The sequence below is a fragment of the Leucopleurus acutus genome, assembly GCF_964270905.1.
Source record: "Leucopleurus acutus genome assembly, chromosome: 11".
Classification (NCBI taxonomy): domain Eukaryota; kingdom Metazoa; phylum Chordata; class Mammalia; order Artiodactyla; family Delphinidae; genus Leucopleurus; species Leucopleurus acutus.
The window spans coordinates 81,072,386-81,144,474 of record NC_139152.1 but is presented as its reverse complement, the minus strand read 5'-3'; the positions used below and the strand labels follow the sequence as shown (position 1 = coordinate 81,144,474).

The 72,089-nt window shown below is 41.2% G+C and overlaps 1 pseudogene across 1 annotated transcript; it reads right to left on the bottom strand.

Moving 5' to 3' along the window:
* Window positions 1-32,989: 32,989 nt before the first annotated feature.
* Window positions 32,990-68,635, bottom strand: LOC309968957 (ribitol-5-phosphate xylosyltransferase 1-like; annotated as a pseudogene). Its single transcript has 2 exons — window positions 68,541-68,635; window positions 32,990-34,535 (listed from the first exon to the last, which is right to left on the bottom strand). The product of its transcript is annotated as a ribitol-5-phosphate xylosyltransferase 1-like (transcript).
* Window positions 68,636-72,089: the final 3,454 nt, after the last annotated feature.

Sequence of the window (72,089 nt, the reverse complement as noted above, 5' to 3'; positions counted from 1 at the left end):
ACCATCACAAAAAAGAACTAGGGATGGGGCAGTGGAATCCTCTCCATGACCAGATTTCACTATTTTTAGATGAATGGTGAAAATATGGTTTTATTATGCTACGTAAGCTATTCTGCATGTGCTACACAGCTGACTCTCTTGGAGTGTAGGGGGCAGTTTTGGAGTCACAGAGTTGGCAAGCAAATCTCTGCTCTGCCATTTTTTAGCTGAGTAACTGTTTTGAGCCTCAGATTTGGCATCTGTAAATGAAAATAAAATATGCTGCTTTCAGGGTTCTTGTGAATTAAATGAAGGCTTAGTATGTTTGGTGCTTAGTAAAATGTCTGACACGTAATGTGCATTAGCCACACATGATGAAGTTGCACATTGACAAAGGGGAAAGGTAGCAGAAATAATTTAAAAAAATTAAATTGGGACTTGACTTTCATTGTACTGCATTAGCTGTTTATACAGAATTCGCTTTGTTAGTTAGTTTTAGGCTGGCAACATTATTTTAGTTTCCCCTGTGTCTTAGTCAGTTTGGGCTGCTATAACAGAATACCATAAACTGGGTGGCTGATAAACAACAGAAATTTATTTCTCAGAGTTCTGGAAGCTGGGAAGTCCAAGATCAAGATTGTGGCAGATCCGATGTCTGGTGAGAACACTCTTCCTGGTTCACAGATGGCTGTCTTCTTTCTGTGTCTTCACGTGATAGAAGGGGTGAGGGAGCTCTCTGGCGTTTCTCTTATCAAAGCACTACCCTCATGCCCTAATCACCTCCCAAAGGCCCCACCTCCTAATACCATTGCATTGGAGGTTAGGTTTTAACATGTGAATTTTGGGGGGAGCACAAACATTTTGTCTATAGCCCTCTGGATACTCTTGGACCTGTGGTCTGGTTTTCAATTGCTGCAGAACAAACCCTTGTAAAACTTAGTGACGTAAAATAACAACAGTTTTATTAAGCTCCCAGATTCCATGGGTCAGGAATCTAACAGGGGACTGTAGAGATGGCTTGCTTCTGCTCCACAATGCCTGGGGCTTCGGGTGGGAAGACTTGAATAGCTAATGATGACTCAGAAGGTGAGGGGCTGGAATCATCTGGAGACTTTTTACTTACATGTCTGGTACCTGGGCTGGGCTTAACTGAAATTGTCACCTGGAGCATCTACACTTGGCCTCCCCATGGGGCTTGGGCTTGTTACAGGAGGGTGAGTGGCTTCCAAGACAGAGTATCCAGACAGCGAACAATCAAAGTGTAACCAGGGGAAAGTTGCATAGCCTTTCTGATTTAGTCTCAGAAGTCACAAAGCCATCACTTTTGCTACATTCTGTTGGTATAAGTGAATCACCAAGGCCAGCCTAGATTCAGGGGGAGGGGAATTAGGCTCCACTTCCTGATGGTGGAGTGGCCAGGTCACATTGCAGAAGAGCATGCGGGATAGATGTTACTGAGGCCTCTTTGGAAAATGCAATCTCCCAGAGGCTGAGCACATTTCAGCCTGGCATGAAAGTTTGGTCCATGTAAAAATGTTCCAGATATGTCATTAAACAAGAAAAGCAGATTATAGAACAGCGTGTACAGTACAATTCTATTTTTGTTTAAAAATATGCAGGGACTTCCCTGTTGGTCCAGTGGTTGAGACTCTGCGCTTCCACTGCAGGGGGCGCGGGTTTGATCCTTGGTTGGGGAACTAAGATCCTGCATGCCATGTGGTGCAGCCAAAGAATATATATATATATATGTGTGTGTGTGTGTACATATGTGTGTGTACATATATATGTGTGTGTACATATATATACACACACACATACGCACAAAACTCTGTATGTGTGTGCATGTGTGTGTGAATGCATGCATGTGTATGTCTATGGGTATGTCAAGGCCACAGAAATTGGGTGTGCTAGAAATATGACTTAATTATTTTCTAAAACGCAATTTTTGACTACTAGCTCCATACTCCCACCCCCAGAATCCATCCCTGCCCATTCTTCTGGATACAGAAAGTGGTACTTAGTTGCTTCCAGATGAACCCAGTTGACTTCAGTGGTTTCTCAGTCATTTCAGTCTTAAAGTTCCGACAGATTCAGGATTGTTTCCTCTCTGTATTCCTCTTGCCCCCCTGGAGTTGATGCTAACCCCTGGGGAGTGTTAAAAGAAAAACTGAGACATGTTAAACATTTTAAGAGTTTATTTGAGCAAAAATTGATTCGAATGGGGCAGTGCCAAACAGGAAGTGGTTAGGAGTGCTCTGTGGACAGGAGCCAGGGGCAGGACCTACAGAGAAGGTGCAGAAGCAAAGGAAGGATATTATTTGGCTACAGCTTAAAGCCTAGATGGCTGTTTGTGATTGCTTGTCCTTAGCATTTTGGTTTCGTAACCTTGAGTCATTTACAGGCTTAGATTTTGGTTTGCTTACATTGGCCGCCATGACTTTACAGCCGCCTCAGTCTAATGGCCTCCTCGTTTAATTGATTTAATGGGAGCTTGTGTAAATGCCACTTTAGCAGCAACAGGAAGGGGGTGCCTACTCTTTGATCTTGCCCATGACATCCTGCATCAGATGTCTTTCTGCCCATCTGTCAGCCTGAAGGCCCTGGCTTGGGTCCACCTGGTTTCCTGACGCTGGGTCTCTCTGGAGATGGGGCCTCATCCTCAACATTCCCCCAGGGCAGCGAATCATATCCTTACACTGTAGCAATTTCTTGTCTGGGCTGAAGGATAATCTTTTCTTCTGGGCTGTTCTTTTCATCTCTCAGCTTATTTCCGAGCACCATTTGGGCCCTGGGGAGATTGTGGATGCTCTTGCAGGACAACCTTAGAGCCATGGAGATCCAGGGTGCCAACTAGGCTCCTTTAATACATGCATGTGCCCCTCTGCCCCTTCTTCTCTCTGATTGCTGCTCCTCTATACCTCACCAGCTTACACGCAACTCATAGATCTTCTCAACTCTGGGCTCCCCAAATTTTAAAGGGTTTTAAACATTTCCACCCATTCCAAAACTCCACCTTAAGGACTCTTGTATCTGCCAGGAATGCTTTTGGTTGTAAGAAACAGAGAACGTGGTGTATGGCAGCTTAAGTCAGTAAGGCTTTATTTTTCTCACAAGCAAGAGTTGTGCAATGACTCCATGATGTCCTTCATGTTCTGGGGCAGTGCTGTCCAACAGATATTATAATGGGAGCTGCATACATAATTTATGTATGTATAAAAATTTATGGTAGCAACATTAAAAAGAGCAAAAGAAACAGGTTAAATTGATTTTAATGATATGTATTATTTAACCCAATATATCCCCAAACTTTCAATATGCAATCCGTATAAAAATTATTAAGGAGATATTTTTACATTTTGGTGGTACTAAAATTCTTCAAAATTCGCTGTGTATTTTACACTCACGGCACATCTCTATTTGAACTCGCTGCATTTCAATTGCTTGATAGCCTCATGTAACGAGTGGCTACTTATTGGACGGTGTACATCTAGGGCCTTTATCTTTTTGTTTGCTAACCTATCTTAGCCTGTGGCCTTGTTTCCTCATGGTTACAAACTGGCTGCTGCACACTAGCTATCAGATCTGCACTTAAGGGAGGAAGAAAGAAAAGATAACATCTATATCAAGAAAGTGAAATATTTTCTAGAAATCTCTAGCAGACTTTTGCCCATATCTGATTAGCTGGTACTTTGTCACCTGGCCATGCCTTAGTGCAAAGAAGGCTGGGAAAATGCCACCAGAGTAAAATTGGGGTTCTGAGAGTAAGAAAGAAAGAGGAAGATGGGTACCAGGGCACAGTCAGCAGAGTCCGTTGCAGGGCCCAGTTCCCCTACCACACTCTGCACTTGAGCCTCTTGCTTCCTCTCCTGACTCTCCTCCCACTTCCCAACTCAGAGGTTCTTCACCAGCCAGGGAGTGGGAGGTAGGGGGGGGAGGGTCCAGGAAAAACTGTTTTCAACTATTTGCATATCTTTTCCAATCCTTTCTGTTTTACACTGCAATGTGACTTTTGGTCTTAAAAGAAAAAAAAATGTGGCGTGTTCTCTTTGGTACCTCTGCTAAAAATCTCGAAAATAATGGGTGCCCACCCATCTAGCTGGGGGCGGGGAGCAACAAACACAGAGTCTTAGAAAGCAAAGCAATTAATATTTTATATGTCATCCTGCTACGTATGCGTAGGAAAGAGAACTATGTACATCTGGATGATGAGAAAATCATAGGAATGTTTTTCCATTTCTTTTTGTTTGTATTTCTAAGCTTTATGCTATGAAGAAGTATAATTTACTCATAGGATTAAAAATTTTGGTCCATTTAATCCAATTGTAGCAAATTGATGTTTTAAAAATATCAAATAATCCCAGGATATAACTTCAATTACTGTAATACAGTAGCACTCAATTAAATATTAGTATACATTGCCAATAGGATATTTAGGGAGTATATATATATATATATATTTTTAAAAATTAATTAATTAATTAATTTTTGGCTGTGTCGGGTCTTCGTTTCTGTGCGAGGGTTTTCTCTAGTTTCGGCAAGCAGGGGCCACTCTTCATCGCGGTGCGCGGGCCTCTCACTATCGCGGCCTCTCTTGTTGCGGAGCACAGGCTCCAGACGTGCAGGCTCAGCAGCTGTGGCTCACGGGCCCAGTTGCACCGTGACATGTGGGATCTTCCCAGATCAGGGCTCGAACCCGCGTCCCCTGCATTGGCAGGCAGATTCTCAACCACTGCGCCACCAGGGAAGCCCGGGAGTATATATTTTTAAAATAAGTTTATTTATTTATTTTTGGCTGCGCTGGGTCTTCATTGCTGCGCGCGCGGGTTTTCTCTAGCTGCGGCGAGCGGGGTCTACTCTGTTGCAGCGTGCGGGCTTCTCATTGCGGTGGCTTCTCTTGTTGCGGAGCACAGGCTCTAGGCACAAGGGCTTCAGTAGTCGTGGCTCACGGGCTCTAGAGCACAGGCTCAGTAGTTGTGGCACACGGGCTTAGTTGCTCCGCAGCATGTGGGATCTTCCTGGACCAGGGCTCGAACCCGCTGCATTGGCAGGCAGATTCTTAACCACTGCGCCATCAGGGAAGCCCTAGGGTATATATTTAAAGGAGTAGAGTTATAACCCACTTGAACCTCTTTGATTAATTTTATTGGAGGTTAATGAAATCATTGGTTGAAGAGTAAATGCTGGTTTGGTTCAGAGGCAGCTCCTGGTGTAGGTTAGCTCAGGTTTGTGGATTTTAACTTGCCTACTTCTGAGTCACTCCTAGGTTGGAAGAATCCTAGGCCCCTGGCTGGAGAGATAGGTTTGCCCTAGGCTAGAAATTTAGATCCTAGTCCAGATTACAAGTCTGGTTCAGACTCACAGAGACCTTGAGGGAGGGGAGATGGGAGTGCTGTTTTTCTTGGCAGCCTCATGGCAGTTTCTTCAGCCCAGAGCCTGTTCTTGCCACCAGGCTGACATGTGTGTCCGACATCATCTATGAGAGAGGGCTTGGCATTCCTGGACAACCAAGCATAGAGGAAAATGAAGATTCCCTTGGAGATGCCAGTCTCCTTGAAGATAAATGAGATTATTAGGAGAGCTCTGGAAAGGAGAATGTGTGGTTTTGATTTTATGTTTTAAACCAAGTTGTAAAACTTGGAAAGCTTAAATAATGAGAGAGTCAGAGGAAGCTTCCAGACTGCTGAAATCAGTACAATACCAGGATTTAAGCCATGGAAGTCATCTAGGAGTGAACCTTTTAGAGAGGAAAAACAGATGATGTGTTTTTCTTGAGTAACCTGTTGAGATATTGAGATATATATATATATTATTCTAAGATCTTAAGACCTGTGTATCAAAACAAAACAAAACTTAAATAGCATTTTGATTTCCAAAGGTTTATGTTCATTGATTGTTTTTTAATTAATTAATTAATTTTTGTCTGCATTGGGTCTTTGTTGCTGCGCGTTGGCTTTCCCTTGTTGCCGCGAGCGGGGGCTACTCTTCCTTGCGGTGCGGGGGTGTCTCATTGCGGTGGCTTCTCTTTTTTGCCGAGCACGGGCTCTAGGTGCGCAGGCTTCAGTAGTTGTGGCACGTGGGCTCAGTAGTTGTGGCTCGTGGGCTCTAGAGCGCAGGCTCAGTAGTCGTGGTGCACGGGCTTAGTTGCTCCATGGCATGTGGGATCTTCCCAGACCAGGGCTGAAACCCGTGTCCCCTGCATTGGCAGGCGGATTCTTAACCACTGTGCCACCAAGGAAGCCCTCATTGATTGTTTTTTTAAGTTTCAGTAATGAGCAGGGTAGAAAGATTTTCATTATCATAAAAATTGTATTATAGTAATTTCCTTGCAGTTTGCTAATTATTTTTCCCACCTCAAATTCTTGAAAATGTGAAAACACTATCCAATTCTTATTGTCTCAATAATGAGTGTTCTGAATAAATCTACTGCATTTATACAAAGTTTTAAAGTTTTGATAGTACAATATAAAATGGTCTAAGAGTAAAATGATTCAATTATTTTTTACACTTGTGCACTTCTTATGTGTGCAGCATTATGGAAACACAAAGTTTAATGAGACAATTGTCTAGTGTCAGTGTTTACAGTGTAGGCCCTTCAGGGGGAAATTTCATTGCGATTCCTTGTACCATTGTTAACTGCAAAAGATTGTCTCTGTTTTCCAGTGGGAAAAGGGACTGTCTTTTTTCCATTGTGTTGCAGGAGTGGGGTAGCTTTTTTATTTAATTAAAAAAATTTTTTTATTGAAGTATAGTTGACATATATAAACTATATTAGTTTCAAATATATAATATAATGATTTGATATTTGTATATACTCTGAAATAATCACCACAATAAGTCTAGTTAACATCTGTTACCATACAGAGTTAAAAATTTTGTTTTTTCTTGTGATGAGGTCTTTTAAGATCTACTCTCTTAGCAACTTTCAAATATGCAATACAGTGTTCTTAGCTATAGTCACCATGCTGTGCATTACATCCCTGGGACTTAGTTATTTTATAACTGGAAGTGTATACCTTTTGATCCCCTTCACGCAGTTCTTCCACCCTCCACCCCCCCTGCCTCTGGCAACCACCAATCTGTTCTCTGTATCTATGAGCTTGGTTATTTGTTGTTGTTTTTTAGATTCCACATATAAGAGAGATTATACAGTATTTGTATCTCTCTATCTGACTTATTTCACTTAGCACAATGCCTTCAAGGACCAACCATGTTGTTGCAAATGGCAGGAATTCCTTCTTTTTTTATGGCTGAATAAAATTTCATTGTATACATGTACATGCCACATCTTTTTAAAAATTGAAATATAGTTGACTCAGGGGGTTGAATCATTTTTTCGCTTTGTGAAAAGAAGCTATACAAAACACAACTCTGAGAGAGTGGCTCTCAGTCCACCCTTTTAAAACCAGTAGGTTTATACCCACTAAGGGGCAGGGCCAAGAGACTGTAGAAAACCATCCCTATATTCTGTACCGACTCTAGCATGTGGCACCTGCTAGTTAGCCCTTGTGTATTGGTTCATACCTTTTAGGTGTTAAGGACCAGAAAGGTGAACTCAAACTTACCTAACCCAATAGAAAGTTTATTGGCTTATATCACTGTAAAACTGAGAGGTAGAATGGCCTTCAGGGTTAGTTTGCTATAGGAGCTCAGTGATGTCACTCAGGACTTAGTTCACTTTTCAAGTTCACCTTTCGAAGTGCCAGCTTTATCCAAAGGCTTCCTGCCCTCATGGGTGCAAGATGGCCGTCAACAGCTCCTGGGTCTACATACTTCTTCCATGTCAGAGAAAGATAGACTTTCTCCTCCAAATATCAAAGAAAATGCAGGGCTTCACTCTTATTAAACCAGTTTATGTCATGTCACCAGTTGCTGTGACCAGAGAAATGCCACATGATGATAGATCACTGAGGTAAAAGGTGATTGTCTCTGGCTATTTAGGTCTGAAGCTAAAGGGGTATCAATTCCACCCATGACTAAGCATAGAGGAGGGCCAGCTCCCCAAAGGAAACTCTGAGTACTTTTAGAAATGGGAGAAAGTGGGGGAATTTTAGGTAATCAACTAAACAATTGCCCACTACAGTTTGCTTCTTTATCCTCTGCTACTCATGATTTCTTAGCTCCTCTTCTTGCAGTTGGAAGTTCTTGAACTTGATTTATAATCCCCATGCTCTGTCCCATTCCCCACCAATTCTTCTTGTTCTATTCATACACGAAGTCTCTTCTTAGAAGGATGGTTTTATGGAAAGGTGGAAATTTCCCTGGAACTCATCCTTTGCCACCCAAAACAGTGAGGTCATGATAAAAAGCCCCTTCTACTGTGCTGGGAACAAGAACCAGAGGAGCCTCCTGGAAACATGACATTGTCAGGATAAAGCCAGCACTGGCCATGGAAATCATCTGGTCAACATGGCTCTAGCTCAGCATAGACAAGGTACACAGTACAAGCAGGATGATAGGCTCGTGACCCTCGGAGTGTAGTCAGTGGTAAAGTTTCTTGGATGCTGGGAGGCCTGGGACTTCTAGTTCTAACATATATCCTTGATCAGCGATGTGCTGTGCTGCCTACAAAGGACTCACAAGTCCTTGTAGCTGACAGCACAAGGGGGAACCAAGGCCAGGAAAGAGGAGTTCAAGACCTTGAAGGCAAGAGAGTAAAAGGATTGAGATCTTCCCATCTAGGTGGGAAGAAGAGTATCTACCACTGAGTACGGTGAGCTTCAGTCATTCATGAAATATTTAGCTAGTTCTGACTGCACTCTAGAGGCTGTGCTGGCCTTGGAGATACAGTGATGAACTTGCGAGCTCTCTGCTTGCATGGAGCATTAAGTAATGTGGGCATGCATTAGTCAAGTTTCTCTTGGCTTTGGGGAGGAGAATTGATCCTGCAAGCTTGTTAGAAGAATACTGGAGGTTCTTAGAGAATTCACAGAAGGAGCAGGGACTATGGCAGCTTTGGGCACCTTACTGGCTAGAGGTTAACAATCTTCTCTGAGAGTGCTATTGTTGGTGTGAAGGGGTTTCTGTGTCCAATCTCTGTGGGTCTCAGTTCCAAATTCCTAGAGGGAAAATCTGATTGGTCCACCTTGAGTGAATGAAGTATAGACATGGTTGTCAGAGGCCTACCCTGTTGAGTGCAGTTTCCAGAGAAGGGCAGATGCTGTGAACCTGAAGGCCACTCTCTGTGGACAGGAAGGTAGATAAGCAACAGCGATTACAGCCCAGTGTCACCAGTGCTATGCTAGGGGGAGCGTGAAGTTGTGTGGGAGTGTGTCAGTCAAGATTCTTTTGGAGACAAAGGTTTAGAAACCCAGCTTAAGCCAACCTATGCAAAAAGGGGAACTTGTTGGAAGGCTCACATTGAGAAGGGTGAGGGGCAGGTGGTATCAGGAGTCACTGGAACTAGGCACTTGAATCCTACTAGGTTTTTTTTTTTTTCTGAGTCTCTCAATCCTGCTTCTCTCTATGTTGTCAACTTCTTTTTCTTAGGAAAAAATTTTTGAAATTTGAAATATGGCCACTGGCAGCTCCTGAGTCCCATATCTCTTGGCCTTACCACCAGAGAATAAATCTTTTTGTCCAGCTTCAGTTACAAAAATCCTAAGGAATGACCCAATTGGCTTGGCTTTAGGTATGAATCCATCCCTTAACCAATTAACTGTGTCTAGAGAGGCAGGATAGTGTAAAAAACATATTCCATGGTGATGGTTAAATGACAAACCAAAATGATTAATACCAAATGCTTTAGTTTAATATTCCCTGTACTAGTTATCTATCGCTGCTTAAGTTACCTCCAAACTAGTGGCTTAAAACAACATTAAATATTTATGATCTCACATAGTCTCTGCGGTTTGAAATTCAGGACTGGCTTAGCTGCTCAGGGTCCTTGCTGAGGTTCAGTCAAGATGTCAGCTGGGGCTGAAGTCATCTGAAGGCTTGACTGAGGCTGCAGGGTTTGCTTCCATGACAGCTTACTCACATGGTACCTAGTTCCTTTACATGTGGTCCTGTCCACAGGCAGCTTGAGTATCCTCATGACATGGTGGCTGGCTTTTCCCAGGATGAGCAATCCCACGAGAGTGCAAGGTGAAAGCCATAATGTCTTTAATGGCCTAGTCTCAGAAGTCACACTCTATCATTTCTGCAATATCATTTTCTCCGTATTGGTCAGATCTATTAAATGTGGGAGGGGACTGTACAAGGGTGTGATTCCCAGGTGGTAAGAATTAGTGGGGCCATCTTGGAACTGTCTTAGTCTAGCACATTCCTCAAAACACATCCTGAAGACTTGGGATGTTAAAAGTTGTTACATGAAGAAGGGGATTTGCAGTCAAGTCAGTTTGAGAAAAGATATGTAAAACCAAGTTAAATAGGTTTCTTTCCTGCAGTGTTTCCGTATGGCTTTTAGTGCGTTGATACCTGCTTTGAATTCCTGAAAGGGGTGGAGTACACCACAATTTCTTTTTCATTCTCCAACTTTTCCTCCAGTGGGCCCTTCTACCCTCCCCCATCCCCATTTCCTTCCCTCTAAAAGCATATCAGAATGCTGCCTGTCTCTTGTGTAAAATGTATGTTTCTGGCAAAGCAATACATTTTCATTTGGAGTTGCTCATCCTTGACCCTCCAAAACCTTCCTATTTATTTGGGCGATGTACATCATGAAAAACCTAAGAGTTACTAAAAAGTAAAGGAACACATTTTCTTGTGAGGTGAGTGGACAGTCTCTGAGGAAATTCTGCAGAAAAGTTTTACAAAGCTCTCTATGTCGGCCATGGTGTTGGGTGATATTGAGTCATATAGTGACAAACACTGTTTGAAGGCCAGCAGCCTTACATGCAAGTTTGGGTGGCTTCTTTAAAATGTGTTTGTTGGTAGAAACACACGGTACGGGTTAGTCAGATCTTGTACTTTGAGCTTTTGCCAACGAATACTGAACCTTTCAGTTTGGCACCTTCTCCACCTCCCCTTGTCTAAGTGGCTTTTTTTGGTTGTTGTTTCTTTGTTTAGGTTATTTGTTACGGCAACAACCCAATTTATTTAAAGTGTTTTATGGTGGTTACACCATCTTGAATTATTTAACTCAGTTATAAAAACTAAGGTAGTATGTATGTGAAAGCTCCTACACCATATGTGTTTGTGGAAATGTGCTTATTGAGATGTTTCCAAGCACAGCATCTGCTCTTATACATCTTTTTTTTTTTTTTTTACGGTACGTGGGCCTCTCCCGTTGCGGAGCACAGGCTCCGGACGCGCAGGCTCAGCGGCCATGGCTCACGGGCACAGCCGCTCCGCGGCATGTGGGATCTTCCCGGACCGGGGCACGAACCCGTATCCCCTGCAACGGCAGGCGGACTCTCAACCACCGCGCCACCAGGGAAGCCCAGCTCTTATACATCTTTTATAATATTTTGCCTTAAGCCCATGCAATAATTGATCTCCACCATCTGATAATTTTTAATTTAAGACAGTTTGCCCTCTTATGTTTTTGATAAATGATAATTTTTAAGATTTTGGAGCAAAAAAGCATCTAAGTTAAAAAGAAGAATGATCAGTAAAAATGTCTTCCCGGAGATCTTTAATTTCCTTTATCCAATGCATACCTTTAGAGAGGGATGAAGTCTGTGCACTTAGAAGAGTAAGGTCTTCCGAATGTTATTGGGCTTACTCTGGGTTCCTGAGTACCATGCTGTCAGGCATCCTGCGTTTCTGCACAAAATGGAATTTCACAATGTCCAGTGTTGCCCAATGGCTTCTTTTAAATTGGCTTTGGTTTTCTCTGTGGAGAGAAGACTTAATTAAATCCCCAAATACAATCCCACAGAGACCTGTACGTGCCCAGCTGCTGATTTCAGAAAATAATGAATCATGCAATAAGCTAGTGTTCATCTACCTTCTTGAAATAACACTTGAAACAATATATTATTAATAATATTTCTTGAAATCTCAAAACCAGAGAATCAGCTCTATCTAGGGGACTAACTTCTTGATTTACCAAAAACATACATTGGTTCAAATGTAGTGAAGGAAGTGCAACCACCTTGACTATAAAATCTGCTTTTAGAGCTAGGGGAGGTGCCCAAGGACCTCCAAATATTGTGTACATCAGTGTCTCCCTAGCATGATTTGCAAGCCACTATCAGAATGCGAGATGATTTTTGGTGGTGTGTGGATAAACTTTCAAAAAAATTGTAGTCGTTATTCACATGTTGTAGTGGTCTGAATTGTGTCCCTCTCAAAATTCCAGAACTTCACCCAGGACCTCAGAATGTGACCTTATTTGGTAGCAGGGTCTTTGCAGATGTAATTAGTTAAGGATCTTGAGATGAAATAATCTTAGAGTGGGCCTTGAATCCAATGACTTTATAAGAGAAGGGAGAGGGAGATTTGGACAGAGACATACAGAGAGAAAAAGCTCATGTGAATACTGAGGTAGAGATTGGAATGATGTCTGTACAAGCCAAGGGACATCAAAAAGCTAGGAGAGGGGGTGTGGAATAGTTTCTCCTCCAGGAGGAACCAACGCTATTGACACTGTTATTTTGAACTTCTGGCTTCTTGACTAGTGAGAGAATAAATTTCAGTTGTTTTAACCTACCCAGTTTTATAGTATTTTGTTATGGCAGCCCTAGGAAATGAATACACTTAAAATTTATTATATAAAATATACATGGTATATAAAACCTGTTGTTTCACAGTCGTTACTATTTAGACGGGAATTCTCTAACTAATTTAGGTAGCAAAAAGTACATTGATTAAAAAAAATTAAGTAAATAATCCCATAGGAGGTAGGAAGGTATTGCAAAACTGTTGTAGGTGCCACGTGGATGGAGGACCAATTTGGGAAGCATTGCTATTGGCAACCCACAGGGTCTTTCTGCCTGGAGTGGCATTGTGGGAGATCTGGGTCAACTCTTATCTCTACCCCTAATCAACTCAGTGATTTGGGTAAAATACAAATAATGGCCTTGACAAGCCCCGTCTTCCTCAGCCGTAAAATGGGGACAGTAATAAATATCTCACAGAACTTATGTGGGGTTTATGAGTTCCTTCTCCTTCAGCCTTGAAATACTGAAAGCTTACTTATCTGAACCCATTTTTTCTGAGTGTGGGGGTGGGATCTCCTGGCATCTGGGCCGATGTACAAAAGAACATTTTGTAATCAGTACCCACAAATGTGAGTTGCGGTTGATAAATATATAGGGCTGAGCAATAAGAGGAGTGAGTTGTGGCAAAGCAGGAGGAACTGATGCAAATAGCCCTTGATGAGTCATAGCTGAAGCCAACTTTCTATTATTTCTGGGCCTTATTATGCATATTATGAGTTACGATGGCCTTTATTTCTCCCTCTTTTCAACCCTATCATCTTGGATTTCATAAAAGTGAGTAAAAGAACTCTAGACATAGTCTGATAGATATAGGAAAGTATGTGTTTGAGAGAGTTCAGAGAAATTTTGTAAATTTGATGTGGATCCCTGGAAATACTCTAGGATGGTTTCCTAAGCAGACTTGGCTGGTATTGGCAAGGTGACCTGGAGTGGGAAGGGAATAACACAGCCAACGTCTATTGTGTACTAGCCAGTGGATAGACACTGTGTTAAATGCTGTCTTACTTAATCAGCTCTGAAATCTCTGAGTTAGGTATTGCTAAATAAAATTCTTATTTTACAGATAGGGAAACTGAGGCATGGAGAAGTTCAGTAACTTATCCCAGATCATTTAAGTAGAGATTAAGTAACTTGTTCCAGTTTATCAAACAAGGCAGTCTGCCCCAAGAGCTTGTACTCCTAGCTGTTTATTATGCTCTGTAAAGGCTTAAAAAATGTAGAAATACAGGAAGGGGAAGAATGCATCTAAATGGTGCAAGAGAGAGAACTAGAAGTCAGGAAGAACTTACTGCAACCCTGGCTCTGCCACTTAGCAACTCTTTGACCTTAGGCGAGCTACTTAAACTCTATGCACTTCAGATTTCCCATCTGTAAAATGGATGCAATAATATGTACATCATAATATTCTTGTGAGGATTAAATAAGATGTATTCAGTGCAATGTGGGATGCATGGGAAATAGCCTGCATTGTACCAAGTAGTTCTCCTGAGGTAAATTACTTAATCCTTACAATAAACCTTTGAGGTGGATGTTCTTGTTATCACTGCTATTTTACAGGTGAGAAAATTAAGGTTTAAAGACAAGAAATAACTTTCTCAACATTACCTAGTCAGCACACTGCAGAGCAAGAATTCAAACTTAGGAAGTCTGATTCCACAGCACAAGCTCTCATCTACGTTTATTATCTTCCTTTCCCACGTGAAAAAGACTTGGGAGTTGGGGTTAAATACAAATTTGAGAAGATTCTACAAGTATAGCAGCTGGTGAAAAAGCCAGTTCGTATTTAGGGCACATTCAGACAAGAATAGGGTCCAGTGCAGATGATATACTCTGTGCTGTTCAGATTGTGTCTGGAGTAGTGTGTTCAAGTTTGGATGGTATTTTTTAACCAGTACTAACAAACTGGAAATGACTATGATAATGAGAGAGGTTGAAGTGATCTCAAAAGAGCAACAGCTGAAAATATTCTGATTTGATGAAGGCCTGCGAAGGATCAGAGGGAGAGATGTCTTTGGGAAAGGCTGATTGCCCAGCAGGTCGACAGTACCTTGATGTAATCAATATGGGTCCTGACTCTGTTCCCAGACTTGCAGGTCCAAGAATATCACTGTATCAGTTAATATTCAGAGTTGATCATATATGTGGTGATTGACTCACACTAACCAAACTTCTAGGAGACTGATGCATATACCAGAATGCCAATTGCTTAAAAGTAGGAACATAAGCACCAAACAGCTTTTATACATGTATTTGCTGATCAGAGCATCTATTTTGTTTAGGGGGGTGCCTTATATTCTTTTGTCAGAATGTATATTATACTGTGGTAAGCTAATTTGTTAGCTTGCAGGTAGGGTAAAATCACAGGCCCTTTACGGTTTCTGACTTAGAATGATAGTCAAAAATTGATGCCTTGGGACTTCCCTGGTGGTGCAGTGGTTAACAATCTGCCTGCCAATGCAGGGGACACGGGTTCGAGCCCTGTTCCGGGAAGATCCCACATGCTGCAGAGCAGCTAAGCCTGTGCGCCACAACTACTGAGCCTGCATGCCACAACTACTGAAGCCTGCATGCCTAGAGCCCGTGCTTTGCAACAAGAGAAGCCACTGCAATGAGAAGCCTGCTCACTGCAAAGAAGAGTAGCCCCTGCTCGCCGCAACTACAGAAAGCTCGTGCACAGCAACAAAGACCCAATGCAGCCAAAAATAAATAAATAAATATATTAAAAAATTGACACCTCATTATCTTATTAACTTGATTTATTAACTTACTCTTAACTTTTTATCTCATTATTTTATTAACTGAGTTTATTCATATGAACAATATTTCATATGTGGTTTTGAACATTTGTATCTTGTCATTTGCAAGTTGTATGCTTATATTCTTTACCTATTTTCTTTCTTTCTTTCTTATTTATTTATTTATTTATTTATTTATGGCTGCGTTGGGTCTTCGTTGCTACACACGGGATTTCTCTAGTTGCGGCGAGCGGGGGCTACTCTTCATTGCGGTGTGCAGGCTTCTCATTGCAGTGGCTTCTTTTGTTGCAGAGCACGGGCTCCAGGTGCGTGGGCTTCAGTAGTTGTGGCTCGCGGGCTCTAGAGCACAAACTCAGTAGTTGTGGTGCATGGGCCCAGTTGCTCCGCGGCATGTGGTATCCTCCCGGACCAGGGCACGAACCTGTGTCCCCTGCATTGGCAGGCAGATTCTAAACCACTGTGCCACCAGGGAAGCCCTACCTATTTTCAGTTGGGTAATTTTTTAAAAAAATTAATTTATTTTATTTTTATTTTTGGCTGCATTGGGGCTTCGTTGCTGTGCCTGGGCTTTCTCTAGTTGTGGCAAGCGGGGGCTACTCTCTGTTGTGGTGCGTGGGCTTTTCACTGCAGTGGCTTATCCTGTTGCGGAGCACAGGCTCTAGGTGTGCGGGCTTTAGTAGTTGTGACACGTGGGCTCAGTAGTTGTGGCTCATGGGCTCTAGAGTACAGGCTCAGTAGGAGTGGTGCACAGGCTTAGTTGCTCTGTGGCATGTGGGATCTTCCCGGACCAGGGCTTGAACGCATGTCCCCTGCATTGGCAGGCGGCTTCTCAACCACTGTGCCACCAGGGTAGCCCCAGTTGGGTAATTTTTAATTAGATGGTCAATTTTTTTATAGTGTAAAGGGTTTAAAAATATTATTTATAACATTAGGCAAATTATTTAAAGTCAATAAATTTTTAAAAATATTTTAATTTTATTGGAATATAGTTGATTTACAACGTTGTGTTAGTTTCAGGTGTACAGCAAAGTGATTCAGTTATATTGAATACATTTACATATATTTATTCTTTTTTATTATTTATTTATTTATTTAATGATCACGCTGCGTGGCATGTGGGATCTCAGTTACCCAATCAGGAATTGAACCCATGCCCTTCCTTGGCAGTGAAAGCGCAGAGTCCTAACCACTGGACTGCCAGGGAATTCCCTTTTTATTCTTTTTTAGATTCTTTTCTTATATAGGTTATCACAGAATATTGAGTAGAGTTCCCTGTGCTATACAGTAGGGCCTTGTTGGTTATCTATCTTGTATATAGTACAAGTAGTTCTTTTTTCTACTACTTGTATATAGTAGTATATGTATGCTCATCCAAGGCTCTTGATTTATCCCTCAACTAAAGTCAATACATTTTTATTTAAAGAATTTTACCTGTGATCGCCTCCACTGTCCATCAAGGTCACCTTAGTTCCTCCAAAGTTTGAGTCAGGGTTTATCGTCAAGACAGCCCTTTTAAAAAGAAGCTATGCTTAATCCACAGTTGTCCTATCTTTTAGCCCATAATTCTTTTAGTTGGACTTCTTTTGTCTCCACTTGAATATGGACACATTGATAACATCAAACATTTCCCCACTAGAATCTTGGGCATCTAATTTCTTCATGTAATTTACTTTAGGACCACTTATAGGCTCAGAGTAGATGGATTTGCCTGGTTTTCAGACACCCTCTAAAACTGAGTTCAAATCATATTCGCTCCAAGAATAATATAGACTGTGGGATATGCCAATACCTAAGGTAAAAAAATTTAACTACTAGGTCTTTCATACTTTTAGCAGATGTTGTAGTTCTTTCCGAAGATCTAACAAATAGTCCTGTGAGTGAAGCAAAACCACACAGTTACTCTGTGAGGCATTTCCAACAATGTGAGTCTACAGGAAAAGCCCCATAGGGATAGACCTCAACTATAGGGTTGTTTTTTACTGATTGATAGGTTCTTTGTATGAATATTTATCTATTTAATATATTTGTCTATATTTAAATAATTCAAATAAGCTGATATATATGTATACAAAGTAAAATAAAGTATAAACTTGTATTATATCAGTTGCAAATATATTTTGTCATAATTTGCTTGCTTTTCGACTTTATGTCTTCTGCCATACACATAATATATTTTGGGTTTTATGTTTTGTCAAGACAGTTTTCTCCTCCCAAGATTATAGATATATTTTCCCATTTTTCTTTTATCCTTAAAAAAATTTACATCTTAAATACATGTGGAATTTATTTTTAAGTATGGTGTGAGGAAGGCATTTAGTTTTCCTTTTTTTCAAATGGATAGCTCCTTGTTCCAACACCATTTATTAAATAATCTGTCAGTACCTGTATGATTTTAAGTGCTTCATTTATCACATTCTAAGATCATTGGCTGTTTTTCACAATAATGTTTTTCACATTATTTCAATTATTGTGACTTCATAATACATTTTGATACTTGGCAAAGTAAGTCCTGTTTCTTGTTCATTTTTCTAAAAAAAAAATGTTGACGTTTTTGGCACATCTCATAGATGAACTTTAAAACTAACTTGCCAACTCTATAAAATATCCTGTTGGCATTTTGACTAAAATTGCATCACAGTTTTTATTTAACTTGGGGAGTATTAATATCTGTATAATGTTGAACCTTTTTATCTAGGAATATCTTTCACAGCCTTCATTAAAATTATATGGTTATCTTCAATAAATTTCATACTTTTAAGTTTTTTCCTAAGTAATTCAAGGTTTCATTGGAATCGAATTTGGCTTTCTTCTCTATTACATTTTCAAATAAGTTTTTGTTGATTATAGAAAGGCTGTAGATTTTTATTTTATTATTATTATATTTTATAAATTTATTTTATTTATTTTTGGCTGCATTGGGTCTTTATTACTGCTCACGGGCTTTCTCTAGTTGCGCCGAGCGGGGGCTAGTCTTCATTGCAGTGTGCAGGCTTCTCATTGCAGTGGCTTCTCTTGTTGCAGAGCACGAGCTCTAGGCACACGGGCTTCAGTACTTGTGGCACGTGGGCTCAGTAGTTGTGGCTCACGGGCTCTAGAGCGCAGGCTCAGTAGTTGTGGTACACGGGCTTAGTTGCTTCGCTGCATGTGGGATCTTCCTGGACCAGGGATTGAACCCGTGTACCCTGCATTGGCAGGTGGATTCTCAACCACTGCGCCACTAGGGAAGCCCCTGTAGATTTTTATATGTTAATCTTGTTTTTATGTTTCTGAAAAATTTAATTAGTCCATACAGATATTATGTGATTGCCTTGGATTTTCTAGGTATCTGTCTACTTTGCCAATATTCATACTTATTTCTTTTGTGCTGATCTTTTTGTATTGACCAGTAACTCTAGGACAAAATTATTGACCATAAAAGTAGGCATCATATTATATTGTTCCTGACTTTTATGGAGATGTGGTCTAATATTTTATTTTTCAGAATGATACTTGGAAATTGGCAAAATATTGATAATTGTTGTAGATGCGTGATAGGTACATGGAGCTCATTGATCTATTTTCCCTATATTTGTGTATGTTTGAAAATTTCTATGATAACGAGTTAAATTAAAAAAGAGAGTCGAATAAAAAAAAGAAAAGAACAAGACTTGTTTTAGGTTTTTGGTAGAAACCCCTTTTCAAATTAAGGAATTATCCTGTTTCCCTAACTTACGGTAAATTTTTTATTTGGGATGGTAATAGGATTAAATGTGTCTTCAAAAAAATATTTTTGAACAAAAAATTGAAACAGGGTCCACACATATCAAAAAACCAAGGAAAAAAGTAAATTGAGAATCTCAATATAAAAAATTGAGAATTCATTCGCCAAATATATATTTAGATTGGCTTCTCTCTTTTCATCAGCTGACAGTTTTCAGTAAGAGCAGAAGTGTCTCTGGGACGTAGCACATTGCTGAAAACAAAGAAGGGGCTAAATAAATAATGTTTCATCTTTAGAGGGTTTTTTGTTGGGGAGAGATGTAGGGCGTGGAAGCTGTTTTGTACCACCTAGATCCCCCCTCCAGGACTGAAGGATTTATCCCCCTTGCTGTTGGGATCATAGTTGGCTGACACTCTCTAGTTGCCAGTCCTTTCCAGGAATTGCCTGTGGCTGAAGAGAACCACTTTGCTCAAACTTCTACCCTATTCCCGGGAGCAGCTGCCTTCAATGACTAACCTGTGTGGAGCTGTAACATCCCACCACCCTTGCCCAACTCACGGCAGGTTGAAAGGGCTCTCCTAACTCCAAAGCTCCATGCCGGGTGGCTGAGGCTTTAGGGTTGCCAGATAAAATAAATACAGGCTGTCTAGGTAAATTTGAATTTTAGATAAACAACAAATAAATTTTTAGAATCAGTATGTCCCCAGTATTGCATGGAACATATAGCTGCTAAAATTCTTTTTGCTGTTTCTCTGAAATTTGAATTTAACTGGGCACCCTGCATGTTTATTGGCTAAATCTGGCAGCCCTCTGAGACATCACAGCCTAACCTCTTGTCCTGTATTTCCGCTTTTTTCCCTCATTCCCCAACCAACTTCCTGCATGCTGACCTCTGTCTCAGAGTCTGCTTCTGAGTAACGAGTCTGCAACAGACTGAAAATTAAAATAAAATGCCTTTCTTTGCCCTGCCCAAATTTTAGAACCAGTTGACAGATTGGCACATGGATTCAAAAGATCCTCTTAGGTTGATTATTGCAGAGCTGAGACTACAGAACACAGCTCAGAGCCTAATGGGTCTCTCGTATGTCATTCCCAAGTGCATTTACTCAGAGTCTGCCCCACTGAGCCTGTTTTATAGCTGTTCCTATTACCTGTTCATCAGTTAGGTAAGTCATTCCTCCTCTCCTGGGGAGTAAGGAGGAGGGCAAGAAGCCGGGACTGTTAGTCTTGCGACGGTCCCTCTACATGAAAATTTGAAGCCAGGGAAAGAGGTATTCCACTATACAATGCTTTGTATAAGATAAAAGCAGCCCTGTTTGTGTGGTCAGTGCAAAAGATTATATATGAGCCTGATGCAAAAAACAGGCTGGGGCCTTCCGAAAGTACGGCTTCTGTCTCCTTTGCTTCCTTTGTCTCTTCTCCTCCCCTAAGTGAAGGATTTCCTCAGGACTATGCTTAGCTCTTTTCTCTGTGTGTCTGCTTTGTAGCGCTTTTATGGGCATGACCTTCAAATCAACATTTGCCTTGGCCTCTGTCCCGAGCTCTAGTTCTATATTTCCAGAAGTTCTGTTCTCTATTCCTCATATTTTTGAAAGTACCCTAAATGCGGTATGTCCCTGCTTCAGTCACACTCTTGCTTTGGTGTGAAGAAATTCTCATTCAAGCTGCCAAGCAGTGAGGAGCATGTTGTGAGGAGGACGCACGTGGGAACCTGGGGAAAGCAAACACCAAGGCTCCAAGAAGAGCAGGGACTGGAGAATGGGACAAGACTCAAATGACCTCTGTTTTCAATTCTCAAAGTATCTATTTCTTGAGTGCCTACTATGTGCCGGGCGAGGAAGGAATCCCCAAATGCCCAGTGAAGGGACCTCAGCTACAACTGTTGGTAGATTTCTACTCTAATGCTTCACTATTAATGGGACTCACTTTCTGCACGTCTTGCTTCCTTCTGACTTAACTGCTGGGTTAGGTTTTTCCTCTTACAGCTTTTGCTTCTTCATTTTACTTACGCTTTATGGTTCTTTTCAAGTTCATGACCCTTCTTAGTACCCTTTCAGGGTCACCTACATTTAACAGCCTTATTTCCTTGTGTGTGTGTTCTCCCCAGATTCCTGAGACAATTAATCTGATCTGCTGTGCTCAGGGTTTTGAACCAGAGCAGCTCGTAGGTCCTTGGTCAACCTATAGGTCCTTAAAAATGGCCAATTCACCATATGCATTAAATGGCCAGTGATTCTAATTCTTTAAGGCAGTGATATTCAAGCTGTGCTCCAAAGAGCACTCAGAAGCTCTGCAGGAGGTGAGGGCCATGCTGGATGGGCTTCCTAACTTCCTTTTCTCTCCTTTTACTAAAATAATTCCAATTTTATTCGCTTTATATTTTCAGGCTCTAAGATTATATTCGAAAGACGTGTTCTGCTTGAAGGTTTTCTAAGTGTGTCTGTTCTGGTTTTAATCACATCTTTTCCTCTTCCATCTTTCAAACCATTCGAGAAGTAGATGCAGTATTTAGATGGAGATTTTTTGAAGTTCAACTGGGGATTGCAGCCTGCGTTTGTGGTAACAACCAGGTATCCCGATGTTGTTTTTCTAAGCCTTGACTTTCGGACAGCTCACCCAAGGTAGTAATGCCCTTCCCTGATAGTCCCCAGCTTTTTGCTCTTTATTAATTCTCAGGGTTGTCCATGCCCCGTGTGATGATTTCCCTTGGTAGAGGAGATGGTCAATTTCTCCTCCTTTTTTTTTCCCCCTATCTTCTGATGCTAGCAATGTAAGTTCTTGTTTTTTTTGTTTTTTCTCCTCTTTATTTCTTGAAACCACACTCCTAATACCAACCACAGCTCCTCTGAGTATCCTCCTGTGACAACAGGTAGGCGGTGTATCTTTTGCTACCAGAAGGCTCTGAAATGGGACAGAAGAGGAACATGAATTAGATTATCTGCACTCTTGATTGAAAATAAGTCTCCATTACATTTCTTTCTTTCTTGCTTTTTTTTTTAAGGTTTTTTTATTGCTCCATTTTTTTTCTTTTTTTTTAAACATCTTTATTGGAGTATAATTGCTTTACAATGGTGTGTTAGTTTCTGCTGTATAACAAAGTGAATCAGCTATATGCATACGTATATCCCCATATCCCCTCCCTCTTGGGTCTCCCTCCCACCCTCCTTATCCCACCCCTCCAAGTGGTTGCAAAGCACCGAGCTGACCTCCCTGTGCTATGCAGCTGCTTCCCACTAGCTATTTTACATTTGCTACTGTATATATGTCAATGCTACTCTCTCACCTTGTCCCAGCTTCCCCTCCCCCCACTGTGTCCTCAAGTACATTCTCTACGTCTGCGTCTTTATTCTTGTCCTGCCACTAGGTTCATCAGAACTATTTTTTTTAGATTCCATATATATGTGTTAGCATACAGTATTTGTTTTTCTCTTTCTGACTTTCTTCACTCTGTATGACAGACTGTAGGTCTATCCACCTCACTACAAATAACTCAATTTCGTTTCTTTTTATGGCTGAGTAATATTCCATTGTATATATGTGCCACTTCTTCTTTATCCATTCATCTGTCGATGGACACTTAGGTTGCTTCCATGTCCTGGCTATCGTAAATAGAGCTGCAAGGAACATTGTGGTACATGACTCTTTTTGAATTATGGTTTTCTCAAGGTATAGTAGTGGGTTTCCAGGGTCATATGGTAGTTCTATTTTTAGTTTTTTAAGGAACCTCCATACTGTTCTCCATAGTGGCTGTATCAATTTACATTCCCACCAACAGTGCAAGAGGGTTCCCTTTTCTTCTGCACACCCTCTCCAGAATTTATTGTTTGTAGATTTTTTGATGATGGCCATTCTGACCAGTGTGAGGTGATACCTCATTGTAGTTTTGATTTGCATTTCTCTAATGATTAGTGATGTTGAACATCATTTCATGTGTTTGCTGGCAATCTGTATATCTTCTTTGGAGAAATGTCTATTTAGGTCTTTTGCCCATTTTTGGATTGGGTTGTTCGTTTTTTTGGTATTGAGCTGCATGAGCTGCTTGTATATTTTGGAGATTAACCCATTGTCAGTTGCTTCATTTGCAAATATTTTCTCCCATTCTGAGGATTGTCTTTTTGTTTTGTTTGTGGTTTCTTTTGCTGTGCAAAAGCTTTTAAGTTTCATTAGGTCCTATTTGCTTATTTTTGTTATTATTTCCGTTTCTCTAGGAGGTGGGCCAAAAAGGATCTTGCTGTGATTTGTGTCATAGAATGTTCTGCCTATGTTTTCGTCTAAGAGTTTTATAATGTCAGCCCTTACATTTAGGTCTTTAATCCATTTGGAGTTTATTTTTGTGTATGGCATTAGGAAGTGTTCTAATTTCATTCTTTTACATGTAGCTGTCCAGTTTTCCCAATACCACTTATTGAAGAGGCTGTCTTTTCTCCATTGTGTATTCTTGCCTCCTTTATCAAAGATAAGGTAACCATATGTGTGTGGGTTTATCTCTGGGCTTTCAATCCTGTTCCATTGATCGATATTTATGTTTTTGTGCCAGTACCATACTGTCTTGATTACTGTAGTTTTGTAGTATAGTCTCAAGTCAGGGAGCCTGATTCCTCCAGCTCCGTTTTTCTTTCTCAAGATTGCTTTGGCTACTCGGGCTCTTTTGTGTTTCCATACAAATTGTGAAAATTTTTGTTCTAGTTCTGTGAAAAATGCCATTGGTAGGTTGATAGGGATTGCATTGAATCTGTAGATTGCTTTGGGTAGTATAGTCATTTTCACAATGTTGATTCTTCCAATCCAAGAATGTAGTATATATCTCCATCTGTTTGTATCATCTTTAATTTCTTTCATCAGCGTCTTATACTTTTCTGCATACAGGTCTTTTGTCTCCTTATGTAGGTTTATTCCTAGGTATTTTATTCTTTTCGTTGCAGTGGTAAATGGGAGTGTTTCCTTAATTTCTCTTTCATATTTTTCATTAGTGTATAGGAATGCAAGAGATCTCTGTGTATTAATTTTGTATCCTGCTACTCTACCAAATTCATTGATTAGCTCTAGCAGTCCTCTGGTAGCATCCTTAGGCTTCTCTATGCATAGTATCATGGCATCTGCAGACAGTGACAGCTTTATTTCTTCCTTTCCAATTTGGATTCCTTTTATTTCTTTTTCTTCTCTGATTGCCATGGCTAAAACTTCCAAAACTATGTTGAATAATAGGGGTGAGAGTGTGCAGCCCTGTCCTGTTCCTGATCTCAGAGGAAATGGTTCAGTTTTTCACCATTGACAATGATGTTGGCTGTGGGTTTGTCATATATGGCCTTTATTATGTTGAGGTAGGTTCCCTCTATGCCTACTTTCTAGAGAGTTTTTATCATAAATGGGTGTTGAATTTTGTCAAAAGCTTTTTCTGTATCTATTGAGATTATCATATGGTTTTTTTATCCTTCAATTTTTTAATATGGTTTATCACATTGATTGATTTGCATATATTGAAGAATCCTTGCATTCCTGGGATAAACCCCACTTGATCATGGTGTATGATCCTTTTAATGTGCTGTTGGATTCTGTTTGCTAGTATTTTGTTGAGGATTTTTGCATCTGTGTTTGTCAGAGATATTGGCCTGTAGTTTTTTGGTGACATCTTTGTCTGATTTTTGTATCAGGGTGATGCTGGCCTTGTAGAATGAGTTTGGGAGTGTTCCTCCCTCTGCTATATTTTGGAAGAGTTTGAGAAGGATCGGTGTTAGCTGTTCTGTAAATGTTTGATAGAATTCACCTGTGAAGCCATCTGGTCCTGGGCTTTTGTTTGTTGGAAGATTTTTTTTTTTTTTTTGGAGGTATGTGGGCCTCTCACTGTTGTGGCCTCTCCTGTTGCGGAGCACAGGCTCCGAACGTGCAGGCTCAGCGGCCATGGCTCATGGGCCCAGCCACTCCACGGCATGTGGGACCTTCCCGGACCAGGGCACGAACTTGTGTCCCCTGCATCGTCAGGCAGACTCTCAGCCACTGCGCCACCAGGAAATTCCTGTTGGAAGATTTTTAATCACAGTTTCAATTTCAGTGCTTGTGATTGGTCTGTTTATATTTTCTATTTCTTCCTCATTCAGTCTCAGAAGGTTGTGCTTTTCTAAGAATTTGTCTATTTCTTCCAGGTTGTCCATTCTATTGGCATATGGTTCCTTGTAGTTATCTCTCATGATTCTTTGTATTTCTTCAGTGTCCGTTATTACTTCTCCTTTTTCATTTCTAATTCTGTTGATTTGAGTCTTCTCTCTTTTTTTCTTGATGAGTCTGGCTAATGGTTTACCAATTTTGTGTATCTTCTCAAAGAACCAGCTTTGAGTTTTATTGATCTTTGCTATTGTTTCCTTCATTTGTTTTTCTTTTATTTCTGATCTGATCTTTATGATTTCTTTCCCTCTGCTAACTTTGGGTTTTCTTTGTTCTTCTTTCTCTAATTGCTTTAAGTGTAAGGTTAGGTTGTTTATTTGAGATTTTTCTTGTTTCTTGAGGTAGGATTGTATTGCTATAAACTTCCCTCTTAGAACTGCTTTTGCTGCATCCTGTAGGTTTTGGCTCATCGTGTTTTTGTTGTCATTTGTTTCTAGGTATTTTTTGATTTCCTCTTTGGTTTCTTACAGTGATCTCTTGGTTATTGAGTGGTATATTGTTTAGCTTCCATGTATTTGTATCTTTTACAGTTTTTTTTCCTGTAATTGATATCTAGTCTCATAGCGTTGGGGTCAGAAAACATACTTGATATGATTTCAATTTTCTTAAATTTACCAAGGCTTGATTTGTGACCCAAGATATGGTCTATCCTGGAGAATGTTCCATGAGCACTTGAGAAGAAAGTGTATTCTGTTGTTTTTGGATGGAATATCCTACAAATATCAAGTCCGTGTTGCTTAATGTGTCATTTAAAGCATGTGTTTCCATATTTATTTTCATTTTTGATGATCTGTCCTTTGGTGAAAGTAGGGTGTTAAAGTCCCTTACTATTATTGTGTTACTGTTGATTTCCCCTTTTATGGCTGTTAGCATTTGCCTTACGTATTGAGGTGCTCCTAGGTTGGGTGCATAGAGATCTACAATTGCTATATCTTCTTGGATCGATCCCTTGATTGTTATGTAGTGTCCTTCTTTGTCTCTTTCTCTCTCTTCTTTGTCTCTTGTGATAAAGTCTATTTTGTCTGATAGGAGAATTGCTACTCCAGCTTTCTTTTGATTTCCATTTGCATGGAATATCTTTTTCTATCCCCTCACTTTCAGTCTGTATGTGTCCCTAGGTCTGAAGTGGGTCTCTTTTAGACAGCATATGTGCAGGTCTTGTCTTTGTATCCATTCAGCCAGTCTGTGTCTTTTGGCCGAAGTATTTAATCCATTTACATTTAAGGTAATTATTGATATGTATGTTCCTATTACCATTTTCTTACCTGTTTTGGGTTTGTTCTTGTAGGTCTTTTCCTTCTCTTGTGTTTCCTGCCTAGAGGAGTTCCTTTAGCATTTGCTGTAGAGCTGGTTTGGTAGTGCTGAATTCTCTTAACTTTTTCTTATCTGTAAAGGTTTTAATTTCTCCATCAAATCTGAATCAGATCCTTGCTGAGTAGAGTAATCTTGGTTGTAGGTTTTTCCCTTTCATCACTTTAAATATGTCCTGCCACTCCCTATGGCTTGCAGAGTTTCTGCTGAAAAATCAGCTGTTAATCTTATGGGGATTCCCTTGTATATTATTTGTTGCTTTTCCCTTGCTGCTTTTTTTTTTTTTTTTGGCGTTACGCGGGCCTCTCACTGCTGTGGCCTCTCCCGTTGCACAGCACAGGCTCCAGACACGCCGGCTCAGCGGCCATGGCTCACGGGCCTAGCCGCTCCACGGCATGTGGGATCTTCCTGGACCGGGGCACGAACCCACGTCCCCTGCATCGGCAGGCGGACTCTCAACCACTGCACCACCAGGGAAGCCCACCTAACATACTCTTATTAGATATTTCTACTGTGACTTTTCCTCATAATGAGAGAGGTGAAATCAAGGAGTTCTGGCTTTGCCTAAAGCATTAATTGTTGACATGCATCTTGTCTGCCTTCAACTTCCTAAAATGTGTAATTCTACCTAGGAGATATTCTCCCATCAGACTAGCACGTGGTTAGGCCTGGATTCAATATATTATTGTCTTGCCCTTACCATCTCTCTCTCTCTCTCTTTGCATCTTAAAGTCCTTACTTTCTAAAATTCCCAGGCCTGTTTCCTCAGGACATAAGTAATACCTGTGTCTGTTGTTTTAAAATTAATTTTTATTGAAGCATAGTTGATTTACAATGTTGTGTTAGTTTCAGGTGTACAGCAAAGTGAATCAGTTATGCATATACATATATCCACTATTTTTTAGATTCTATTCCCATATAAGTCATTACAGTGTATTGAGTGGAGTTCCTCGTGCTATGTGTCTCTTCTTAAAATAGCTGTTTCATCTTGCCAAACTTATTTAATAAGGTTTTAAGATCTCTGCCCTGACAGCTTCAGTCTTCCCTCTCCAATCTGTCCACATAGTCTGTAATGACCTTGTGTAGCATTCCTTGTTTTCAGGATGGTTCCCCAATTCCTGATAGACTTTTAACAGCTTTAGTGGGGTGCTTCTGAGCAGTTTTCTGACCTGGGCTTCCTTTGAGGGGTGTATGTTTTGTTATGGCTGCTGTAACAAAAGTACATACTACAAACTGGGTGACTTAAAACAACAGATATGTATTGTCTCAATTCTGGAGGCCAGAGTCTGTGATCAAGGTGTCGGCAAGGCTGGTTCCTTTTGAGGTCTGTGAAGGAAGGATCCGCTCCAGGTCTCTCTGTTTGGCTTGCAGATGGCCGTCTTCTCCTTGTGTCTCTTCACATCATCTTCTCCCTAAGTGTGTTTGTGTCTTGTGTCCAAATACGATAGTGGTCACATTGAATAAAGTGTCCACCCTACTCCAGTGTGACCACATCTTAATTTAACAAATTACACCTGCAAGGACCCTACCTCCAAATAAGGTCACATTCTGAGGTACTGGCAGTGAGGACTCCAATATATGAATTTTGGTGGGGACACAATTCACTCCAAGCTTCTCTCCCATACCTTGGCCCCTCCTCTGTAAGGTTTCTTTGCACTCCAGATATCCTCTCTTAGTATCATCTTCTCATTTTCTGGTATAATGTTTATAGACAGGTTGGAATATTTGTCCTTTCTTACTTTTTGGTGTTCTAGCCTGGCTTTGAAGATTTCCTATTTTTCTTTTATATTGATTTAGCTTTTTCTCTAGGTCCTTCCCCTTTCTCCTAAAAAGAAAAAAATTGCGGTAAAAGCACAGAAGCTTTACCATCTTAACCTTTTTTTTTTTTTTTGCGGTACACGGGCCTCTCACTGTTGTGGCCTCTCCCATTGCAGAGCACAGGCTCCGGACACGCAGACTCAGCGGCCATGGTTCACGGGCCCAGCCGCTCCGCGGCATGTGGGATCTTCCCGGACCGGGGCACGAACCCGTGAACCCTGCATCGGCAGGCGGACTCTCAACCACTGCGCCACCAGGGAAGCCCCCATCTTAACCATTTTTAAGTGTATAGTTCAGTATACACTGAACTATAAGTATAATAACATTGTTGTGTTTAAATTATATTTAACCTTTGATTTACCATTTCATTGAGTTATTTCTCTTCCTAAAGCCAAGAAGATGACATGTCCTCTATAGAATGCTTACATTCTTCTCCAAATTTATTATGAAAAATTTGATTTAAAGAAAAATTGAAAGAAAATACAATAAACTCTCATATACCCACATTCAACAATATTATTTAACTGTATTTTCCATGTCTATCCATATTTATATGTGTATTTATATGCATAAGTATACATATATTTAAATATTTTTGTGTTTATGAATGTGTATATGTGTATGAAAAAATATATGGTATATAATTTTCTGAACCATCTGAAGTCATTATGGAAATCAGGACACTTTGGCCCCTAATATTTTAGCATATATCACATAAAAATAAGGATAATCTCTTACATAACTACAATATCATTATCACACCAAAAAAATGAACAAATTTCCTAACATCATCTGATACTCAGTTCATATTCAGATATCCCTCATCTTCTCCAAAATGTCTTTTATTGTTTTTTTGCTTGTTTTTTGAGAACCATCAAGGCTCATGCATTGCATTCCAATTCTTTTTTTTAATCTATTGAAACACTTTTCACTCTTTTGTATTTGAAGCCAGAATTTCAGTCTCTAAAATATGTTATGTAATTAACAAATTATGGTTGACAAGCCAAATGATTTCAAGAGATTTACGCTCAATTCTTTCCTTCGCCCTTGAACTGCTGAAGTTCAAAACAGTTTTGAATAGAATAGGAATAGAACCTGGGTCTGCTGAACTGTTGCTGCCTGTTAATACCCAGATGCTTTAATTAAAAGGCCAGTCCTCTTGGGCTTCCCTGGTGGTGCGGTGGTTGAGAGTCTGCCTGCCGATGCAGGGGACACGGGTTCGTGCCCTGGTCCAGGAGGATCCCACATGCCGCGGAGCAGCTGGGCCTGTGAGCCATGGCCGCTGAGCCTGTGCGTCCGGAGCCTGTGCTCTGCAACGGGAGAGGCCACAACAGTGAGACCCGCGTACCGCAAAAAAAAAAAAAAAAAAAAAGGCCAGTCCTCTGTGATCTATGTGTACTTAACTGTCTTATGTAACATCAACCCCTGGTCTACTGTCCTTTCTAATAAATAACTTATAGGAAGTAAAAATTATTCCACCAATGCATAATAACCCTGTATAATGAAGTTTTGTATGTCTTGCATGATATGAAAATACTTTTTTTCCAGCAAATTAGTGTTTGATTCAGTCACACCTGCTTAGATCTAAGTCTGTCAGAAAAGTCTTCTTATTAATGCTAATGGAAACTGGCTTTGTGTCTGTAAACGTCAGCCAAGGCATGATGTGTTGCAGCCTACCACAGTCAATACTCATAAAAGTACTGAGGTTAAGACCTTCTGTCTGCCTTCATCTTTCCATGTGTTATTTTGATTGCCCTAATTTAGTGTAGTATTGATCTCACAAGATTTCCTGATCATTATAGCCATATATTGGGGAGAGGGGAGTTGGAGTGATGATTATTTCTACCTTCCTCTCTTACCCCCTGAATTTAGAACTATTTGAGAAGTAGATTCAGGGGTCATTCAGGTGATGGACATATCAGCCTGGTTGTAAAGTGGATTGGAAAATGTGGTTGAATTCACCTTTGGGCTTCCTCTCCCCAGGTTCTAGACCTTGGGTTAACTGCCTGAGGGAGAGTTTGAGTGTTTAGAGTGACTAGCATACTCAGAATTTCTGCCTTACCCTCTGTGATCCCTAACTGTGTGAGCAGACAGAGAAGAAATACATAACTGGGTACTTAAAAAAATTGAAATATAATATAAATACAGTAAAATTTATCATTTCCAATGTATAGTTGGATGAGTTTTGACATATGTATAGAATCACGTAACCACCATCACAATCAAGATGTATAGCCTTTCTATCACCCCAGGAGGTTCCCTCTGTGCCTTTGCAGTCAGTCTCCCCTCCTTTCTGCTCTTACCTCCAGACCCTGGCAATCCTGATCAGATTTCTGCCCTGACAGTTTTGCTTCTAGAATGTTATATAAATGGAATTGTACATCATGTAGCCTCCATGTTGTTGCATCTATCAGTATCACTGAGTTGTATTCCATTGCGTGGATGTATCACTGTTTATCTGTTTGCCGGTTGCTGGGCATTTGGGTTGTTTCAAGTTTTTGGCTATTATGAATAAAGCTGCTGTAAACATTTGTCTACAGGTGTTTGTGTGGACTTATGTTTTCATTTCTCTTGAGTAAATTCCCAGCAGTGTGATTGTTGGATCATATGGTATTTGTTTAACTGTGTAAGAAATGGTGTACTGCTTTTTAAAGCATTAATGCTACCCAGTGGAGGAACAAGAACCAATGTATGTCATAGTCTAAACACTCACAAGGCAGGTAAATTTTTCACTTGGGGATGAGTAAGTGAGGGATGGGGAGAGAGAATAGAAGTATGAGTTTACTGTAGTGATTTCAACCCTGGATGAACATTAGGATCTCAGAGGAAGCTTTTATAAAGTCTGATGCAAGTTCTCCACTCCACCCCTTCAGAATGAATAGGTTTTTGGTGAAACCTATATTTTTTTAAAGAACCCCAGCTAATTCTAATATATAGCAAGGATTGAGAACCACTGCTATAGTGGAAGTTCCCTTGTGGAAACATGATTCCTGTGAAATGGACGTGGCCTCTTAATAACCAAGAGGCCATTTCCTTGATGAAAAAAAATCAGTAATGTGATAAAATTAGTGATAACTTTCATGTATTACATGAAATGATATGAAACTATAATATTTGGGGCTCTAAATATATTTTAAAATTGTAACATCTTGCATGAATTTAAAAAACGTATTCAAGTAAGAGAACTATACTTTTGAATTATTTAGACCACTTTAAAATCTAATTCAAAATGTTTTGTGTTCTCATATAAAAGTCTCAGCTCTCCTACTCCTTTTCAATATTAAATGTATAAAGAAACTTGTAATGATATTTTTGTTTAACTCTGCTGAGTCTCCCAAGGACATTACCTCTCTTGATTGGCTGAACACATCCCATTAGGATAAAGATGATTGCGTTTTAAATGGCACAATTTCCTTGAGAAATTCTAGTTCTAAGCTACTTGTAGACCATGATTTACAAAACAAACCATTGTTTAGTACTTTTGATCTGCTTTGATTTGAAATGAATGCCTTTTAAAGCAGCTTTATATATTACTGGGCCCACTTGAAAAACTTCTTACTCTGTGTCATGTTCTTTGGGCTTAGTTCTTAGTTCAGAATGTCAATGTCACTCTAAAAAGTGCTTATTGATTGTCAAAGTAAAGTGGTAATGATTCAGGAAAATATCTCTACTTTTCACAGATGGCTTTCTAGTTATATTTAGAAGTAAAATAATACACACATGCTACTTCAGGGTGATAATTTCCTGAAGCAAAATGAAATAAATTGACAGATAATAAAGAAATGACGAGTCTTGCTGGGCGTAGGAAACTCCGAATTGGCTGGTCTGGAAAGTTGAAATCCAAGGACAAATTAATAGATTGCATGTTTTGAAATGTCTTTCTATGGAGCATTTATAATGTAAACTGAGGATTACTTAATGATTGTTTTGAATTGCCAATGCTACAGAGAAGGGCAAAAGGAGAGGAAAGAAGAAAGGAATGTTCTTTATCGTGGGTACCATAGTAGTACACTGATTAAGACAGAAATTAACTATACAAACATTATTATAGCAACATCAGTGGAACTTTAAATAAAAGAGAAAAATTCACTCACATTCCTGCTACCCAAGAATCAATCTGTTCTCATTTGTTTTAAGGATTCTTTTGTTCTATTAATTAGGTGGAACATTGTTTATTCACCATTTCCAAACTTATAAGGCAGACAGCCCAGGTTTGTTTTGTTTTGTTTTAGTAGTATATAGTAGTATATTGCCAATCTTTATGTAAGTTTAGGAAAAACTTTTGCATTATTTTCTTAGAATAAGTCCATGGAAATAAGATTTCTGAATCAAATAACATTAACATTTTAATAGTTCTTTACTATGTTAACTCTTCTTTCAAAAATCATTATCATACCTTTTTATTCTATGCAGGTACAAGTGCACTACCTTATCTGGGTATTCTAATTTGAAATCACATTGGTATACAGTGGTGCCTTGTTGTTATTTCAATGATTATTTCTTTGATTATTAGGTGGACTGAACATTTCCCCATATTGTGTCTACTAATTATAATTTCTATTTTTGGATGCAAACTCTTTGATTATGCCATATATTCATTTGTGTCCAGGGACCCTTAGTAGAATTCTTATGAAATTTTCACAAGTGCATTTTAACGTAGGTATTAACCCTTTGCTTATTTAATTACTATAAATATTATTTTGTCTTTTGTATTTCTTTCCATTAAAAAAAATTTTAGCATAAATTTTGAATTTTTAATGATAAAATGATTGGTCCTGTCATTTGTAATTTCTTCTACTGCTTCAAAACTTAGAAAATTATGTCAAACTTAATGTCAACCTCATGTGGCTGTAGTGCATGGAGGGGAACTTAATGGTAGTGGGAGTTGAATAAGGAAATCAAGACAGAGAGAGCTAAGGTTATACAATAGTTTTTTTTTTTTAATTTTTATTGAAGTATAGTTGATTTACAGCATTGTGTTAGTTTCTGCTGTACAGGCAAGGTGAATCAGTTATACATAAACATATCCACTTTTAAAATTTTTAATTAATTAATTTTTGAATTACAGTTAACCTTTATTATTCTTTAAAAGTGAACTTTCCACAATATTAATAAATCTCATTTTTAGCTCTGCTTTGAAATATTGATACCAGTGAAGTAACCTTTTTCTTCTTTGAATCTTTTCTTGTAAAATTATAGTTTTCTCTTTTTCTAAAATAGGAAGTTCCTTCCAGTTCTTAATAAAGATAAAGGGAGCATTCATGGACTTGAGTAACTGCAGAGGAGCATTATGGTAAACAGATGAATTTCCACAGCTGCCAGCTGTCATTACGTCTTCTACCATGGGAACGGAGCCATAGGAGCAAGCCTCTTATATTCTGTAACACTCTCTGTTTACTCCTGCTGGGCACAATGTGAGATCACTGTGAAGCAGAGCATCTTGATAATTCTTAAGGCTTTCATTTGTTTCTTGAGGCTGCCACTGTTCTGTTGCTGAAACCCAACAAAGCTTATCAGTCCCATCTTGTTTCAAAATTCATTAGTGCTTGTCTGGATGAATTTTCATAAATGGTTCCTACAATATTACACAAGTATGGCCCTTCATATGCAGCATTGACCAATTTGCCTCCACCACAGGAAGATTCCTGTATGTTGCTACTCCTAAAGGCCATTGAATAACATCCATGTTATTAATCCAGGGGCTGTCATATATTATGAAAAGTAGTTCCACAGAGCCTCCATTTCTTTTGAGAAATTGGTTTATCCATTCATTATTACAATGTTCATTTGCAACCAAAACAACAGCAAGATGCTGGAGTTTTTGAGTTTGCACTAAATTTTGTGCATAAAGTAACCACTGGGTGGCAAAAAAGACCTTTGCTTTTTCTCTTCCATTTAGAACGAGTACCACATTATTCTCATCAACAGAGAAGTACCCGGGGACCACAGCTGGACCAGTAATGAAGCTGTAATGTGTTCTTCCAACAACTAAATTTCCTTCTCTCCGCTGAGCATTCACATCAGTGGGCTCAAGTAAACCTTCAAAAATATGCTCCCAAATACAAACCAATGGCAGCTTTGCCCCAGATTTGTACATGGAAGTCTTTTTTCTCTTTTGTGGACTTATTTAATATCTGAAGTCTGTGTTTTTGCTCATTTTTTTCATCTTCTTCCCAAGGATTCCATTCTTCACTTCTCAAAGTAGATTGTCTTTTCCAGAAGTTTCCCAATTATTTCCTTCTCATCCAGAGCCATTCAGTGATGACTAATAAGTAGAGGGCACATTCCTTATCACTGAACTTGCACATAGGTAAAGAAGGCTGGAAAAGATGCTCTGTGTTTTCAGAGCATCTTACGATGTTCTTAGGTGTTTACGAACACCTTCCCATGTGCACATGCCATTGCTCATCTCATCATCATTATCACCTCAGTGCCCTTCCTGTGGCTTTGATGCTGGCCATTATCTTCAGGGCCAAGAAGTGCAGGTTACTTGGATTTGCCTTTATTTAACTATTTGTGATTGAACCTTCCTTCAGTTTTCATCTGGGGTTCAGCTGATTGAGGCTGGGATTGGCTGGGCTTGGTTTTAGTCTATGGCTTGGGTCCAAGTCTGCTCCATATTCTCTCATCCGCTATGGTCCAGCAGTTATTGGAGTAAAGGTTCTGAGCCCCACATCAGGCTTCCCAACCTGGGGGTCTGGCAACGGGAGGAGGAATTCCCAGAGAATCAGACTTTGAAGGCTAGCAGGATTTGATTGAAGGACTTCAACAGGACTGCTAATATGTTGGAGGGTCTCTGCAGAGGTGGGGAGTGGCTGTGGCTCACCGCGGGGACAAGGACACTGGCAGCAGAAGTTCTGGGAAGTACTCCTTTGTGGGAACCCTCCCGGAGTCCGCCATTACATCCACTTTTTTAGATTCTTTTCCCATATAGGTCACTACAGAGAATTGAGTACAGTTCCCTGTGCTATACAGTAGGTACTTATTAATTATCTAATAGTTATATTGTTAAATGGAGTGTGTGTGTGTGAGAAACGTTTTCCCAGAGAGGAATTATACTGTCCTTCCTGAGAAGTATTAATACTGTTGGCATGGCTGGTACCCATGATGCCCAACTGTGCAATAAGAATGAAGAAGGGAGCGTGGCACTTTCTGAGAAATTTAGCTTCATGGAGGTAGCCACCTAGTTTATTCACATTCAGAATAATTTTGTTTTGTTTTGGTTGCTTGAGATGAATGGTTGTAAATAGAATTCTAACTAATGCATAGCTTTGGAAAGGAATGAAACCTCACAATGGTGCAACTGTTGCTAAATAACTTCCTGCGTGTCTGCAAAGTGGCCAGTTTCAGAAGGATTGGGGAGATCTCATCTTGCAACATGTTATAACAAAGAAGGAGGGGTTAAGAAATCACACCTCCTCATTGCTACATGACTGTACTTACAATTACCAAAGATTTTCTGGGATGTCCTTAATTCAGATATTCTTTTTGTTGATCTAAGGTGCATCCTACTTGTCCCATCACAGGTCCCAACTTCCATTCAAAAAGCAGAGTCACCATAGGAATTCGGCAGCAGATCCTGAGCTTTTCTCACCCCCACTCCTCTCTTCTAACCCATTTTGCTTATTTTCATTAACAGAACAGAACATAACACTTTTATGTGCCAATTCTCAGTCTCAGAAGCCCTAATGGTTCTTTTTTATACATTGCAACAAACCCAAACTTCTTTTGCCATCTTTAAAGACTCTGCCCTACTTAGGTAACTTTCCTTTTCCTACTTCCTGGACACTCATCTTTTGCTCTAGTCAAGTACCTCTGGTCTCTTTTCCTTGCAGTTGCCCTGTTCATTCCCACCTGTTATCCCATTGCTTTCCTTCTGTCAATCTGTTCCGGCTGCTAGAACAGAATACGCTAGACTGGGTGGCTTATTGACAACGGAAATTTATTTCTCACAGTTCTGGAGGCTGGGAAGTCCAAGGTCAAGGCAGATTTGGTGTCTGGGGAGAGCCTGCTTCCTGATTCATAGATGTCCTCACGTGGTGGAAGGGAAAGGGGGCTCTTTGGGGTCACTTTATAAGGGCACTAATCCCGTTCTTGAGGGCTCCACCCTCATGGCCTAATCACCTCCCAAAGGCCTCACCTCCAGATACGGTCATATTGGGGATTAGGTTTCAACATACGAATTTTGGGGGAACACAAACATTCAGTCTATAGCACTTTCTTTGTGTAATGCTTTCCTCCTGGAATGCTTTCCCTCCTTTCCTCGCTTAAAACTAGACTCACTTGTCAAGCCCTAAATCAAGTCTGACATTAAACAAAACAAAGCACAGCATAGAGCTTACCCTCCCAGGGAAGTTTAGGTGCCATTGCATAGGTAAGTCTCTGGGCAGAATCTCACCCATCAAAGACTGCTCTAGCCTCTCTGAGATGGATTGGTGGTTCTCTTTTATGTGTCTACAGTTTTTTGTTGAGCAAGTGCACATCTGTTGGGCAGTATTCAGATTCTTAAAGGATCCTAGATGGGCCCCAACCCCCAAATGTGATCAGTATATTGGATGTACTGGCTTTGGGTGCTCTGCCAGGAGGAAACAACTTTATTCTTTCTTACCACTGCCTTCAAATAAAACCTTGATATAAACTCCATTCCAAGCTCCTGGATGGTGGCTCAGGTTTTTGTTTTTCTGGACGTGGGGGATTAGAGCAGTTTCAGTTATTAAAAATTCTAGCCCAATCAAGACTTCAATCGCATGTCTATTAAAAGATTCTCCTTCCATGTCCTCCCAGAGTCTTGAAGTGGGAAGTGGGGGAGGCAGTGTCTGCCTTTTCTTTCTTCCTCTTTCTACCTCTTGCATCTACTTGCTAGATGCTCCAGGGTTAGGTAGCAAGGAGGGGCTAGAAGTTGAGGAACTTTTTTTTAAAATAAACCTAGTTGGTGTTAGTCTGCAAAAACCCTCTGCATAGTCGACATTCCAAATACTGACCATTTATCAAATAGGGTGCTTTTGTTGGTTCTTTGGGGACACCCACCCTGTTGGAGACCTCTGAGGTTGAAACATTTCCTGATGTGGGAGAGGTAGTCTCCTGCTGCCCTCTTGTGTCATGCCCTCAACCCTACTCCAGCAGTTCACACTGTGTAACCTTTTTGCTGAGGCAGTCTGGACCCTGGTGGGCAGTGTTCTTAGATGGGGTGCTTTTAAGGAGGCTCTAGCCTGGCTCTCCTCTGCAACATCCATTTAGCCCAGGTTACCTGGCATGTTGCCTCTCTAAATCCTAGCAGTACAGTGTTCTCTCTTTGCTCTCCATCATAGATAGCTCCAGCCGGCCTCTCCCCTTTGGGCTTTACTAGGTGAGAATCAGGCACCAGTCTCTGTGTTCCCCAAATTCCAGGAAACACAGATCAAACCCTCTAGTGATAGGCAGAAAAATGCCCCCCACAGATGTGCCTGCCTTAAGCCCTGGAACCTGTGAATACGTTACCTCACATGACAAACTGTTGCTTTTCTGGAAGCTCCTCCTACGCGGTTTGGGAGGGCAGTGGCGTAATTTTCTACACCATGGGACTAACAATCTTGTTGGCACTCTTTCTTGTATATAAGCTAATGGTGGATGTCTTGGTGTGTCCAGCACATTATTTAAGCACCCTCACTCCCTCAGTCACAGTGTAGAGGCAGAAAATGTCCCATTTAATATTGTTGGACAAGTTTTGTAAATCTTTGTCCCTCGTTCTGTGTTTCAGTACAAGCACATATAGACCATTTCTAAGCATTTCCATTACTCATTAGCTACCTGAATTCCTCTGCTGCACTAGGACTCCTTGATGGAAATCCTGTTACTGAGTGTCCTCTGCATTTTGATGAACACATCCCTCATGTTGGGCTCTGTATATTTTTGCTCCTTTTTCTGGTCTGAAATTAATTTCTGCAACCAAGTCAGTTCCTTCACTTTCTCATTGTATTTTATGCACATTGCCAGCAGGACATCATGCCTTATGTCGACGCCTTCCAGAGCATAGGTAGAACTTCAGGTTTAGGTGGGTTGGAGGGGCTCTAAAGATCAGCTCTTTCATTGCTTCTTTCCTCCCACTCCTGAATTTTGAATCATCTCTCCTCACTGTCATCCAGGATATACAAGTATGGGATCCAGGGGGGGTCATACTACTTCCTGTGTTTATTCCATTATGGAGATTTTCTTTGAGCTCCTTGAAGGCAAGGACCAAATCTTATTACCATGGCAACACCAGCCCCAACTCAGATCCTGGAGCAAAGCAGGAAGTCAGTGCATGAATGAGTGAATGAACAAATATTATTGGGCCCAAAACTGGCTTCTCTGTGGCTTCTATAACATCTTCCTTGGGACGATTCAGAATGATTTATTAATTCTCTTCTTTGCAGAATGGCCTTTAACTGTATAAAGCTATTTTGTCCTAATTGAGTCTTTTCTTCTCCTATATTTTCAGTCCCCCAAAGGATATTTCTACACATCAGTTACAACCCTTTCTACTTTAGTTTTCTGATAGCCTCTTAAGGAAGGTTCAGTTTTCTGGAATGAATTCAGCATGACAGTGGGCCGGAAGTGATTGCGTAACTATTGCAAAAGGCTGTGGTTTGAATCTTTCCCAAAGTCTTATCTGAGCAGCCCAGATGCAGCACTGTGCCAGTAGTCACAGCTTCTCTGTTTCTCATTGTGTAGTCTGCAGATAGCCCTGCTGAGGGCTGAGGGTTTATATGGAAGGCGTTCATGGTGTGTTTTAAGTGTAACAGGATATCAAATGGAATTTTTCATGGTGTCTTGATATTTCATCTGAAGCCCCAGTGCTGAGAACAAAAAGTGATAATTATCCCTAGATTTCTGCATGGTGTACTAGCGCTGCCATATGCATGCAGAAATTGTGAAAAGACAGCAAAACTGGTATCAACCTTCCATCACATACTTCCAACTCATGCAGGAGAAAGGGTTTGATTAAAGACTCTCTGGGGTAGTGGACGGTACTGTGGCATTTCCCTTTCTCTTCTTATGAGGTGACCCTTGAGAGAATTGGGGGCTCCAGTGGTACCCTGGGATTGAAATAGAGCAGGGTGGAGAATTCATGGAGAAATGGATGTGTGTCTTTGGAATTTAGGGATATGAATGAGTGGGACCTGGTGCTTGCTTCCTGCCTGGTGAGTCTGGAATGCGGGAGGCTGGTCAGAACAAACAGTGATCCCTAAATGAGTGAAGAGGGCAACAGTGAGCATGTCTGCGCTACCAGAACTTCTAGGGGTGAGGACATGCGTCTTCCAGGAGTTACGGTGGAAGACAGCTGGCCTTGAACCAGGAGCATTGCTGGTGGGGTGAAGGGACCCCAGCAATAAGCTGCTCTATGATATATTTCTGAGTAGGAGCTGAGCAGTTTGCAAGAAACTTCTGGGAGAAGTGGGAGAGTGCATTTGCTTTGGAGGGGGCTTTCCAGCTGGCTAGTCCGCACAGTGAGCCTTTGAAAGCCCCACAAATGACCCCACTGGAGAGAGCCAGCAAATGGGCTCCTACCTCAAGACCAGGGTCTGCTGTGTTGTAACAGTACCGGCCATGAAAGAAACACTTGCTTCTTTTCCTCTAATCCCCCTGCCCCATGCTTTGACCCTGGAGAAGCCGGAAGCAGCAGTGGCGGGGGAGGTGGGGGGGAAGGACAGTGAAGGAGATGGAGGAAGGATAGACAGTACTTCCTTTCCGTGCTGTAGGCTGTAGTCACTATGCCTTAGGTTGGGGTGGAGCTGGGGTATGGTGATGGGGGACTCTGATTTGAGTATGTGATTGAAGTTTTAAACAGGACTTTTTAATGAGTTTTTTTTTTGGTCTGTGAAAAGCGGCATGTGGGATCTTAGTTCCCAGACCGGGGATCAAACCCCAGCCAAGCAGTGGAAGTACAGAGTCCTCACCACTGGACTGCCAGGGAATTCCCTAATGAGTTTTAATTCTTGAAAGTAAGTTTAAAAATCTCGGGTAGACCTGAGATATTGCCCAGAGGTGGGGAAGGATGATTTGACAGAACATGTTGGGAAGGAGTGATTAGAGAAAAATAAAACTATTACCTGGTGTACACCACCAACTTTAGCCTGTCTGGTAAACTGATTAAATAAACAGTAATTTTAGGAAAATTACAGGAAGGCCGGGCCTGAGGGATAGGTAGGTAACAGACTATTCTCTGGAACCTTGGTATTATGGACTCTTTGTTTTTCTGAAGTTTTTAATATTTCTGTTTAATATTTTAAAAGTTTTTATTTTGAAATGATGTTATAACGACAGAAAAGTCGCAAAAATAGTACAGAGTTCCCAAATACTCATTTCTCAGCTTCTGCTAATGTCAACATCTTATATTGATATAACCATAGTGTAATGATCAAAACCAGGAAATTAACATTGATACAATACTACTAACTAATCTATAGACATTATCTGAATTTGCCAGGTTCCCCATGAATGTTCTTTTTCTGTCCAGAATCCAAATTGCGATCCCACATTACATTTACTATCCACAGTCTCCTCCTTAGTCTTTCTTTGTATCATTAAATTTTAAGATTGGAAAAGATATTAAAGGTCCCCTAGATGAATCACCCAGTATATTCTTGAATCCCCTCTATAAAAATCCCTGCTAATCAGTTTTTTTGGTAAGAAGACACCTCTAGTGACAGTCTGTTTTAATGGAGCCCAGCTCTATAAGGAAGTTCATAACTGTGATTCTCTTTCTTAAAGCTTCCACTTATTGATTCTGGTCCTTACCTCGTCCTTGCCTTTAAAATAATCCTTCTATCTGATGGCCTTCAAATATTTGAAGACCATTATATTTCTACTTGCCCTGAAGCCCCATCCCCCATTCCTGCCACCAAATCCTCTCTTCTTTAGGCTGGCCATCTTCAGTTCCATTAACTCTTACTCATATGACATGGTTTTAAGTCATCTCACACATGGATCACTCTATCCCAAACAAGCTCCAGTTGTATATACAGGTGTAGATGTGGGTCTCTCTATTTGTCTATGTGGTGCCTGAACAGAGAAAAATCACGTATCATTCTCCACATTCTGTGTCCTATCTCAGCAGGCCAAGATTACATTAACATTTGGTTCGTTTTTTTTTTTTTTTTTTTGGTTCGTTTTTATAAAGATAAGCAGGGAGTAGTTAGACATGCTAATTAAATAGCCATTTTTAGTGAACTTCAGTGGGTGATCCAGACTCCTGTGTGAGTTGCTAAGACAAGTTTGGTATCTTTCTCAGAGATATCTTTGGGCATGGAAAGCTGGACAAGGTAAGAATGTTTTCAATACAGATTTGGATTGACAAGTTTCCAATTGAAAATCATGGTGCCTGGCTACAAGTTCCTGGTATATCTTCTCCAAAAAAAGAAAAGGCAATACATTTTCAAAAACTAGAATAAACTTTTAATGTATTGGCAGAACCTGGGAGAACTTTCATTTACTGAACAGCCAGTGGAAATGGATTGAGAAATGCAATGTGGCCAGAAATAGAGGAAGTATTTTTGTTTAAAAATAATAAGAGGTACAAACTATTATGTATAAAATAAGGTACAAGGATATATTGTATAACATGGGGAATATAGCCAGTATTTTATAACAATTATAAATGGAATATAACCTTAAAAATTGTGAATCACTATACCATACACCTGTAATCATATAATATTGTACATCAACTATACTTAAGTAAAAAAAAAAAAAATTAAAAAAAATTCTCAAAGGACTATTTTTCAGTCTTCTACTGCCCGTACCCTGGTTCAAAATGCAGGGTATGTTTTGACCTTACCTGTACAGTTTGGGTATTGCTGGAGGAGAGGCCTGGAGTATTCCTCTCCTCACAGTTCCCATGGGTATCTCTCTTTCCTCATACTCTCATAGTCTGTAATTTCCAGAGATGAATGGCAGGAAAGCACGAAGGGATTGGGGTTGGTGCATTTCATCTTGGAGATGAGCCCTAGTACGAGTTAAAGCTAGGACACTTTGCATCTGTTCAGAGAGTGAGAGAACCAACAGTGGAGATGCAGTAACACTAGATGAATTTCTGCTTGATCCTGGGAATTGGGCCAAGGAACTGTCAACAGCTTTCTCTCCAGAAGCGGATTTCAGAGTGGAGTTATACTAGCACCTAAGTGATGCGAAGGAGAAAAGCAGTCCCTGACATTCAGGAACTAGCCCTTGGTGTCATTATAGGCTGGCCTGCGCTCAGTTAAGTTTTGATGTGCTCTTGTTGGACATGAGTAGTTTCACAGGACATCAGCATCAGACAGGGCCACTCCATGACCAGGATGCTTCAAAGCCAAAACAAAGAGCACTTGGTAATTATGTCTGAACACAGACAACACATGAACATTGTCCAAGTCACAAAATACCAAGAAGCCTCTGCCAGCTAAAATGAGTAATGGCTGTTTCCTTGTCGATTATACCTTCCACCTTGCTCCATTCTGCCCTCCCTATAAATCAGTCTTACTAAGATACACAGTGATAAAATTGTCCTGGCTTTCTGACACTGCCTAATTCGCCACATCACCCAATCAAAGCCCAAATCCAAAAATAAGTTCTTTCTACATCCTTGTACTGAATTGCCCTGTGGTTCCCCATGTCATAATTCTGTCTTACTACAACTGGTAATAAATCCAACTTGTTCAATGCAAAACTGATTGGCCTTTGGTTTGAGGGCGAAGGACAGAGAATGGGATGATACATACTGGGCAAATACCAATTAAGTGTTAATCTCTTTTCTTTCAAAGATAAGCAAACAATAAAATGAAACAAGACATGGGGTCTAGGGAAAAAACTACTGTTGAATAAAGAAAAAAGAACAGCATCCCTAGACTCGGTTGGGGCCCCTAGCTATACATTTCTATAACTTCCAGTTTTGTACTGTTCATCATAGAATTCTGAGGAAACTAATATTTATTAGAAAAATTAAAATCCTAATTGGAAGTATTAAGGAGCCAAACTAATACTGTAGAAAATGGAAGTGGTAACATTGAGAGGAAACTTGAGAGGTTTTCCTAGACTGAAGAGAAGGATAATGGGAAAGCACATAGTAGACCTACAGTGATTCAATCCAAGAAGGATTTGTGTTCATAATGAAGAAACAAGAGCGCTTTTAATGGAAGCAGTGCTAGTTACTGCAGACTCGCTTGCTCAAAACGCATTCCAACCCTCTAGTAGTATGTAGAGCCAAGTCCCACTCTTCCCACAGTTGCCTGCAGTTTCAAATATGATTTAGGTTCTTCCAAGATGACGCACTCAAGTGAGACTGGATTTAGAAGTGAGTCGTGTGGGAGGGAAGCAGGTAGGGAGGTCAGAGGCATCCAGTTTGCTGGTGCTGATTATGGCAGAGGCAACTCTGGAGGCAGCTTTCCAGTTTGGCGGTCGGCTTCCTGGTGGGGGCAGAGGCGGCAGAGTTTTGGAGCCAGCTGGTGTGGCAACAGCTCTTGTCTTGGCAGGAGCCTCCTGACTCTACACTGCCCTGTGGGGGCCGGAGCAGCAGCTGTACTGGCAGCCCAGTTCTCAGACGTGCATCTGGGAGTCACTCACGGAAGGTCAGTCTAGAGCAGCACTCTCCTATAGAAATGTAAGAACACACGTACATCGTTTAAACTTCTCTAGTAGCTGCAGTTGCAGTCCAAAGAAATAGGTGACATTAATTTTAATAATATATTTTGTTTAACCCAATATATCAAAAAATAGTATAATTTCCACATGTAGTCAAGATATCACTTTTTTCGTACTGATGCGTATCTTACCTGAGACTAGCCACATTTCAAGCACTCAGCTGTCTGTGGCTCCTGTATTGGACAACACAGGTCTAGAGTCCTTTTTTTTCCATTTTCCTGGCAATTTAGTAAATAATTTAATACCTTGTAATAAATTTCTCTCTGCTTAAACTTGTGGGTTGTGTTTTCCACAGTTGAACACTGGCTGATATAGAAGCAATACCAGATAAATAAACATAAAAAGGACTCAATCTGTACCAGCAAAATGAATGAAAAGAAAACCATACTTAGACACACTGGTACAAATTCTTTGAACTGCAAAGATGAAAGAACCTCAGATGCATTCAGACAGCCTCCCTTGCCCCCTTGTAAATCTATTAAAGAAAAATATACAGATTGGCCTTAGCCTTCTTTCCTGCAAAGATAAATGGCAGAAGGAAATGGAATGATGACTATACATTTGGGGGATAGAAGGTATAGCTTGAGAATTTTATACTCAGCCAAGTTGTTTTTCAGGTGTAAACATAGCAGAATGACAGATGTGTAAGGGCTCATGAAACATACCACGCATAGAGCTCTCTTGAAAAAGTTACTCGCTGATGTTTTCTTTTCCATATCAACCTTCTCCTGTTTTGCTTCTGCCTCTTTTAGTTTCATAATTTCTTGTTCTTTTTTTTTTTCATGGCTACTTAAAAATTAAAAAAATTACTTTTCTTGAGGATACTAAAATACATTTATTTAAAAAAAATTTAAAGTGTGTCATTTTAATTTTCTTTTAACAGCGATTTCATCCATTGATTGTAATGGAGTTGGTGTTCTTTCTTAACATTACTTTTCTTCCTGTGTTTTGGATTTCGGTTTGCAGGCCCTTCTTGAAAGGAAGATTTTATATCTTTATTATTCTCTCTGCCTATTTTCTCTCTCTGATCCCCTGCACCCCGACTCTTGTGGTTTTGAGGTTTGTCTCCACCTGGTCCGTGGGGTCCCCAGGTCTTATATTGGCTGCTTGGTGCTCCTGCCCCACAATGATGTTGGGGATGTCACAGATACAGTCACTGAGCCCATAGACAGCTTGGCTGGCAGCCAAGTGGAAAGGCTGAAGTGTGCCCTCCTAAGCTTGCAGCATCACAGATGCCGTGGTCAAGGTCGCAGGCAGCCGCTGCTTTCAGTTTCCTTTCTTGAGTTGGGGAGCCTCACTACAGGCCCTGGTCTCAGGCCAGGAGCCTGGCCTCCCAAGGGGTATTCCTATTCCTGTCGCTAGGGGCGATAGTCAGCCTGTATGCTCTGGGCGGGCCCAATTGTTTGTTTCCATCCAGAGTTTATTCTAGAGGTTGCTGCATCCATGCTCACTGTTTGGTGCCTGTGTTGTGCTGGTTATTAATATTATCAGTATCAACCTGACCTGTTAACCCCACAGAAGCTGAGTTTCTGGCCACTTCAGATTGCTTCTTGACCTGGAGCCCAGGAGGCCTGTAGCTTTCACTGCTACATCTAATGCTTTGTATTTCTGTTCCAGTTCTGGGCATTTGTTCATTTTGTTTTTTAAACAAATGTAAAATTTAAAGTTAAAAAAATAAATAAAAATTGAGGTATAATTGACACACAACATTATACAGTTGACCCTTGAACAACTCAGGGGTTAGGGGCGCTGACACTCTGCACAGTTAAAATTCTAAAAATCTGGGTATAACTTACCATCGGCCCTCGGTATCTGTGATTCCTCTACATCCTCAGTTTCCTGTATCCACGGTTCAGCATTGGCAGGTTCAACCAACTGTGGACGGTATAGTACTGTAGCATTTACTGTTGAGAAAAAAATCTGTGTACAAGTGGACCCATGTAGTTCAAATCCATGTTCAAGGGTCAACTGTGTTAGTTTCAGGTGTTCAACATAATGATTTGATATTTGTGTATGTTGCAAAATGACCACCACAATGTCTAGTTAACATGGCTGTGACTTTTATTTTCTTCTGTATTTTATTTATTTAAAAAATATTTATTTATTTATTTGGCTGCACTGGGTCTTAGTCGCGACACGTGGGATCTAGTTCCCCGACCAGGGATCGAACCTGGGCCCCTTGCATTGGGAGTGTGAAGTCTTAGTCACTGGACCACCAGGGAAGTCCTCTTTTGTATTTTATCTATCAATAAAGGAGCAGAAGAGAGGACCTCAAGATATATACTTACAATGTCATCTTGGCAAGAAGTTTCTTAAAGATGTGGTCTAGATGACCAAGACATATATCAAAGTGAAAGTCATAGTATTAAAGTATTGCAATATTTTAAAGAGTTGGTGGAGAGTGCCAAAATTTACCAAATAAAGTCTAATTAATTGACTAATTGTAGACACAAAACAGAATGTGTTAACATTCTTTAAAGTGAATATATATAATTTAAAAATAATAATTTTCCTAAAATATAGTGTTATTATAATATGTGATATAATAATGGAGGTGAGTGAAAGGTAATAAATGCTATAAAATTAATAGACATTGTAAACAAACACACATTCATTTAGAAATGGGAAAAAAAGAAGAAACAATTTATATATTTCATAGTTTAAAGTAGAGATTAAAAACTACAACTATAGACGATTTAGAGAATATGGGAAATGAGAACATCATAAGGAATGAGGCCAAAATTGTGTTCAGCAAATTGATATTCTTAAGGGAGTTCATTATTCAACAAGCAAGCATTCAACCTAAGAAAAACAAACTGAACCAACTTAAGGAAAGCAGTGGTAAGAATGAAATATTAAGTAAACTATTAACAGAAATCTCTGACTTAGAAAACAGAAAAACTGTAGAATTAATACATTAATTTAAGAGCCAATTCACTGAAAAGCCAATATCTTTGTCAAGAAAACCTTGGGAAAATAGAGACGGAAAGAGAAAAAAATTTTTTAAAGAGAAATAAGATAAAATTATAGGCATAGAAGTGGTTAAACTTTTATATTAAAAAGTTCTCTTCTGTAAGAAGAATTACTGAAGTTTATACGAATGGAACAATAGGAAGGCTGGGACTTGTTTTAAAATACAGTGCTTCGGGCTTCCCTGGTGGCGCAGTGGTTGAGAGTCCACCTGCCGATGCCGGGGACACGGGTTCGTGCCCCGGTCTGGGAAGATCCCACATGCCACGGAGGGGCTGGGCCCGTGAGTCATGACCGCTGAGCCTGCGCGTCCGGAGCCTGTGCTCCGCAACGGGAGAAGCCACAACAGTGAGCGGCCCGCGTATGGAAAAACAAAACAAAAAAAATTTACAGTACTTCTTGGCTATGAGATGAGTAAGGTCTGAGGATCTAATGTATAACGTGGTGGCTATGGTTGTTAATACTGTATTGTGTTATTGAAATTTGCTAAGATTTTAGATCTTAAATGTTCTCACCAAGAAAAAAAAGATAAATATGTGATAAAGTGGATGTGTTAATTAACAAGATTGGGGGAATCCTTTCACAATATATACGCCTATCAAATTATCATTATGTATACTTTAGATATCTTACATTTTTATTTGTTAATTATGCCTCAGTAAAGCTGAAAAAAATATAGGGCTCCATTTATAAAAGGTGATTGAGGAATAAATGAAAGAATATTGGCAAAAATGTTGATTACTTTTAAGCTGGGTAGTGTATATGTGGAGATCCATTACATATTCTCTCTCATTTTATGTGTGCATAAAAATTTCTGCAGTTAAAAGTTGAAAAATTTAAAAGAGAATGTCATGTTTGACTCTATGGTAATACATTTAGAAATCTTCCTAATGAAGTAGATGGTTTTCTGAGAAAACACATTACTAAAACTGACTCAAGAAGTAGAAAATCTGAAAGAAAAGCAACCCTGGAAGAACTTATAAAAGAATTACCTCCAAAAGAGATTCTGAGATCTGTTAATGTTATTCGTGCATTTCTTCAAGAAACACCAAATTCTTATGCTCTGTAAATTATGTCAAAATAAATGATACCATCAAATTCATTCTATAAAGTTAGCGTAACCTTACCACTAGGACCTGATAAATGAACAACAAAAATATGAAACTAGAACAGTTTTATGTGCAAGTATTTATGGGAAATTTCTAAATGAAATGACAAAGAAATTAAACTCAGTTGCATTCAGCTGGTCAATCTCCACTTAAGCAATTCATCAGATTAAGAAAAGTTCATCATTTCCTCTGTAAAACATACTGACTGATGACCACAGAAGGACGAACGCTCAAGATCAGTTTGCTCTGGTGTGTTCTTGCAGTTTTGTTCAGATAATAACATGTTTCCAAACCAGTTTATGTCAGTTTTATTTGTTTCGGTATTTATGCAATCTAATTAAGCATTTGTGTACACTGATAAAATATGATTGTGGAAAAAAGAATTGTTCCTGTGAAAGCTAAATTGAATATATTGGGAGAACTCGACACAAGTGAGGCACTAAAAAAGGATGAGACAAGTGTAAAATTTGGGAAAAATTGCTCTCCTCTCTGCTGTCTTTGCTGCGAGCTTTATCCTAAACGGATTCCCCAAGCTGGTTGACAGTAGCTCCTGAGGTTATGTGTTTCATTGTTCTTGTTTAGGAATAGGAGTGTCTTTGTGTCAGTATTTAAAGCACCTTATTAGACCGATTTGGGTCACATGCCCACCCTGGACCAATCATAGGGCATGGCTTATGCTGATAGACTTGGTCAAGGTCTATACCACAGCTGGGGTTGGGGGTGGAGCCAGCTTTTCTGGACCCACTTGTATCCCCTGAAGAGCATTAGGAGGCTACCGGGAAGGGGGTGAGTGTGGATACTGGGGAGATAATCAACAAATATCTTTTATATTAATGCAAATTATGTCATCAACATAGTCAAGTAAAAAAAAAACCATGGTAATTGTAATGGAGTAAAAGACATTCTCTATAAAAATATTTGGCAGATTAAAGAGTAAAACACTAATATCCCCAAAGAAAAATGGGCAAAGTTCATAAACAGAACTGGCCAATAAGTATGTGGAAGGTACGTAATTTCAATAGTAATCAAAGAAATGAAAATAAAAGCTATTATGTCATACCACTTTTTGCTTAATCAGCTGACTAAGTATTATGTAAGGAGCAGGGTTGTCCCAAATAACCCTGTGTGCTTACCTGGTGTTGTAGACAGAATTACACCCCCAACAAGATTCACAGGTTGAAGCTCTAACCCTCCATGTGACTGATTTGGAGATAAGCCCTTTAAGGAGATAATTAAGATTAAATGAGGTCATAAGTGAGAGGCCCTAACAATAAGATTGGTCCTTATAGGAAGAGGAGGAGATACCAGGAGCACATGTGCTCAAAGAAAGCCCATGCGAGGACACAGTGATGAGAAGGAAGCCGAGGAGAGAGGCCTCAGGAGAAACGAAATCTGCCAACACCTTGATCTTGGACTTCCAGCCTGCAAAATTGTGAGAAATACATTTCTGTTGTTTAAACCACTCCATACTGTGGCAGCCCTAGTGGACTATTAAGTTGCCTGGGCCAGAGGCTAACAGGGCTCAGGGCCTTGCTCTTCCCCCAGCTGGAGGGGCAATCCCCAAGGTCACCTTCTTGAGGAAGTTAGGCTTCCTCCCCCTACCAAGGGAGGGACTGAACTGAAACATCCTTGGGGCTCCAGGGTCTCCAGGTGCTGGGTAGCTGGCGTTCCAAGACAATTCCTGTAAATAGCTGGCACCCCCAAACCAGATTGCTTGGCATGCTGGTAAGGCGGCCCTCTCATGCTTGTCATATAAGAAAGAATAGGGCATGGGTCCAGCAGACCCTGGCATGCCTCTTCATGGGCTGATGGAGTGACCGTGGGTCCTTGTCATGCTGACCCTGGCCTCGAAAGCTTCTTTATCCAATTAAGCTTATTCCTTAGCCCATGTCATGGGATGTTGTGAAATTTCACCCAAACCCTAGTGCATTACATGGGGAGACCCAGAAGAGAACATATGACACAAAAGAGAGATTTAAGAAATGATATACTCAGTGGTGATGAGGTACAGGTAATGGACATTCTCATCTTGTCTGTTAGCCTAAGACTATTTTACAACCCTTTGCAGAACCAATTTATGATGTGTTTAAAGAGTCCTCAGTATATCAATTTTTAAAAATTATGGGAATATACTTATTAAGTAGTGAATTCATCGCTATGCATCAAGATACCAGGGAAATTTAACAAAAGTATATAGTGTTGAACAGAAAGTATTTTAGCTGTAGCATTAGAGTGAAAAATGCATAAAATTCTATTTTCTTCCACCGGAGACTTTATACCTATGTTGTTATTGATAATTTTCCAGATAAGTTTCTAGAGAACAACAGAAAAGCTGCCACTTCCTGATCACAATTTCAATGGCAATCTTTTAAAAAAAAATAAATAAAAATATTAAAAAAAAGAAAAATCACGCAGGCAGAGACAGACCCCACTAGAACCTTCTTCACTAACCATTCTTCCGGGTTCACTAATTTGATGTTGTTTTATTTTCTGTGACATTAAATTCAAGTTTTTATTTAACCATCAATTGTTTTTTACTCTCTCTTAAAAAGAATTATATTAAAGGTAGTGTAGCCTTCTACGTTCTTAGGCGAGTAGCCCAGGTATCAGGTAGCCAGACAGACCATGTGTTTTGGTACTCATTTCTTGACAGTGCTCTGTACATCAGTTGCAAAGGATTCCTTAAAATGAAATCTGGGATTTCTGCCATGGTTCTTTGTTACTGAGTACATTCTGAGGAACATACATTAATAGATGATCAATTCTTTTCATTTATAATGGGAAGGCATAGAAAGCTACCATAAGAAAGAATTGTTTCTACCATTAATTCCACTTAATCCTTACCCACCTGCATCACTGGATATTAAGTATTATAATAGATAAACTGAAAGTAAATTGTCAGAGCTTTTGAAATCCAGTCTCCACAATTATTGCTTACCACTGGGGGATCAGTGTCACAACTCTGTAATATTTGTTTAGTCTAATCCCTCCTTCACTAATTAGAAACACTAAAAGATCAGAGAATTTCCCTTCCTGGCCCTTCCCTCAGTGGTGGTGTTTGTAAAAAAAAAACCAAAACTGAACAAACAAAAACCCATTGAATACCCAAGAGCCAACTAAACCCCCCATGGCACTCACCAGTGCTCAGGTGACAAAGCCTGGGGTAGGGGGTGGGGAGCTTGGGAGTAATGTTAAACTGACACTGTAAACAAGGACACTGCAGAATGCTACTTTCCTATGTGAAACAATGAGTGACAACTTCATCTGAAACAAAACAACTCACCAGACTTCTACTAACCAACTTCTTTTCCTTGATCTTAAAACGAAGTCTTATTTACGGAGTGCCTCCCAAGTTCAAGGCGCAGTAGTGAGCATGATGCCTCTGTCATCTAACGATAACAAAGTACTTTGCAACTAGGCTTTCTGATGTACCAGACAAATGGAAAGAGAAGACAGCCACACCAGAGACCAAAAAGGGAGGTGGGAGTGGGGAAATCAACTTTTAAGATTCGTCACATTTGTCAGTGGCAATTTAAAAAATATCTCTCTGTGCCCGCCACCCTGCTTTGAGGGCTAAAGCTGCAACTGGAACATTTCACATGAACATTTAGTGTTAAATTTGACATTTAACATTCAGACGAACAGTGAGGCCATCTTGTGGCCACTTAGAGAAGTTTCCGCTTTCCGACACCCAGTGCTGTTTGCGTTCCTACACTTGCACCCCCTCATGCTGAGGTGGGACCTTGAAACTGAGGCTGCTGCACAGTGGTGAGGACTTTCGGTATCTCCTCAACGAAATCTTCTGGAATGAGTCCAAGATTCAACTGTCAAATTTAAATTCCATTGTTTGTGGGCTGGTGCGTGCTGTAGGATTTCATGCTATGTGGTTAATATGTATGCACGTGTCCTGTCACCTGTTTACAGCTAGATTCATCTGTCAATCATCCTGTTGAAATGGAAAGTTCCTAAAACAATAAAGTTCTGCTGGAAACATATAACAACGGGGTACCGTAAACAGAAGCAGGGCCAGGTTGGAAGGACAGCACAGAGAAACACATTTCTGGACTTCCCTAGTCCCAGTCCTTTGTGAATTATTTGTAAACGATATTGCCAGTTCTCAGAAAACATATTAACCCCTGTGTGAGTGAAAGAAATATTATTACGATGTAAAGAACAGGTGGGTCATGTTTTCTAAAAATGTCTCTTTCCCTGGACAAAGGCCTACTAGAATTCTGACTTGAGTTGTAAGAAGCAAATTCATCTTTGCTTAGCAAAGATTTGCAAATACTTGGAACAATCACTTTGATGATTTTATCTCTCTGTGTTGTGAATTCACAACTCCTCCTTGACTCTACATTACGAATAACTCTTTGTTATTTATAAATGTAATCCCTTTTCAACCATCCTTAAGTATGAGAGATGTAATTTCCCTTTCCAATTCTCAAGTACTTTTATTTTCCTGTTTCTTTTTTTCCCTCTGAAAGAGGATGTAAAATTTCTTTATAAATTAGGGAAACAAAAAACACAAAGCAAATTTTGAGGGAAAAGTGTTTTTCCCTCCTTTGAATCACTTAAGCTCTTTTGGGCTATCTTTGTGAGTTGGAATACCAGATACTGCCTTGAATAAACTGTGTGAATTATGAAACGAATGTAGATCTGTTCTCTGGCTACTTTGAGCTTGTGCAGGGAGATCAAAGGAACCAGAAGAAAAAAACAAAGACCAAAGAGAATTGGAATGCTCAGTGAATCTCTTTCTGAAGAATATACTGCAAACTTTAGAAAGCTTCCCTGTGATATTAACAGCCTATGCTTGTCCAGTGATTTCCAGTTTCTAAAGTACTTTTATGTCCATTAGCTCAGGACTACCCTAACTAGAAGGGCAGTACAGGCATTATTGTTTTCTTGTTACAAAGGAAAGCACATACTTGAAGAGACTGAGTGCATAGCATGGGGCTGCTCACCTTGTGATCATGGGAACCGGTATTTCAACCTGAATCTGCTGTCTCCAAACTTAGCCTCTTTCTGCCTCATCACAAATTCCACTGGCTTTGGTTACCCTGGAAAGGGTAGTCTGTGTTCATACACATTCTGCTAGTAGATCGTGCATTCCTGGGTCTCCTGCAGCCCCACACCCTGCATCTGCAAACGGCAAATGGTTTCCATGGAAGAGCTCCAGACGGGGAAATATTTTGGAATCAGTCTGAGTTAAATACCAGACCCTATTTGTAATTTCTGCTTAGGCCTAAGCACTTAAAGGATTCCAAAGGGCAACAGTTGTGAGTCCATTTGGCATCCCTTCTTGGGGTAGTAGAGAAGGGGATGGCAAGTCAAAGGAGGTTAGAATTATCCAGTCCCAGTTGAGCCCAGCTGCCAGGGCCTAAGCCGAACTGATGGAAGAAAATCCAGCAGAGTTCTGAATCAGATTTCAGTGGTTCCATCTCGAATAGGATTTTCTCATGGGTCTGGCAAGAGCCACACTGGATTTTAAGTGAAATTAAGCTGTGGACTCTGGGGGATAACACAGGAAATTACAAATGAGAGCTGCTTGTCTCAATAGCCACATCTTGTCAAGAGGCCCCATCCAGGGCCTCTGTTATTCGAGGAATGGGGATGCATTGGAATCCAGTTTTGAGCCCCTGGGGAAAGTTGTTTTAGAGTAGAGTGGAGACTCAGAAGGTTGGTTCTGTTTCTTTACGAGGCATGTGATCCCGAATCAGGCACACAGCTTCTCCAAGCCTCGGTTTGTTAATCTGTAAACAGGAAAGTAATAATACTGGCCTATCAGGTTTTTTGTTTTTGTTTTCTGGTGAAAGGCATTTTATAATCTGTAAAGTGTTCTAGAAATGCAGGGCTTATTATTGTCATTACTTACAGGTCATTACTTGCGGGGGAAGGGAATAGAGATGCATAAGAAATAAATGGAGTTTTGAAGAGAAGAAAAGGAACAGCGGTAATATAATTAAAATCAATTTTTAAGTGTTTACAGGCATCTGGAACCATAGTAAGAGCTATAAAAATAAGCTTCCCGAGATGTAATTGGTAATCCGAGGCCGTTGCATGAAATGGCTCAGAGCTGATGGGGTAGAGGTGGAAGTTAGGGGAGGAATGAGGTGTAACATCAATGCAGCACCTATGATGTGTGAGGCATTTTTGAAGATGCCATTATCTCCTTAAGCCTCCTTACGAAGTATGTAGCAACCTCATTTTAGAGAGGAGGAAACAGAGACTCAGAGGCCTTGAGCACTTTGCTCAAGGCCCTGTGGCCAGTGAATGAAAGAGCTGGGACTTTGCCTCCCAAGCACATCCTCATGTGCAGACAAATGAACCAGTCAATAGGGTGTAAACTAGGTAATTCACAGGACATGCTCTCAAAAGGGGTGAGGCCCGAGAAACGAGAAGGCAGCCCTGAGAGCTAGGGTGACCAGTGCATCCCGATTTGCCCGTGACTGTCTCCATCTTAGCACTGAAAATGCTGTGTCCCAGCCCCTCACCCTGGGTCCTCCTCAGTCCCACGCAAACTGGGACGGTTGGTCACCCTATAGCTGACAGTTAGGGGATGTGCCCTTGGTGAACATAAGCAATTTCTCGGGATATCAGCATCAGATGGGACTTTCATGGATGTGATGGAACAAGACAAAAACGAGACTACTCTGAAATTATGTCTGAGCAGGAATAAAAACAGACACCTTGCAACTGCAAAAATGACCAAATACCCCCCTCTCCTGGCTAACAAGAGGGACTACTGTTTCTTCTTCAGTGACAACTCTAGGCCTGCTTCTTTCTTCCTGCCTATTAAAGAAAAATTAAGATAATCACTAAATTTACCTACTTTCTCACAGCTCCCAATTCACTTCATTGAGTCCTCCTGCAAATCAGCTAACACAGGCCCGACTCCTAGAGCAAGCCCTTCCTGAACACTCTTTCTTTCTCTTTTTTTTTCTTCTTTTTTTTTCTTTTTTTGTCTGCATTGGGTCTTCGTTGCTGTGCGTGGGCTTTCTCTAGCCGCAGAGAGCAGGGTCTACTCTTCGTTGCAGTGCACGGGCTTCTCATTGCGGTGGCTTCTCTTGTTGTGGAGCATGGGCTCTAGGTGCGCGGGCTTGAGTAGTTGCAGCACACGGGCTCAGTAGTTGTGGCTCATGGGCTCTAGAGCGCAGCCTCAGTAGTTCTGGCGCACGGGCTTAGTTGCTCTGTGGCATGTGGGATATTCCCGGACCAGGGCTCGAACCCGTGTCCCCTGCATTGGCAGGCGGATTCTTAACCACTGCGCCACCAGGGAAGTCCCCCTGATACCCTTTTTCTGAGATGCTTCATGTTTCCTCATGATGTCAGGTGGCCTCATAGCAGGGTGCAGCGCCAACTCTATTTGACCTCAGGTATGTTCCTGGATGGTCTTTGACTAGAGGACATTGACAGGACTTATACAAGGTCAGTGTATTAAGGGGGGCCACGTTTCACTTGTGGTATTGTAATTCTCTCTCTCTGGGCCATCTCTACAGCTAGACCAGATGTTTTTCAAAGCAGAATCACTTACTAAAGATGGTAACTAGCATGTATGGAGGACTTCCACTTGCCAGGCACCATGCTAGGCTCTCTCCAAGAACTGACCCATTTAAGGCTCACCAACACTTTCTGAAGCAGGTGCTATAATTTTCATTTCACAGATGCTGAAGAGGAGGCTGAATGAAACTATGTCCATTGCCCGGAGTTAGTAAGTGGCAGAGCCAAGATTCAGAACCATTGAGTCTGACTCTAGAGCCCTGCTGGCACCCACAGAACATTCAGCGTTTGGGGAATAGATCAATAACCAACTTCTCTTCAGTCAGAGGTCTTGGCATCATAATAATATGAAGGTTTCCTGCTCTGAGCCATGCACTGTTTTGAACACTTTCCATGTGTTAACTTACTTGACCCTTACAACAACGCCATAGTTGGTACCTCCATTTTACAGTTAAGGATGAGGCTCCCAGAGGTATACAATACATTTATATAGAGTTTAGAGTGAACAAGATCTTTTCACATTTGCATTTTCTAAGCCCTGTGAAGTACTGAATTTCATTAATCTAAGATGCTAGTTGTCATAAGATGCACCATTATTTTAGGTGCCACTGAGAAAAAAAAGCTGCCAGTTAAAATTTGTAAGATGTCCTTGAATGTACCCAGTTTTTGGAGATGCTAAAATGCAAGGAAAAAGACATTTTAGAATTGATGAAATGGAGTAGGTATTTTTATCCCCATTGTTTAGATGCAGAACCTGGGGCTCAGAAATGAGTATATTTCTCAAGATCATAAAAGTAGCAAGAAAGGGACTTGAATCCAGGTCCACAAAATATGCTCTTTCTTCCGTGCTATTCTAAACATTATGGGAGTCTTTGACCCCTGAGTTTAAAGGAGGGCTGAAGGAGTGTGTCTGACTCTAGGCCGTCCCTGAGTCAAAAGACTTTTTGGGCCAGGGAACACTTTCTGTGAAGTTTATATCACATTTTGTGGGTGGCCCTGTCTGCATCTAGATGCAGGGTGAGCTCTTCTTCTTTGCTTTTTAACTTGGCTAAGACTTTAGGTTCCTGTGGGTCCTTTGGCCAAAGAGATTGCATGAATGAGCTCACCATGCCTGGTGATGCTTCTCTTTTCCAAGCCCCAGAGATTCTCTGTAGAACTCTCTCTATCTCTCTCCCTGGGCTTCCCCAGTTGTGGTTTAGGTCTGGGACTGTCAACTTGCTTTAAGTTATCATGGGTCAGAGATCTCGCAAGGAGTCTAACTCCATATTTGATGCTCCACTTTTGACAGCTCTTAAGACTCACCTCTTCTTCTCCCTCTCTGCCCCACATCTGAGCAAGCTGATAAGAAAGCCACAGTGGTCTCTCCTTTGGTCTTGGTGGGAGATTTAAAGGATGTTAGCCCCTGCCAGCATGTGGGTACCCTCACTCTGACCCTACACTCTGTCTATACCCTATAACCCTACCCAACTTCCTTTCTTTGTGTTCCCAAGCCATTTTGGGCCTGACTGGGAGGTCTGCCCTGATCTCCCCAGAAAAGCCTCAATTATATACATCATAGCCTTTTCATAGCCTTCTGGTATATGTGTGACATTCTCCGTCTTGACATCCAAACTAAATTTTGAGTGGGGGTCCCTCCCGCTTCTGTAGAGAGGCTGCAACAGACCCCTCAGAACAACTCAGCAGAGCCACGTCATCTAAAACCTATTTAATTTTTTTTTTTTTTTTTTTTTGCGGTACGCGGGCCTCTCACTGTTGTGGCCTCTCCCATTGTGGAGCACAGGCTCCGGACGCGCAGGCTCAGCGGCCATGGCTCACGGGTCCAGCCACTCCGCGGAATGTGGGATCTTCCCGGACCGGGGCACGAACCCGTGTCCCCTGCATCGGCAGGTGGACTCTCAACCACTGCGCCACCGGGGAAGCCCTAAAACCTTTTTAAATTTTTTTTTAACAGAGAAAAATGTTAGTCATTTCTACCTAGATATTTTTAAAATGAAGAGAGGTTATGCTCACCAGCTTCTGTGTTCAGTTGAAAGTCTATCGATGCCTCTCCATGGTAGTTTGCTGAGAGAGCCGGCAGGAAGGGCTGGCTATGTGCAGCTCAGCCATCATCTTATGTTGGCCAGTCATGTGAAGATTAAGGCAGGTGATGGAAGATACTCCAGGCTGTCAGCCCAAATAGACAAGGCTAAGGGAATCTCTGGGCTTTAAAAGGTTCTTCTGGAGCAAATGAGAAAGGGAATGGATAAATCAGACAGAAAAATGAAAAAGGAGTGAAAAAGACCAGTGAATTATACAGAGAGAGAGAAAGATTATGAAATTAGAGGAAAAATAGAAAGAGAAATTAGAAATAAAAATAATGAAGAATGAAAAGCTAAAACTAATGAATTGCCGGAGAGGCCTGGTACATTAAGAAATGGGAGGAGAGGGCTTCCCTGGTGGCGCAGCGGTTGAGAGTCCGCCTGCCGATGCAGGGGACACGGGTTCGTGCTCCGGTCCGGGAAGATCCCACATGCCGCGGAGCGGCTGGGCCCCGTGAGCCATGGCCGCTGAGCCTGCGCGTCCGGAGCCTGTGCTCCGCAGCGGGAGAGGCCACAGCGGTGAGAGGCCCGCATACCGCAAAAAAAAAAAAAAAAAAAGAAAAGGAAAAAAAAGAAATGGGAGGAGAAAGGAAAAAGGAATAATTGGACAAGGAGAAGACAGTAAACAAGATAAACAATAATACAAGAAAATGATGTTCCCATCTTAGGTAGGCTTTTAATCAAGAGCCACAAAGTTTTACCACATGAGGGTTGAAATACATCCATTTCTCGGGGGGGGGGGGGGAATGAACAGGGTAAGCTAGTTGCTGTTTGGACACAATTCGCAAAGTAATTACAATGTCTAACAATGCTGTTCCCAAGACTGAATCATTAATCACCATTTCCGATGATGCTGAAACCGTAATGAGAAAACCCATACCAATGTTTCCCAGGTCAGTTTCAAGCTCTGTTATTAGAGGTATGGAGAGAAATCCATGGTGTATTATTTTCCTGATTCTGAGTTGACATTTCAAACAGCACAGTGTGAAAATACAAAGACAGCGCCCTTTTAAAGGTCAATAGTGATTTCCATTACAATCCATGATTTATCATTCAGCCCAGAAGATTTATTCCAGGCTGGGATGTAACCCAAGAGTTTGCTCTACACAGGGGGGAAGCAAAGCAGAAAAAAAATTACCTAGTAGTTTTAAGGGGCTTTTCCCCCATGCACTTTTCCCTTTGAGCTCAAAAGGCAGGCACCAGACCAAATCTTCAGACGTTTACATTTGGGGCCTTCTCTCTGTTTTGTGATAAATTCTCTCCAACCCCTCCACAAAGATCTGCTCCCAGTAGCCTGAGAGGTCTGGGGAAAATGCCGTTCAGAGTTTCTCCTTTTTGGCATCTTGAAGGAGTATTCTTGAAGAGTGTTAAAGAGTCTCTTCCTCCCTTTCTACCTGCCTTCCTCTATCTGGCTTTCCCAGCCGGAGAACACTGCTTCCAGAGAATTCCTCAGGCCCTTTAGCCATCCAGGAAAAGAATGACTTCAATACAGGGCATCTCGAATATTTAAGAAAGGGCTATCCTAGGTGGCTTCTGCCCACAAAGGCAAGGTTCTTACCTTCGCTGGCAGCTCAGTGGCTGGGAGCATTTTGGATCAAATCAGGTAGCAAACTGGCTCGGAGGCTGTAGAACAAGCCATGACACCAAAGCTGGATTGACAACAGGTGGTAGTATTATTTTGTAAGGTTTTTTCCCTCTTAGTTATATTACCACCCAGTAGTATTGTGGGTCCCAAAACTGATGGAAAATGACTAAACTAACTAGGATGCCTGGGCCTCTTGTTATTTTACTGGCTTGAGAGTGATGCTGTCTGCTATCTCTTCTAACTGTTAACATTGACCTGGTTGACTTAATGCACGTGACCAAATTCAGAATCTTGGCAGAGAGCATCTGAAAACAGGTGTATTTGGAGTCAAGGCTAGTTGGGGGGTGGGAGAAGGGAGACTTCCTCCATGGGAGGGACTGGGAGCCCCATCTGTTTATTGGCCTCTCTGTTTCCTGCCTCTCTCTGCCTGCAGGGGGCAGAGGGCTGCCCCGAGCAGTGAGTGGACCAAGAAGCTGTGCATTGGGGCCATACCCTTCCACCCTTGCTCTTGGGAATTAACTGTCCACAGGGAACTTGTGTTCTCTTCTGCAATTCTCTACCATAATTTCCCCCATTTTTTTTTATTGTGGTAAAATGCACAAAACATAAAACTTACCATCTTAAACGTGCAGGTCAGTGATCTGAAATATATTCATGCACAACCGTCACCACCATCCATCTCCAGAGCTCTTTTATCTTGTAAAACTGAAACTCCACACCTGTTAAACAATAACTCCCCATTCCCCTTCCTCCCCAGCCTCCGGCAACCACCATTTTTCTTTCTTTTTCTATGGTTTTGACTATTCTAGGAACCTCATGTAAGTGGACTTGTACAGAATTTGTCATTTTTTATAATTCTTTTCTCCCCAGCTTTATTGAGAAATAATTGACATCACTGTATAAGTTTAAGGCGTGCAGCATGATGGGTTTTTTTTTTAGCATCTTTATTGGAGTATAATTGCTTTACAATGGTGTGTTAGTTTCTGCTTTATAACAAAGTGAATCAGCTATACATATACATATATCCCCATATCTCCTGTCTCTTGTGTCTCCCTCCCACCCTCCCTATCCCACCCCTCTAGGTGGTCACAAAGCACCGAGCTGATCTCCCTGTGCTCTGTGGCTGCTTCCCACTAGCTATCTGGTTTACATTTGGTAGTGTATATATGTCCATGCCACTCTCTCACTTCATCCCAGCTTACCCTTCCCCCTCCCCGTGTCCTCAAGTCCATTCTCTACGTCTGCATTTTTATTCCTATCCTGTCCCTAGGTTCTTCAAAACCGTTTAAAAGTTTTTTTTAGATTCCATATATGTGTGTTAGCATACGGTATTTGTTTTTCTCTTTCTGACTGACTTCACTCTGTATGACAGACTCTAGGTCCATCCACCTCACTACAAATAATTCAGTTTCGTTTCTTTTTATGGCTGAGTAATGTTCCATTGTATATATGTGCCACATCTTCTTTATCCATTCATCTGTCGATGGACACTTAGGTTGCTACCATGTCCCGGCCATTGTACATAGTGCTGCAATGAACATTGTGGTACACAGCATGATGGTTTGATGTACATATATTATGAAATAATTACCACAAGAGATTCAGTTACATCCATCTTCTCATACAGATACAATAAAAAGGAAAGAAAGAAAAAAAGAGAAAAAATAGTTTCTCCTTGTGATGAGAATTCACAGGATTTACATTCTTAACGATTTTCCTATGTATCATTCAGCAGTGTTAGCTATAGTCATCATGTTTATGTTACATCCCTAGTACTTATTTATTTTATGAATGGGAGTTTGTACCTTTTGACCACTTCCCTCTACCCCACCAACCCCTGCCTCTGGTATCCACAAGTCTGATCTCTTTTTTTTTTTATGAGTTTGCTTTTTTGTGTTTTGTTTTAAATTCCACATATAAGTGATCATACAGTATTTGTCTTTCTCTGTCTGACTAATTTCATTGAACACAATGCCCTCAAGGTCCATCCACACTATTGCAAATGGTAGGATTTCCTCATTTTTTATGGCTGATGGTAGGATTTCCTCATTTTTGTTCATTGTATATAATAGTATTTGTGTTTTGTCGCTGGCTTCTTTCCCTCAGCACAATGTCCCAGGACTCATCCATGCTGTAGCCTGTGGCACAGTTTTTTAAGGGATGCTCTCCCCACCCCCAGGCAGAGACTGCCCAGAGACTAGGGGTTGGCTTTATATGATTCTGAGGTTTAGTACCGTGGGGTCATTTGCCAATTTTTAAAATTTTGATTTTGTCAGCTCCTTTGTTTTAATTCTCAGCTGGCTCAGAAAGGGCCTTATTTATTGGGCCCTCTTTAGGTCCCAACAAAGCTGACATTATGACTCTCCTTAATCATCTTGAAAGCTTACTAACTTGATAGAATGCAGAGATTCTATATTATAGTTTGTTCCATACTTTCTGGCTTCACTCATTTCCTGAACAAATAAAAAAGAAAATAGACTGCGTTTCAGGAGCTATGCCTCAGCAATGAACAACACAGACAGATCCTTGCCATCAAGAGCTTTTAGTGGAAAAAAAATAGTAACAAAAGGAAACTTATGAATTGCGATTATTTCTAGGATGGAAAGAAATAAAGGGCAAGAAAGAATAAGAGAGGCAGAGGGTGGCTAGATGGAGTGGATTTGGTTAAAGGCAGCTCTCACCCTTTCATGCTCAACGATTAATTAAAATTGCCCATAATGTTTGAACGGAGGCAAAACCAGTAGTTAGTAAACTTGACATATGTTATGATAATTTTTAGTCTCCCTATAACTTACACGTTTTTCCTAGATTTATTACATATTGTCGTGCATTCATTTCTTGTCAATGCATTTCTAATATCAGAAAATCTGAAAGAGGCTAAGGATATAGGGATGAATAAGACATTCTTGCTGCCCCAAGGAAAAACCTCCCACGTTGAGAGAGCCAGGGACATAAATAAGTAACTATAATATGATGCAATAAGCTGGGGGAAGATCATGAAAACACCGGAGTAGGGGGTGATCACCTCGAGATAAGGAAGTTGGGGAAGTTCAGGCAGAGCGGGTATGAGCATCTGCAGAGGCACAAAGCAATGAAAAGCATGGCTCGTGTTTTCAGGGCAGCAGAAGTGACGTGTGCTAAGGAGAGAGCGTGGTTAACGTACTGAGGTTCTGAAAAAGCCAGCGCATTTCCTGCATTCCTTGGAAACACAGGCCTGATAGCTTCACCTTTTGCTTTGAAACTGGCTTTAAACCTTAGCTGAATTATTATTCCCATTATAAAGGTAAGCAGACCAGACCTCAGACAGGTCGAGTGACTTGGGCAGGTCATGTGGTTGGTAAGGGGCGGAGCCAGATTAGAATGATCATGAACATAAAATAGATTTTATTGGTATTGGTTAGAATTTATGGAAAGTCGGAGTTTAGTTTTTTTTTAAAAAAACCTATTCCACAAGGTACACTGTCCTGTTTTGGGCAAAATTTCTGCTTAATCCCCCGAAAAGTATATAAAATTCCACAAGAATTTAATGGTGGTTGTGGATCTACCCATACTCTTGGACTTGAGTGGTGGTAGTGGGGGAGCAGTTCATTTAATTCTTAGCTAAAACATGACAGACACAATTTAAGCCTGAAAAAGAGTGAGATTTAAAAACAAGGAAATAAAAGTCAGTTTAATTCATATTTTGTTTGGCCTGAGTGTAAACAATTTCTTGCTTAAGCTCTTGTTGGATACAGTAAAAAGATATTTTTCTAAAATGTCCAAAGCAGTGTTTAGTGAATTGGTCTTGGTATGTGTTTAAGAGGATAATTAGAGAAAAGGGTGGGTTTAAAAGTGACTTATGAAAAAAAAAAAAAAAGTGACTTATGCACTATCTCCACTAATTATTTTTAATAAGGAGTGATTCACCGCGCAGAGTGCTATTTTTTCCTTCCCTTTGCATGTCCAAAGCAGAAGCAATGCTGTGTGTGTGCTGAGGCATATCAAAGCTAGGCTGAACGTTCCTTACCAGGTTTGGTGGTTTGATGTTAGTTCAAAGGAAACCTCCAATCCCGAAGACTTTTAAATTTCTTTCTGCAAAATAAATTAAACGCAAAAAGCCAATATAAAAGTCTCTATGCCTCTGAATGTGAGGGATAGAGCCAGGTTGTTTCTCTCCAAAGTGTTCTTTGGAAAGGCGTGTTTTTCTTGCGCATAGCATACGCATATGTGGTAATCAAGATACGAGTCAGTCTTGGAAAGATGGGTCAAGAGTCTAGGGGCTTCTGTTGAAGGCAGCTCTGCTCACCTTCCCTGTGGCTGGCCTAGGGCAGGGCCCAGGAATGCTGAATGCGTGAATGCGATGTGATAATTTACTCTTCACACTGAGGTTGTCTGCAGCACACATGTAAGCATGTCACTCCCTCTCCCCAAATAAAGAAAAACATCCTTCATTTGCCCTGTAAGTCCCATGGGGTCAGGCTCCTTCCTCCCTTTCCAGCTCCATCTGGCGCCGTCCTCCTCCTGTGTTCCTGCAGCTCCTCCTACCACAAAGCCTTCGCCAAGCTGCTCCCTTCCCCATGAAGCACACTTTCTTACACTCTTTGCATCGGACAACTGCTTTTACCCTTTAGGTCTCAGCTCTCATCACTGCTTTAGGCAAACCTTCTCTGATGTGCTTGCATAGCTCAAACGTATTACTTGCTCCCATGCTATTCTGCACCTCTGATATTGTGATATAATAATAAATATATATTTGGTCTTCATCCCCAGGTCCTGGCACACAGCTCCTACTCCTAAAGCCCTTGGAATGTCTGTGTGATAGAGCTATGAGGGGTGTTTTTTGTTATCCATAATAAAACCCCTTCAGCCATACCTAAGTTTATGCTAATAAGGTGACTCTTAGAGGAAGTGGGGAGGCTAGTTGCCAGAAGGACCAACTATGTGATTTGAGGTTTGGAACTTTCAGCCCCACCCCCTGACCTTCACGGAGGAGAGCTGAGCTGGAGGTTGTGCTCAATCAACAATGGCCAGTGATTTAATTTAATTTACCCTGAGTGCAGATTCATCTTTCTGGGATGGGCACATATGAACCTAGTCTGCAGAGAGTAATCAATGAAACCAGAAAGATATCCTCTTAATTTCCACCAAGAACTATAAATATGAAGGGAACTGGCCACTTGACTCTTAAGTGTGTCCTGACCCAGGATATTCTTTCCCTAAAGGCATGTTACATGGGAAGGCAAATAAGAGTTTGCTTGGTAAATCTGGAATCAGCGCTAGGGTGGTAAGTATACTTAATGACGTGCGTCTGCTTCATGCCCTTCCACATAAGGGAAATGCTTGCTCTAGGGTTCTCTTGGGCAGTGTCTAATCTGCTCAGTGGTCCCCCTTATCCATTCTTCTGCGGTTGATCAATCCCACTTCTGATTAACAGTTTTTTGGATGTGTCAATAAAGGGATGGCAAGTATATGCTGTCCTTGCCATCAATCCCCTCCTCTTTGCATGGCTGATATTACTAATTGATCATGGCTTTCTTTCCCACTGGGCTCAGATGAAGCCTCAAAAGTCCTCCTCTACACAGCATTCCAGGGACCACAGTCAACTGACTGGAATTGGCATGTAACATATAAATGATTTCTCTCCCAGAGAAAGTCAGACAAATCAAGTCTGGTTAGAGTCTATATTTTCTCACTATCACTTGCATACTTCCTTTTCAGAGGGCAATTCCAAATTCTTGGTGGGGAGTGTGGCCTCATGACTGCCTTTCCTGTACCACTTGCACGACATATTTACATTTTTACTAGGACCTTCAATGTCTTCATTCATTCGCTCCTTCCTTCCACAAATATCTGTTGGGAGTTATTGTACTTAGTGCCAGGCTCTGGGTCTCTCCAGAAACTGTTCTCATGAGATTTAGAGTTGGCTGGATTAAACCTGCCATTGGTTCTAAAGAGAGAAATTTGAAATAGATCCATGGCAGAGTCAATGCTGGATTCCAGTCTTCCCCCAGAGGCATGCACCTGTAGGGTATAGCTTATCCTTTGGGACACTGGTGCCCAAACCAAGACAGCCTGATTCCTTTTAGATTATAGATTTTATTTTCTCCTTGGGTTTGTGTTCCTGTGGGCCCACGCTTATCTACGAATTCATGCCGTGGTGCCTGGAATACCCCGCTTTTAACAAAGGGATGGTCACGTGTCCCCTTGTCTTCCAAAGGCAACTGTGGCAACGAAGTGTTTAAATATTCTCCCAATACCCCAAGAAATGCCTGTTACACTGTAATAAGAAAGGGAGGCAATGATTCCACTCCAGAAGTAAAAACGTGGTGGGACAAACAAAAAGAGGTGTGTCAGGAGGAAGCAGGTAACCTAGGAGGAGCGCCCGCAGGAAGCGAAGGAGCACTGAGCGGGTCGTGAAAAGCAGAGCAGGTGAGCGCTGCCGAGCCCCTCTGTCCACCTCCACCGTGGGTGCGCCGCACTGTTCCCGCTAATGGGTCGGGAAGGTTCCTGCCCAGCCAGCTTCTCCGGCCATCTGCTCGGAGCTCCCACTGCGCAGCTCCTGCTTCCAGCGCGAGCCCTAATTCTGGGGAGAGGCTTCTTCTGTGTACCGTGGTGCTTTCCTGGCCACAGGTGACTCGGGGCTCAGACACTTGCAGCTGGGGGCCTGTCTGCCAGTTTCCCTCCCTTCACTTCCTCCTTGAAAAGTACCTCCTTGAAAAGCCTGGGTGTTTAGAAGTGGTCTACATTCATGTCGGGAAGGGAAGTAAAAGAGTGAGAGAAGAAAGGAAGAAAAGGACAGCAGAAGAGGCATTACCGCTTAACCTGAAGGGCTTGGATCACGGATCAGACCTGGGTTCAGATTTCTAACTTTGCCATTTTAAACTCTGGGTGGCTAGACAAGCCTCAGTTTCTTCCTCTATCAGATGGACGTAATTACTGTACTGCTAACATAGGGTTGTTGTAAATGAGGCAAGGTAAATAAAATCCTTGGGAAAGAAGCTGGGATGCAGAAATTACTCAAAAATGGTGACGATGGCAACCATGGTGCTCAGCTGAAGCTTTTGCTCTTGTTGATGGTGATGCTGGCGACTGTCTCTCTGGGCTCCAGCTTTGTTATCTGAGTGAGTTGAACCAGGTGGCCTATGACATCTTTTCTGAGAGTCTATTTCTCATGATTAAAAGAGAAATAATAGGCTTAATAGTGAAAGGCAAGCACAACTGACATTTGTAGAGCTCATCAAATTTGCAAATCATTTTTATATAAATTTTCATCAAAACCTCTTAGCATATCTGTGAATAGGGATAATTATCCCAATTTACAGATAAGGAAACTGAGGTTCTGAAAGTCAGATGATCTATTCAAGACCATGAGGTTAGCAAATGGCAGGATTGAGGCTCATCTTTCCAACACAGCACTGTGCTGCATTTAGTACTCCCTAAACCACATTCACATTTGTACCTCTACGTCTCTGCTCATGCCTTTTCCTCTGCCTAGAATGTTCTCCCCATCAAAACGTCTCCTCCTCTGTTCTGTCAGGCCCTTTTCAGTCCTTCTAGAGCTTGTACTGTGAACATGGCACTATCACGGCATTTATCCTCATACGACTGTTTCCTGCAATGGTGCCTGAGCTTGGTGCCTAGAATACCCCACTTTTAACAAAGGGATAGTCATGTGTCCCCTTGTCTTCCAAAGGCAACTGTGGCAACAAAGGTGTTTAAATATTCTCCCAATACCCCAAGAAATGCCTGTTACACTGTAATAAGAAAGGGAGGCTCTTTAAGATAGAAGCCAGTTTTTATTATCCTTGTATTCCTAGAACCTATCACATCATCTGACACATAGTAGGTTCTCAATAAATTTTCAACCAATGAATAAGTATAAGAGATTCCCACTAGCTTGGCTGGGGAAAGAGATATATTTGATGCAGTATAAAAATATTGGAGAAACAATCACTTTTACAGTGGCCTATATGGATCATCATTTGTTTTTTACAAAATAAGACCAAAGTCTTTGGAATTTGTATAACACTTATTGAAACCCATTAAAAATTGCAATATACCTTCTTGGAAATTTCGATTAGTCGGCATTTTGAAGGTGGCTTCAGAACCAAAATTACTTTAAAGGGCTCGATTTGATGAACCTCATTCAGTCCCGGGTGTACCACAGACAGACACCAACACAAAGTGATATGTTGTGAGTGATGCTTTCACTAGAGACCTTACTTCTTTAGGACTTGTTTTTCTTTCCTTCTCATCCTGGGCTCATGGGTCATTTATTTTATCCCCCAAAGGTTCAATCTGATGGTTGTTTTAGACGACTTTGATAGGATTTTAAATGTCATGGCTCTGTGTAGGAGGAGGTGATTCAAGGTTAATGAGAGCCCAGACGGCACCGAGTGTAAATCTGGCCCTTTGGATTGACAGTTGTGGGTGACAGAGACTGAGGGTTCCTATGCACAGTAGATGCAGTTTGACCTTTACCTGGGGAAGAGGATGAGCTGACTAATTCTGAGCCAGGTGGAGTGCTGCTGGGGTGAAAGTTTCAGGAAGATCAATTTGAGAGCTGGAAGGTACCTTGAGGGGGTCTCTCATATATATATATGTATGTTTGTGTATATGTATGTGTGTATGTGTGTGTACGGTATATATATCTATGTATGTACATATGTATGTATGTGTGTGTGTACCCATTCCTATCCCCTTCTAAGCTTAAGGCAGCAGATTTGCAGAGATACACCTACTATGGACTGAATGTTTGTCTTCCTCCAAAATTCATATGTTGACCCCCTGCCCCCTCAATGTGATGGTATTTGGAGGTAGGGCTTTTGGGGAGGTGATTAGATTTGGATGGGGCCATTAAAGTGGGGCCCCCATGAAGGAATAAGTGCCCTACTAAGAAGAGACACCAGAGAGCTTGCTCCCTCCCTCTCTCTTAGCCATGAGAAGACACAGTGAGAAGGGGGCCATCTGCAAACCAGGAAGCAGCCTCTCACCAGACACTGAATTGGAGGGCACTTTGATCTTGGACTTCCCAGCCTCCAGAACTGGGAAGAACATAACTGTCTGTTGTTTAAGCTGCTCAGTCTATGGTATTTTGCTACAGTAGCCTGAGTGGACTGAGACAATACTCAAGGAGGTTTGTGAAGCCCATGAAAGTGTGTGCAAAGTGCAGTGTGCACGTGTGTAATTTTCACCATATTCTCAAAAGAGGTCCCTTGATGGTGGCTTGTTTCTTCCCCACTCCTCATTTTTTGTTGAGGAGAAGGAAGGAATTTTCATTCTACTCCCCAGCAGGATAGAGGATGGGAAGACCAGTTCCGCCTTTATTTTCTCAGCAATCTGGCTCACTCCTCCCCTGGAGCACCTTCTGTGTCTGCGAGTCTGAGTGTGCTCCTTCAGAGCCTCCTGGGCCTCCGTCTCGTTGGACTCTGCCTGCTGCAGAGGCAGGGCCAGCTTCATAGGTGTGTAACTTATGCAGTTGCACAGGCCCCTGTGCTCAGAAGGGCCCTGTGCTTAGGTTAATGTTCTACTTTTGTCATTTTGAAATTATTAACAATCTTTAAATAAGGGCCCCTGCATTTTCATTTTGCACTTGTCCTTGCAAATTATGTAGCTGGTCCTGGAGAGAAGGCAGATTCTCACTGGCTCTCCATTAAGGAGAAGGCTCTGCCCTTGCAAGGGGAGACCTGTAGTTATGGAGGGTAAATTTCAACTTAGAAGGCATATTTTAGGAACAGGAAGTCCGTTTCGCCCCAGACCAAGGCTCATTCTCCAACCAGCTTCATGGGCATGTTTGGCTTTTTAGGGGCAGCACTGCGTGGTGGTTACAAGTTGGGCCCTGGTACCACTGCTGGATACCAATCCTGGTTCTGCCACTTACTAGTGACATGACCATGGCCAAATGATTCAACCTCATGTCTCTTAGTTTCCCATCCTGTAATACTATCAAATGACTTAACATGTCTAAGTACTTATGGTTCCTAGAACACAGTATGTATTACTAATAATTGCTATTATACTTTGATCTCCATGATGCTGGTACCTTATTTCTCACTTGATTTGGAATTTGAAAGGGGAAGACAGGGCATTATTTACTGGATTCTCTAAAACTTATATCTCAAAAAAAGGTTAAGAACCACTGATACATTTTTGAAGGAGGGTCGGTCCCTGCCCTCAAGGAACTTGTAAATTCATAGCTTGAAAACTGACACTGTAAGGTAATATGGGAAAAGAGCTTTATAAGGATTGAAAACTAAACCCTCTAGGATCAGCTGGAGAAAGATAAACCCCTCTCATTTTAAAAAGAAGGCTTTTTTTATCATCGTCTTTGTGACATTCTCCAAGGGCAGCATTGATGGGTATCTTCCCTTTCCCAGACAGTAGCCACAAGCATGTATCTGAGATGATGATGTAATTATAAAAAATTTGGTTTTCAACTCAATAAATCAGGTCCAGTGTAGTATTTGGGTAGAACTGTGAGCCTGTGCCTGGTTTGATAATTCTCTAGAATCATCTTGGTTGTTCTCTGAACTCCAAAGGGGGATGATTATTCTTTCTCACCATTCCTGAGCTCAAGAAGCTTATGGGCTGGTGAAGCAACCAAAATGGCCAGTGAGTATGCAGGGTGTACTAGGGAGTAGAGGGACCGCCTTATTCAGTGTGGGTGGCTGTAAGAAATTACTGCAGACTGGGTGGCTTAAACAACAATTTATTTCTCACAGTTCCAGAGGCTGGAAGTCCAAGATCAGGGTGCCAGTATGGTCAGGTTGTGGTGAGGACCCTCTTCTGGATTTACAGATAGCTGTCTTCTGGCAGTGTCCCCATGGTTTACTGTTTCCTAGCGAGCTCTCTGGCCTCTAAGGACGCTAATCTCATTCATGAAGGCTCCACCCTCACCACGTAATCACCTTGCAAAGACCCCACCTCCTAACACCATCACATTAGGATCAGGGTTTCAACATATGTATTTTGGAGGGGCACAAACATTCAGTCCATTGCAGAAGGGGAGAGGGTACTCTGGCAGCCTAAGGGGCCAGTTGGAAAAGCTTCACAGAGAGGGTTAGCTGTGAACTCCCTGAAGTAAGAGTAGATATTTCACAGTAGACAGAGGTGTGTGTGTGTGTGCACGCGTGTGTGTGTGATGACTCTTAAAAGAAAAATGAATGTAAAAATATTAATGCACAGAAATAGCCTGCTCTCAGTGTCAATTTTGGACTCATTTGAGCTCTAAATGAAAATCCTAATTTAAATACTCTTCCCAGCAAAGACTCCCCTGCTCCTCCTTTCTCCCTAGAATGCCTTTATATTTCTTTAAAAATCATCCTCGGGCTTCCCTGGTGGCGCAGTGGTTGAGAGTCTGCCTGCCAATGCAGGGGACACGGGTTCGTGCCCCGGTCCGGGAAGATCCCACATACCGCGGCGTGGCTGGGCCAGTGAGCCATGGCCGCTGAGCCTGCGCGTCCAGAGCCTGTGCTCCGCAACGGGAGAGGCCACAGCAGTGAGAGGCCTGCATACTGCAAAAAAAAAAAAGATCATCCTCACTTGTGATTCATACCTGGTTTAACAAAATTTCTCCCTGGGATTTTATCATTGGTAAATAGTTTCCTGGATAACCATGATGGGATAAAGATTTGAAAAGCTTCGGGTAGCTTTTCAAGGGCTCTTTCTAAAAGTGTAGGTGCCACAGGGAGAAGTGAGAAGGAAGGGTTATATTGGAACAATGGCCGGGGTTTTATGAACTACTCCTGAACCCATGAAAGCACAGTATATTTTAGACCAAAGGGAAACATCCTCCCTGCAATTTGTATCAAGAAAAAGGAGAGAGTTTTATCAGAAAAGATCTCGAAAAGTCAGGCTTTAGTGAGTGCCTTAGCTCAAATGGTGATCAGATGCGGTCTACCAGGACTACAGTATAAATCCTGTTTCTGATACCTTACAAATAAATATTCAGTAAACAAGTACAGAAATCTTCATATACAAACAAAATATGAACTCAAATCCTTAATAAACAAGGCCAACATGGAAGTAACAGTTTCCTAACTGCCAACATCGGTCTCAGGAGCCCCTTCCTTGATGTCCAACTGCACCTTGAACACTTTCCTCCCATTCTAATGTGCTATTTCCACATTGTATAGTGATGGTGGGTTTAAAGCCTCTGTCCCCTTTGGGCTGTGAACATCCAGAGGTAGCTTTTGATCCCATGTGCCTAGCACCGTACCCATCACATGACAGATAAGGGAGGGAGGGAGGGAAAGAGGGAAGGAAGAAGAAAGGAAGAAGGGAGGAAGGAAGGCATTCTTACTGTAGCATTGATGCAAATTTCAGAAAACTCATTTCTTCTGTCTGTTTTGACACAGACCTATGTCCCCCTGAGCAGAGCTTCTGCCATCATCCTGAGGCTTTTGAGCCCTAGGGGTAATTTGGTTCAAAACATTTATGAGAATTTGCCAGGCATTAGGTGGTCCAAGGACTCCAAGGCACAGTTTGCTTTGTGCTTCCAAGTCTTGACAATTTCCCTTATGGCCACTGGGTGGCAGTGTGTCCCATGAAATGCTCATTTTTGTGGGGCTGGTGTGTGGCTCCTCCCCAGGCCTAAGGCTCAGAGATTGTTGCTCCTCACTTGGATTTGTCTAATGCACACTTCCAGATTGAATCGACAGCTCGTATTATAGCCATGTGTGTTCAGTATATGTGCTTAATTATACTGTGGAAGTAAATTCAAAAGGGTGAGAATGTGGTTACATGTGTACATTTCCAAAGCCGGCTTCAGTTTGCAGCTTTTGCCTGGGGCTCAGGCAGGGATGATGCAACTGCAGGGGAAGCTGAGGGAAGCCTCAAACCCAATGGCAGGTGGCATCCGTTTGGAGCGAAGGCAGCTGCAGATTTTGCATCCTAGGCCACTGATAGCCATGGC